General features: G+C 48.8%; 2 protein-coding genes across 4 annotated transcripts; one reads left to right on the top strand and one right to left on the bottom strand.

Moving 5' to 3' along the window:
• Positions 1-16,124: 16,124 nt before the first annotated feature.
• Positions 16,125-41,432, bottom strand: Tnfrsf9 (TNF receptor superfamily member 9). 3 transcript variants are annotated; one of them, XM_021200815.1, is made up of 8 exons: positions 41,323-41,432; positions 32,020-32,144; positions 31,162-31,266; positions 29,501-29,638; positions 28,849-28,918; positions 27,458-27,585; positions 26,022-26,156; positions 16,125-17,412 (listed from the first exon to the last, which is right to left on the bottom strand). In XM_021200815.1, the coding sequence occupies exons 2-8, from the start codon at positions 32,117-32,119 to the stop codon at positions 17,309-17,311; spliced, it is 780 nt and encodes a 259-aa protein (XP_021056474.1). In that variant the 5' UTR covers positions 32,120-32,144; positions 41,323-41,432; the 3' UTR covers positions 16,125-17,308. The 3 variants fall into 3 exon arrangements, with proteins under 3 accessions (XP_021056474.1, XP_021056475.1, XP_021056476.1); XM_021200816.1 differs by lacking the exon at positions 41,323-41,432 and adding an exon at positions 33,898-33,984; XM_021200817.1 differs by lacking the exon at positions 26,022-26,156 and having other exon boundaries at positions 17,118-17,412.
• Positions 41,433-52,962: 11,530 nt separating this feature from the next.
• On the top strand, positions 52,963-65,481 carry Park7 (Parkinsonism associated deglycase). The gene is made up of 7 exons (XM_021200793.2): positions 52,963-53,070; positions 54,289-54,394; positions 55,555-55,656; positions 57,852-57,911; positions 58,698-58,767; positions 61,271-61,357; positions 65,140-65,481. Exons 2-7 carry the CDS (start codon positions 54,305-54,307, stop codon positions 65,298-65,300), a joined length of 570 nt encoding a protein of 189 aa, XP_021056452.1. The 5' UTR covers positions 52,963-53,070; positions 54,289-54,304; the 3' UTR covers positions 65,301-65,481.
• Positions 65,482-70,403: the final 4,922 nt, after the last annotated feature.

Here is a 70,403-nt window from a genome sequence, read left to right as displayed (position 1 = left end):
AGCAAGCATGTGGAAGGGCGGGTGATAAAGGATTCTTTGTTAACAACACGCATGTATTGGTCTGCCTTACATTGCGTAGTTGAGCTGCATTTGTCGGGACTCCATAGACAGAAACACACCAAAAACCTGGTGGTGTGCGGCAGCTTCTTGCTGCTTCTCCAGACTCAGGCTGATTGGCAGAGTGATGTCAGCTGAGGCAAGACACGTGGAAGACGAGTGATGTTTGGAGGGAGTATAAACAGGACCCAACAGACAGTGACAGAGGCTGAGCTAGGCTTGCTTATAGAGCTCACTGTGCAACATTTGTGGGTCTTGAGTCTTCCCTGATCTTTGCTTCCCTGAGAGAGGCACAGCCAAGAACGTTTGTTTCCTGGTGTTCCTGCTGACCCTGGTCCCTCCTGCTGGTGCTGAGGCTGAGACCTGGCTGCCTCTGCTAGGTGCTGCCACCGCTGCTGACTCCTGTTTGTTATCCCAACTCTTGTTGTGGATTGGTTCTAATGCTACTTGTGTTAATTCAGCTCCCCAAATTACACGGGAACCTGAATGTCTACAGGTAAGACTCTGGGAGTCCCTACCCTCAGTTGGCTTTGATTGTTAAATAAAGTTACCGGCAGCTAAGGGCTGGGCAGGGAGACAGACTTTTAGGTTCCCAGACAAGGAACACGGGGGAGGAAGAATAATCGCCATGCCAGGAAAGGAATAAGATGCAACCTTGAGAGCTACAGAAGACAGTACCAGCCAGGGAAGAGCAGCCCCAGCACACACATACACCCCGCTGGGTCTAGGGTAGCAAAGATGGAATATAGATTTTAGAAAGTAATAACTCAGGAGTGTCAGAGGGGAGCATTAGCAACATGGAAGTTTGGGAGTGGCCATTGCAATGTTTAAGGCATATTAAAATAGAAGGCTGTGTGTGTGTGTGTGTGTGTGTGTGTGTGTGTGTGTGTGTGTCTTTGAGAATCTAGAGCATCAGGAGCAGGTGGTGAGGTGTGCCACTGCAGGGGAGATTAGAGCAGACTAATCAACTACCGATACACAACGCTACCGAGCTGGACTATTGTATCTATGAACTGTTTGTGAGCAGATCTAGCTGCTGCTGCTGACCTGGGAATTGAACTGCTGATCTCCAGACAACACAGACAGGAGCTGCTCCAAAGAACCTTTCTGAACAAGTCCACTTCCCCTGTGTCCTTTCTTTCCCACTACCTCTGGTGGGTGATGGGCTAGAAGGGAGGTTAAAGTGTTTAAGAACCATCATTAAAAATAGGTTCTGAAAAAAAAAAATAAAGTTACACATAATAGCCAGAAACTGGACACAACCCAGATGTCCTTCGGTTGAAGAATGGATACAGAAAATGTGGTTCACCTACACAATGGTGTACTATTCGGCTACTAAGACATCATGGATTTTGCAAGCAAATGGATGGATCTTGAAAATATCAACCAGGGGTTAACTTTAAACCAGTACTCTGTTGTGGAATGGGGGAACTCATGGTACCCCACTTCTCTCTGAGGACTTACACGCACTGAGGGCAGGAGAGACGTTGGTGGTGAGGCTCCTGAGCAGGTGCACTGTTGTAACCCCCAAGTTACTGATACTAGGGAGACTTCAGTGTTGTACAGACAGTTTGCCTCTGCGTTCCCTGCCAGAGGCTCCCATCTGCCCTGCCCCTCCCCCAGCATCAGAAGGGCACTCAACACTCCTGCTGTTGGGGGGGGGGGAACTCCACATGCCTGTCCTTGAGACCTTAGAGAAATAACAAACTCAAGGGAGTCCATGGAAAAAGTAAAAGGTAAACAGAGGTCAGGTCACAGAGTTACAACTGCCATAAAATTAGCCCATGAACAGACACCCACTAACCCCCTCCCACTTCAGTACAATTCCACCCTCTGCTCCCCTTTTCTGTAAATATTCACACTATCCCTAACTATACTGTATATAAACCCAAGGTTTTTCTGGACTCAGGGTCCCTTGCCAGCATTCACACGGAAAGTGCTCGGTGGGCAAACTGAGTTTGAACTTGAAAATAAAAGACTCTTTTGTGAGTTTCAGTGGACTTTGTAATTTTTGTGCCTCTCTGGGTTTCCCGTGAATTCAGGGCACAACATTACATGCTCCTAGGGACCCGCTGAGTCAGCACACACAAAGACATAGCAGAGAGCAGAGGGGCTCACGGGGACAAGAAAGAGGACAGGAATGGGTAAGGGGATATGTGACTATGACTTAAATACATTACAAATACATATAAAGTGTCATAATGAAACTGTTGTTATGTATAATTAATATATGCTACTCAAAACATTAAAATAAACTTGTAGGGTGAATGAAATAGAGAAGAGAGGGTGCCATCCAGTCAATCAAAAGTCCAAGAGAGACGGTTCTTCCACCCAGCTGATGACCTTCGGACCTGAGGCTGGACACTAGCTCTTCCCAGGGACACCCATCTCTCTCCAGCTCCTGCAGACAAGAAGCACACACACATGTTGTATCTTGCGGGTCTGCTCATCACTTCAGGAGCATCATCTCAGGGCTCTCGCGATGAGGTGAGCAGTGCCCTGGGGACCTGCTGGAAACACACGGCACCCTGTCAGCGGCTTCGCATCAGGGTGGAGTTCTTATCAGGAGACCCGGAAGCTCTGCCCGTTAGGCATCCGGTTGAGTTGTGGTAAGGCCTCTGTGTAGCCAAAGCGGGCACTTCCCCAGCTCCTGTGGAATTCTGAGAAGCGTATCTGATATCTGGGCCTTTACTCTGTAAGGGCACTTCCTGTTTTCATTTCCAGGAAGCATGGCACAGGGCGCTGAACTAGTCAGAGATGGAGCTGGAGAGGGCCGCAGCAGCTTCGTCAGCAGTCTCTGCTTGTCTGCCGGATGGACGTGCACAGTCAGCCCTTCCTCAGACCCCTCAGACCGTCAGGCTTGCTGGAAAGTGCCCTTAACTTCTGACATCTCACCAGCCATAGAGTTTGCTCCTCCACTCTCTTACTACTCCCACAAGGTAGGTAAGGGAACATAGAAACTCTTCAAATTTCCTCACCTTGAGCACAGCTTGGACTAAAATATCAAAGTCATGTCAACACCAGGAACCAAATGCAACACCACTATCAACCCAGCGCCAAACCCGAGTCCAACGCTCATGCTAACCCACACCCTAAACCTAATGCCTACCGACACCAATCCACCACCAGTGCTACCAACCCAGGGACCCCAGATTAATTATCAGTACCAGTGCCAAAAAGCCACCAAATGTGCAAGCCCAACAGCAATCAATGGATGTGGATAACAGGGCTTTCTGGGGCGAGCGTGCCAAACCCAGGGAGCCACATTACGCCAGGGAAGCCTGGTCAAGGCTCACATGAATGCAGGATCCATAGACATTTACAGCGCCGTATGTAATCACAGCGGACCTGTGTGGACGCACCTGGAATTACTGAACGTGAAGCAGAACTCTACCCTCTGCGTAGGTGGCAGGAAATCCAAAGAGAGGCTGGTGTGTAGCTCAGCGGGCAACTGTCACTCTGGAGGTGGAGGGAGAAGGAGCCATAGCTGAAGGTCACCCTCAGGAACGATGAGAGTTGAAGACCAATTTGGTGAGACCCTGCCTGGAACAAAGTGCGGGGGCTGGGGAGATGGCCCAGTGGTTAGGGGTCCTGGCTGCTCTTCAGAAGATCGGAGCCTGGTTCCCAGCACCCACATCCGGTGGCTCACAACCACCTGTAACTCTAGCTCAAGGGGATCTGACCCCCTCTTCTGGCCTCCACAGACCCCGGACTCACACACACACACACACACTAATTTAAAAGGAATAGAACTTATTTTTTAAAAAACAAATCGGGGCTGGTGAGATGGCTCAGTGGGTAAGAGCACTGACTGCTCTTCTGAAGGTCATGAGTTCAAATCCCAGTAACCATATGGTGGCTCACAACCATCAGAAACGAGATCTGATACCCTTTTCTGGAGTGTCTGAAGTCAGCTACAGTGTACTTACATATAATAAATAAATAAATAAATAAATCTTTTTTAAAAAAAAAAACGAATCGGAGAAAGAGGGAAGGGAGGAAGACTAGAGCCCCAGGGGAAAGTTCACACTCAGCACAATACTGGGGTTGGGGAGCACCCCCTGCAGAACTGAACTGGCTCAGCCCTGTCGAAGGAACCATCAGCCAGTCCGTCCTTTACAAATTATGCTAAAAACATTACAGCTGTGACATTTTCAAATCCCAGCCGTTAGACCTCTTAGCTGTCTCCCCACTGCAAATGGTCTTCGTGGTTCTCGTGAGGCAGCCGGGGTCTCACACTAAGTCTGCTCTCCTTCATCCATAACTGTGTGGGAGGATTACCCAGAATGCTCCAGGACATCGTCTAACACCATAATCCACTGCTTCACTGGGTGGCGTTCAATTCAGATCCTCCTGGGTCCTCACAGCCTTGTGTTTTGCTTTGTTCAGACATTCTAGAATACACTGTTGGAGGTGGCAGCTGGCAAGTTTCCGAAATAACCTTTGGCTTAAATCAGGAGCTGCAGTGCCTTCCCATTGTTGTGTGCCTTACAGTGACGTTGGGGACGGCTGGTTGGGGCCTGTGCAATCCCAGCACGCAGGCAGCTGAGACAGGGGTTCTGTCACAGAGATATAAACAAGAACAGCAGTGGTCAGCGGAAGGAAGGAGCTAAGGAGCGCTTCAAGGAAGCTAAGGGGCGCTTCAAAATTCCCTTCAAGAGTGAGGCTTATTGTAACGAAAAACCTCGGACTGTGGTGTGGACAGAATCAACGCTGTGGAGAATCCCCATGATGGGCCCTAGAGAGGACAGGCATCCCTGTCAACCCTGGGAGGAGCTTCCTTTAACGTGGGAATGAGGGGGCCGGGGAGATGATGAGCAGCTGAGAACACGGGCTGCTTCTACAGAGGACCTGGCCTCAGTTCCAAGTACCCATGATTACTCACAGCTGTCTAGAACTCCAGGTTTAAGGGGTTTCACACCCTCCTCTGACCTTACAGGTCCTAGGCATGCATATGGCGGACATACATAAATACATGCAGAGAGAGAGAGAGAGAGAGAGAGAGAGAGAGAGAGAGAGAGAGAGAGAGAGATGGGGGGGCATGCTGAGAGGGATGTCCTGTGAGTGGGGAGGTCAGAGGAGCCTTTTCAGAAAGCAGTGTTCACAATTACCTCCCAGAGCCAATCTCCCTGAAGTGTTCGGATCAATTGCACAAGCTAAAAAAAGATGGATTTTTTTTTTTTAAACCTCTCTGTTTTTTTTATAACCTTTCCACCAGGACAAACAACAGGAAGTAAAAGTATACTGTTTGAAAGCTGTCAGGTCACAGCACAGACTATTTCTTAAGTCTGGAAGAAAGCCACAAGGAGGCTGCCTGACTGGGGTGTGGCATCTGTGCTGTGTTCTAAGAGTCTTGAGTTCAAGGCCAGCCTGAGCTATATATCAAGACCCCACCCCAAAAAGAGAAAAAAGAAATACAGAAAGAGTGCCTTACTGTCTAGAGATGTGAGGGACCTTAGGAGTGTTTAAGTAACTGATCTTCCATATCAAGGATATGGGAGCCCTGTGTCTCACAAGAAGGGCTATAAGGTAAAATAAAAGAGGTGGGGTACAGACACTGTGTAGATCAGGGGAGACACCCAGGAGGTCCCCAGAAAGGAAAGATGGGTCCCTGCACTGGGTCGAGTCACAGGGAGAAGAGCAAGATTTTGTTCTACTGGCAGGGAAGCTGCCTCAGTCTGTTTGGACTATTTAATAAAACCCCAGTGTGCTGCTGGTGGTGGTGGTGTTTGACAACTTGACCTAGGCTGTGGTCATCTAGGAAGAAGACCCTCAATTGGAAAAATGTCCCCATCAGATTTAGCATGTGGCAAGTCTGTGGGGCATTCTCTTGGTTGTTGATGTGGGAGGGCCCAGCACACTGGAGGCAGTGCTGTCCCTGGGCAGGTGGTCCTGAGTTCTTTGAGAAAGCAGGCTGAGTGAACTGTGGGAGTAAGCTAGTGAGCAGCACCCCTCCATGGTTCCCGTCCCCACTTCTGCTTGAGCTTCTCCTGTCTTGATTCCTCTCAATGGTGGACTATACTCTGTAAGTCAAACCCTTTCTTCCCCAGAGTTGGTTTGGAACCGTGTTTTATCACAGCAACAGCAAACAAACCACTGTGGTGACCGACATGGCCTTGGTTTGGGGACGATTTTGGAAGTACGTAGAGCTTTGGGTTGAAAAAGCCATCGAGCGTTCAATGTTTAACACGCTGTTCTGCAGGAGCTTGGAAGGTAAGACTATATTGAAAGAAGTGCTGGAGGCCTGACTGGCGAGGTTTCAGAGGCAAGCAAAGGCTCTGGCAGGGCCATGTGTGATGGATTTGGATTAGGAATCGTGGGTTCTGGAGCTGAGGGATCAGCTGGGATTAACCAGAGGCCAGCATCACTCAGGTAAGAACCTCTGGGAAGTGTTTCTCAGGCTCAGCACACCAAAGTGATGGTCCAGAGGGGCCACGGCCGCATCTCCAGCTGGAAGCGAACTAGTTATTACTCATGTGTAAGCATCCCCCATATGCTGCTCATTTTTGGTGGCATGACGGAGTCAAGGGAGATGCTGAGGAAGCAGGCAGTAGGGTCCGACCCCAAAGATATCAGGAGAGGCCACTGGTGGAGGTGCAGCCTCAGCTATAGTGGATACTCCAGCCTACTGGAGATTCTAGCACTAAGGGACAACCATCAAGGACAGTGGCTGGTGTAGCTGGAGCCAGCATGAGCCAACAGATCTGGGCTGTGGTCAAAGCTCATTTTGGGTTTGTAGATGGACGCTTGTAGCCATGCCCCAACAAGGATTAGCCCTTTGCGATGGTGCTAATTCCAAGCATGAAGGCTTTACCCTCAAGACCTACTGACCTTGCAAGAGGCCACCTCGGGGTTAGGATGCAGCCTGTGACGTTGGATGCTATATAGCAAGCACCCACCCTCTGCAGGTGTGCTCCACAGGGGAGCAGCCTGCAGAGCAGCCATATCTGCTGGCCGACTGTTGACTTTGTTCTGCTTTGTTTTAACTGAGCTCTGCCTCCTCCTCTTTGAAATGGTAAAAACGTGTGATTTATTTTTGTCTTTTACAGATCACAGTTAGGAGCCTTTGGGCTTTTAAAGAGATGTCGGATATTTTAAAGACACCAACCTTTTAAACCATTTGAACCTATTAGGGACCATGGGACTTTTAAAGTTATACTGTCTTTTATATTGAGATAGAAGCATGAGATATTAGGAATCAAACCGAGCAGGCATGCCTCATGCGTAAAGATACCTGCCTGCCCCTCCTCCCCAGTGTTAGTATTAAAGCCATGTTCCCCCACTCCTGGCCGGGTTGCAGTTGGATAGTGATGTGTTAGTGTATCGCATCAAGGGGTCAGTTGAATCTGTTAGGTTTTGGTCACCTGGGGAAGAGGTAACCTCAACTGAGAAAATGCCTCCGTCAGACTGGCCTTTAAGCAAGCCTGTGGGCCGTCGTCCTCTTGAGGGAGTGATGTGGAAGGGCTGGGCCCGCTGTGGGAAGTGCCATCCCTGGGTAGGTGGTCCTTGGCCTCATACAAGAGTAGACTAAGCAAGCGGTGGGGGCCAAGCGGCCAAGCCGATGGCCAGTTTTGATTCTAACACCAGAGGTTGCCTTCTGCAGGTTTTTCAACTGAATGAAAATCCCTGGATTGTCACCGAGTCACTCATGCTTTGGCTGTCCTTCCTGTCCTGGGCCTTATTCCACTCTCTGCGATGTCACTGGATCAGTCTCCTCTGCCCCTGATTGTCTCTAGGACTTTGTGACTAACCTCCCAGCCCCTAGCCAAGACTACATTCTGATCCCAGATAAAGTCCTGCCCGGTTCCCTTGTCCATCTTCACCCAGGGCTCCTGCACTGTCATCCCTTGGCATCCGAGTCTGGTCATACCTCTCTTGAATCTATCTTTCTTATAGTGAAGGAGACTCCATCAGATCCCTCCTGGGGCTCCCAGATTCCACAGGTAAAAAATCCCAGATGCTTGCTTGCTTTAGCGTAGAGAATGTGAACACCAGGTTGCTGCTCCTGCGGTCTCTCCTCAGCCTCACCCTCCTTGCCTGGCCTGGTGTGCTCTGTTACCTCTGACCCTGGCAGCCCCAAATACCCCTCCCTTAGCTTGCTAACATGAGCTCCCTCCACCCTCACATTGCAGGCCCCAGACCCCAAGCTGTCTGCCAGCATCAGTCTATCCTGATCTGGCTCACTGCCTATTCCCAGCACACAGTAGGGCCTCGGGAATATTGTGTGTCATGAAGGATCCTCCTAGAGAATGTGCATGCTGCCTGATGTGGCCCTGGTCCACCTTGCCAGTTCCCTTGGCTCAGAGTTCTCAGTTGGGAAGGAATTTATCTTGGTGGCTTTGATAGCCCTGACCCAGTGGGAGAATCATCTGTGCCGTGTCAGGTCGTTCTGTGAACTCAACAGAATCCATGTCCTTTTATGTAGCTTGTCTTAGGGTTTTACGGCTTCGGACAGACACCATGACCAAGGCAGCTCTTATAAAGGACAACGTTTAATTGGAGCTGGCTTACAGGTTCAGAGGTTCAGTCCACTATCATCATGGTAGGAGCATGGCAGCATCCAGGCAGGCTTGGTGCAGGAAGAGCTGAGAGTTCTACATCTTCATTTGAAGGCTGCTAGCAGAATAGTGATTTCCAGGCATCTAGGATGAGGGTCTTAAAGCCCACACCCACAGTGACACCCCTACTCCAAGGTTACACCTCCAAATAGTGCCAATCTCTGGGCCAAGCATATACAAACCATCACATAGCTAATAAGTAAGTTATTGATGGCGAAGGACTCTAAGATATGAAGTCATGTTTGAGGGAGAGGTAGCTGAGAACAGGGTCTCATTTTGTGGTCCAGACTGGCCTCAAACTCATGGGCTGCCTGCCACAGCCACTGCCCCCAAGTTCTGGGACCATAGGCATGCACCATGTTCAGCTCCACATTGAAAATGTGTAACATACTTGGGACCAATGTGTCATACTCGTTCGTGATTCGTCTTATATCCCGACCCGCGGGACATAAGTTATTCCATGGTCCTCGAGGGGGATTCCAAACCTAGAGAGGAATGGGATAAAGGAAGAGACGGAGACCATGCATATTCGTCATAGTCTCATTTACTGGGTGAAAAGGCTCAAGTTAAATAGTATACAGAGAGGGGTTAGGAGTCATCGAAAGGAAGTAGTGAAGGACGGATGGGGGCGGCTTTCAGTCCACAAGTCCGAAACTTTCAGTGATTCAACTCAGGTCCTTGACGTCACTGCTCCGGAACACTGGGAGGCTTATCTCGAAGCTCCGGTCCTCCTATCAGCCCAAGATGACAGTTTCGGGCAGCTCTGGAATACTGGAAGACTCTCGTAACAGTCCTTGATGTTTGTTTAGGGTTGGAGTCTTGCTGATTCCCACGAAATGACCTTGCAGAGAGAGGGGAAAGGGCTCCTGATAAAGAACTATATGGCTCCCAGCTGCATGCTGTAAAAATACCTGGGCTTCGGGATGCCCGGGATGTAGGATGCCTGGGTTTTCTCAACCTGGTCCCTGACAGTCTTAATGATCTAACGTTGGAATGTCAGAGACCAGTGTGTTCCCTCAGTCTTCATGCAGACTAGGTTGAAACGATGGACCCCAAGAAACTGGAATTGTCCCAGGAATCTTGGCTTAAGCCTGGTGCCAGCCAGAGGGCGTCTCGCCTCCTGGGAAGAGGTGCCAGCCAGTGGGTGGCTCATCTCCAAGGAGGAGATTTCAGGTGGCTGGCACTGCTACTACCTTGCTGGAGAGGCTGTAATCCAGATAACAGTGGGCAGGACCATATCTTAGTGTGGGCTGCTTAGCTGTGTACATCCCTGCCCCCTGTATGTATTTTAACCTTGCTGTAGGTAGGACTCCTGGGGATAGAAACTTTTCTTGTCCCTCTCCTCACTATGTCTGCAGTGAATTTTTTTTCTTTTGTAGACAGTGTCTATGTAGCCCAGGCTGGCCTTGAACTCACTGAGATCTGCCTGCTTCTGAGCCTTCTGAGAGTTGGGGCTGGTGGTAGGGTGAGTAGGGGTGGGGTGGGGGGTTGATTGGTTTGTTTTATGCTTTGAATTTGACTGCATTAATTGGCTTTTCAAGGACAGGTGGCCAAGCCTGGATTCTCAGGGTGCAGCGTGTGAACTCAAGTTTGGTAATACTGTTGCAATAATAATGGGACGTTTTTAACATATGTTGTCATGAGCTGGAGATCTGGCTTTGTCGGCTGAGGTGGCTGTGGTGCCAGTTTGAGGATCTGAGTTCGTTCCCCCAGCCCCACATGAGAATCTGGGTAGACTACACACCTGGAATCCCAGTAGGGGGGAGGGAGAGGCAGGGCTTTCCCTGAGAGTTTGCTGGCCAACCAGACTAGCCAATCAGTGAGCTCCAGGTTCAGCGAGAGAGACCCGGTGTAAGTGGAGAGCAATCAAGAAAGACACCTGACAGTTGCGTTGGCCTCCACATGCTCGGATGGGCACAAGCATCCTCCCCTACACATGCTATAGTTATGGTTTTTCAGCCTTTTTTTTTTTTCTAATGACAACCTTGGTTTTTGTGATAGTCTTTTTGTAATCTCGCCGATAACAATCGCTGTTCTAGCCCCGCCCCACGCAGAGCACACAGGTCCTGTGTATGCTGTAGCCATGGTGTGTGGTACATCCTACCCACAAATGGAAACATCTGTTTGGCTCAGCTGAAGACACCCACTTGAGTAGCCCCACGTCCCTAAGAGCTAAAGTTTCCATCAGGGTGTCATCTTCCACCAAGAACAAAATCAAACTCTGGCTCAGAAGTAACGTGGGTTTGTTTTTAAGAATCTGAAAGCTTAGGTAATTTCATTTATTTTGATCATTGAAATGATGAGTCTATTCAAACAAATTATTGGATTTCCCAAACGACCTTCCAGAGGGAACCATCTTCCCCATTTCCCTCTCCCTTTCTGTTATCTACTGCGCAGTCAGTGACTCGTATCCCAAGATCCTTCTGCATTTTTTCATTTACTCTCATGTGATGCCAAAATACACTATGACAAATGTTTCCTACGGTCTGAGCACTTGGTCCAGAACTGGCGGTACTATTTCCACAGATTATGGAACTTTGGGATCTGGGACATAGCTGGAGGATGTAGACCATTCGAAACAGGCTTTTGAAGGTTATACGAGCCTCCAGTGCTGGTCTAGCCTCCTACCCACCAATATGTGAGTAATGGCATAACATGGTCTTTCCATTGGCACTAACATCACCACACCTTCCCTACCAGGATAGTCTGGATTCCTCTGAGACAGAAGCAAAGCAGACATTCCCTCCCTCCGTCTCTGTGTCACAGAGATGAGGTAGCTAATACAGCCTCCATCAGATAAGCATACCCTGTTGTGTGCTGCACCAGAGAGGTGGAGGCAGGGGGGCTCACATCCACGTCACATGTGGGTGGGGGGTGGAGCGGAGGGACAGACAGACCAAGACACCAAGTATCGGAAGGCAAGAGAAGTCACTTCGGAACTTACAGGGTTGCCAGGTAGGTGACATGTCTGTTGTCCCAGCTACTCAGGAAGCCAAGGCAAGAGGATCCTTGATCCTGCCAGTTCCAGGCGGCAGCAAACTGACTCTCTGTGTCACAAAACAAACAAATTTGCTGAAAATAAAATAAAAAGAAAGGAAAACCAGAAATGGTGATACTGACATGTAACCCCAGCACTTGGGAAACTGAGGCAGGAGGATCAGGAATTCAACATGGTCCTTTATTATATATCAGGGTTAAGGCTTGTCTAGGCTATATGGCCTCCTATTTCCTAAATGCCCACACTCCCCCACCCCCAGAAAAAAATAAGAAAAAGCAGACAAAGATGAAGAAGAAAAGAATTCTCTGCACAAACCAGGAGTAGGAGGTAACTTTCTCAACCTAATCAAAGAATTTTACATTTCCTGTATAAAGGAAAAAGAAAAAAAGAATCATTGAGTTAAGTTCTACCACCTAAATCAAGGGTAAGAAATGAGAGACTGGCCGGGCAGTAGTAGTGGCGCAGGCCATTAATCCCAGCACTTGGGAGGCAGAGGCAGGCAGATCTCTGAGTTCAAGGCCAGCCTGGTCTACAGAATGAGTTCTAAGACAGCCAGGGGCTACACAGAGAAACCCTGTCGAGAAAAACAAAACCAGCAACAACAATAAAGACAAGGAAGAAACTGTCATTGTAAACAAATTGATTGCCAATGAAGAGACAGATTTATCACATGTCATATGCAATAACAAGAAAGGCTGCTCAGATGACAGCAAGCCACATTTCTGCCTTTACAAACAAATCATTCAAAAGCAACCACAAAGCAAAATTCTTAGAAATAACTCTCAAGGGGGCTGGAGAGAAAGAGCTCTGTGGTTCAGAGTTCATACTGACCCTGCAGCCTATGGGCGCAGGAGCCTCACAGCTACCTGTAATGCCACCCCAGGGGATCTGACCCTGCCTTGGGGCCTCCAGGGGCACCTGCACTGAGATGCACACATACCCACACACAGACCTACATAGGTACATTTTACACATAAGATAATGAATCTCAAATAATTCTAACATTAAGTGAGTAGGGACCCTGCTCCCCCTAAGGACAGTCTAACAGTGGTAAGCACTGACAAGAATGTTATATATAAAATGTTTTTCTTTCTTGAAGTAACTTGAACTGCTTGGGCGTGGGGAGTGGGAACCACCCAGCCATTGAAGCTGGAGGTATCAGTTCCCTTCTGTAGCAGGATTTTCCTTGTCCAATTAATTTAATTATTAATGCAATAAGAAGCCTGTGATTGGACAGGGAAAAGGGAGGTGGAGCGAGGAGTTGCAGAGAGGGAGATGTGGGAGACAAGAAGGGGAAGGAGAAAGAGGGAGCGAAAGGAAGATGATCCAGATCTTGCGTGGCTTTAAATAGACACATGTAGCTATAAATAATATAATGAATAATTGGGATAACTTGTCTAATCTAGGTGGGCAGCTTGTATCATTATCAATAGGCACTGAATTTATTGCGTGGGCAATTTGTGAATTGAGAATTTATTGGTATACAAATCTGACTGGTTAATTATAAGCTTCTAGAGTTTTGAGTTTTGTTTTACTAGGTTGCTGGAATGTGGGACCGCTAACCACAGGGGGTTTATGGCTGAGAAAGTGCGGGTGGGCTGCACTGAGACACATGAACTGGGGCTGGGAAGATGGCAATAGATCACTGTGAGGGGGGAGGGGAGGGGGCTAGCTTAGAGACAGAGGCGGTGAGACCGTCACGAGACCATCACGGGGCAGAGAGTAGCTGGGTGTAGTGCAGGAACTTGCTGTTCTTTTTAATACTTCTCGCAACGCCCTTCCTCTGCCTGGCTGCCTCTAATGGGAAACCATCAGCCGAGAAACCCTTTAGCCATAACCAGACCGCCTCAAAGACAGCCCAGGAGTGTTCAGACCCTCCCATCCTTTCTGAGGGACACTCCACCTCTACTGCTAAGATCTGTGAAGCTGAGCTAGGACTCCTGCTCCTGTCAGGGCTTCTCTACAGGCCCTGCATTGGCCTTGGAAGATGTCCTCCAAGATTAGCCTGTGTAACCAGGTAGCCCAGCTCACCCATCATTCACACAGACTTACGGGGAGAACTGTCAACCCTTGGCTGTGGCTCTGCAGACAGCCACTGGTGCAACAGGAGACCCTGAGCTTGGTCTCTATGTAAGGCCTCTGATTGGTGGAACTGAAAGTTGTGTGGTGATTGGCGGGAATTACCGTGCTTCATCTGCGTGCTACCCCTGTGCCAAGTCCCCTTTGTAGCTTTGTGGCCAGGCTGCTGGGCTCACTTTTTCATTAGTTTATTTACTTCTCTGTGCATGTGGATGTGCATGCAGGCACATGTGTGACCTGGGGGCATGTATGGTTATCAGCTCTCTCCGTTGGTCATGTTGGCATTGGTGGCAAGTACCTTTACCTGCTGAGCCATCTCACCAGCTCTGCCCCGGTGAGGATTCTGTTACAGCAATGGGAAAAGAAGCTGGGATAACGGCCAAAGGTCGGAATCTAGAATACAGAAGGAATTTACATAAGTTGCTAAGAAGAATATGGTAATCAAGTTCTTTTTAATATTTCAGAAGAGACACAAGGGGCAGAGAGATGGCTCAGTGGTTAAGAACACTCGCTGTTCTTGAAGGAAAGCAAACTAAAACCCCAGGAAGAGCTGTTGATACCAAAAGAACTGGAGGGATCAGGGACATATGGTTGTCTGCTGTGACAATGGTGGAGGGCAGGAAGCTGGAAGGCACTGAAGCAGCTGGATGACAGAAGGAAGGACAACCACATGAGCCAGACCACCCAGAAAAGCAACTTGACTCTGCCACTACCATACTGGGCTCACAGGTACACCACTGTGCCACCTAATTATTATATTTATGGCCAGTTATTGCCTGATCCAGCTATGTGCCTGTGCGAAGGCTGGCATCTAGCCAATCATACACAGTCTGAAGTGACAACTCCCTTTGCTGTAAGATGTCCAGGGCTCTGATTAGAAGCCACTCCCTCCACCCAGGTCCTAGAGACAGCTCGCAGAGGTCACAGGCACTGTCTGTGGTGTTATTGTGACAGAGCAGCAGACATAACAGTTTGAATGTGGAAAAGTTTATCTGGGCTCACAGTTTCAGGGACAGTTTGGTCCATCACAGTGGAGAAGGCAGGGTGCCAGGGGCGCATGGCGGCATCTGTGGCAACAGGAACGGACACAGAAGGCTCTTCACACTGACTGGGTCAGGAAGCAGAGAAAGCAGGCTGTGACCAGGGACCATCTAAAGACTGCCCTCAGAGTTTCCCCTACAGGCAGTGCACCCACCAGTGGGGAGCCAAGCATTCAAAGCATGAGCCTGTAGCGGACATCTCATACTTGAGCCACGACCTAGAGCCACAGCTAGAACAAGCCTGTGGTCAGAGTAAGCAATGAGTTTGGGGGACAGGGGAGATGTTCAGCCAGTTACATGCTTGCTCTGCAAGCATGCAGACCGGAGTTCAATTCCCAGCCCTGGGAACAGTGGAGCCTGGGAGATCCCGGGGCTCCTGGGCCAGCCAGCCAAGCCTGCTTGGCAAGCCGTAGGTCAGTAAAGGACCTGAGGAATGGTACTCAAAGGCTGACCTCTGAGCACATGAATACACATACAACGCACACATTCAAAAAGACAAATATCTCCATTTTGCTGGACTCCGTTGAGATCCAGGGGCGTCATTTGTTATTTCCTCATAACCTGGCCCATCCTAACTCATCAAGGCACCTGCTGTAAACCCAGCAATTGTATTTCAGGATATCTCCTTAGTGACAGGGTGTCTCCCCAGGGACTCTCCTGTACAGGCAACAGTAAAGGGGCAGTGTCGGAGCCCCACACTCCGTCCCGCAGAGGTGGGGCAAAGACGACACGTACGCCAAGGCAGGGTTTGAGCCGCTGCTGCAGCTTCCTTTATTCTCTCCACAGCTCTCTCCTCAGCTCTATTCCCTATTCCGTTTATTAATGGGGATCGCCCAATTTATCCCCTTCCACCCTCTACACTCATTTCTCATCACTCTTCATCATCCAATCAGCACTCAGCACGCTCTGTACACAAGCCATGCACGCAGACAGGGTGGGTTTTGATAGGCCAGTGACTCAATTTCATGCTGTATGACGCTATGCGTCAGGCGGGCAGCGCATGATCATTCAGGTGCACAGTGCATGATCATTCAGATGCACATAATCAGGTTTTTGGTAAACAAGCAGGGAATCACGGGGCTTGGCAGTGAGCCAGGGCACTGTCTTGGCTCACGCTTCCCACAGGGTAGCAGCAGCCACAGCAACTGAGAAGCCGTCGATGAACCCAAACTCTGACGAGGACAGACTTGTGACAGCAGGCGGTCCCTGCAGAAGGGACACCCTTGGTATGACACACAGTAATCAGAGTTACAAATACAATTCTGAATGATTAAAGCAGCTCACAGCTGCCACCACACAGCACAAAATCGGAAAGCTCAACTCACAGGACACAGTTACAGGGTACATAACTACACGATGTGGATGTCTGGAATGAAGCGAAAACACAGGCTCGACTTTTGTAAGGGCCCAATTTTAATATTTCTAGGTGGCTTTTAAAAAACAGAAAGGCTAGTTTGGGGGTTGGGGAAGGGAGGCTTGGTGAACAGTTTAAGTACCAGTACTCTAGAAACAGAGGCAGGAGGATGTCTGTGACTCCCAGGCCAGCCAGGGCTACAGAGTGAGATGCTGTCTCAAAATAAATAAAAGTAACAACATTTCTCAGCTCTTGAGCTATACAGAAGCCATGCAGAGGCAAGCGGCAGCCATGTCTGCCCATGGCGGGTTGGAAGGCTGCGTTCCTACTGTGAGTTCACGGGTGTTCCCCACCTCACAGGGCTTTGTCCCTCTCCTACACGGCCTGCTTATTGATGAGCCTGACACAGAGCAGACCTTGAACTCCTCTGAAGATTCCCCTCAAACCCTGACAGGCTTCCTCCAGATGGATGCATGGGCGTCCCTCTTCAGACAGTGGAGGTGTTATTATAGTGAGTGAGAAACCAAAGGAAAATGGGGTAGGGTAATGTACTGCATCTATGGCTATTGTCGCGCATCATATTTACACACACACACACACACTGATTTTAGTTATTTTAACTGGACCATTGGTCTGAGATCCAACTAAAACTGTCATTTTCTCAGAATATATATGTATATGTATATGATATATATTGTTAAGGAGAATCTAGAAATTGATCTTCCCACAGTTCTATTAAAAATGTCAAGGGCTAAGTAAAAAAAAAAAAAAAAAAAGTTAAATTTTAAAAGATGTCAAGGGCAGGGCTGGAGAGCTGACTCGGTGGTTAAGAGCACTGGCTGCCCTTGCAGAGGACCCAGGTTTGATCCCTAGCACCCACATGGAGGCTCACAGCCATCCATAACTGCAGTTCTTATTGGAACCCACTCTTTCTCTTCTGGCCTCTGAAGGCATTGGGAGTCACACACACACACGCACACACACAGTGTGCATACAGGCAGGCAAAACACACACATAAAATTTAATTTTTTTTTAAAGAAGGATTTAAAGAAGGTAAAGACAAATATATTAGCATTAGAAGCGACTTGGATGAGGTGTGTGCTCACACATCATGTAGGATGGTGTGTAAGAACAGGGTGGTGGGGTTGCTTGTGCTGTTCTGCAGGATGGTGGGGTCCTAGTGCTTCCTGGGTTCCGTCCGCACATCTCCTAGGACAGTACATCACAGCTCATAGCCGCCGCCTCCTCCTCCTCCTTCTTCTTCCTCTGGAAATCGGCAGCTACAAGCATCCTCCTCTTGAGCTGCTCCAATGGCCTTCTTAAACGCTAGAAAACAACAGATACAATGTAACAGACACGGCTGCCGGCTGTCTCAGTCTGTTACATGAGTCACACCTGTGAACATTCCTGACCCTAATGTGAGCAAGCTTACAAACCAGGTGATGGCAGGTATGAGCTTTCTAGAGATAGCTTATTTTGTCTAACTGTATTTTATTTTTATTGTGGTTTGTTCACAGACAGGGTTTCACTCTGGTCTTGCTGACTTACAACTCTCCCTGTAGATCAAGCTGGCCTTCCATATGTGATGATCCCCCAGTTCAGCCTCCAAGGAGCTAGAATTACAGACACGCCCCGACATGCCAGAATCTCTCCCCCCACCGCCATTTCGGCTTTAAAAACCATCTCCTAGATTTTATACAATGGCTTGAAACAAACCAACCAAAGCTTGAACCCAGCTCACGGTGGCCACAAGCACGGCCCACGCTGCAGGCACGGTTGTGAGTTCAATGCAGCAGCCCCTATTTTATTCTCGAGAGTGTTTCAGATTCTCATTTCTTTTCCATGAGATCTGTGGCACATGTTTAAAGCTGCTCACTAGTTCTGTCTATGAAAGCAAAGAACTGATGGGTGTAGGGCCCCGGCCCCTGCAGCTCTGCAGCTGCAATTGTAGCTGGAGGCTATCACATCTGTGCTTACAGCTGAGCGGCCCCTCCAGCTCTGGCTCTCTTAAACCTAACAAAAGGCCCCATTCCTAAGCCATGTCGTCTACATCCTAGATCATATTTTAGAGGGGGGGGGAGGGAAGTAAAGTTAAGGGGAGACTGGGAAAGGCTGCTGGGATGTTTGTAATTGTATCCAAGATCAGCCAGAGTAATAAGTAATCAGGGCAGGCAGGAGAGGCCATATGTTCCTGGCTTTGCTGTTCTCTACTGTCCAAAACTCCAGACATAACCTAGGAAACAAACCCAAGGTGGCATGGAAGGCAGAGAGGAGAGGGCAGACTGGCCAAACATCTCAGGGCCTCAGACACAGCACAGTAATAAGTTGCCTGGGTTTTCCCTCTGCCTCCGATTCCCAGAGCGGGAACAGGAAGAGCTGAGAGCTCACGGATGCCAGCACAGAGGTCGGAAAACCCTGTTCTCTCCAGCTCCAGGGCCAGGGACAGACTAGCCTGGCAAGATAGGAAACTTCTAGACCAGTGGTTCTCAACTTCTGGGTTGTGACCACCCAAGGGATCAAATGACCCTCTCACGGGGATCACCTAAGAGCACCAGAAAACACAGATCATTACATTACAGTTTATAACAGTGGCAAATTTTAAGAGTTATGAATAGCAATGAAAATCATACTATGGAGATGGGGGTCACCACAACCTGAGGAACTGTATTAAAGGGTCGCAGCGTTAGGAAGGTTGAGAGCCACTATGGTAGACAACCAGGAAGTCATCACAGCAAAGGCCAGGGCCAGTCCCAGGCCCCAAGGGAAGGGCTGGGGAGAACATTCACTGTCACCCTAGACTGGGTCCAGGGCCACTTATTCTTCCTTGGAGGAAGCTGATAGAGCCTCAGCCTATGGTGGCACCCGAGTGCCAGGTCAGTGGAGGTCATCTGACAGCAGTACCTAAGTGTGCCTTGTCCTCTAAGCCAGGGTAATGTCATCTGAGGCCTGAAAGGATCCGTATACAAAGGCAACAGCAGGCCTTCAAGGAAGCTTAGAACTGAACCCCCTGGGAGTCTGGGAAAGTCTGAGACAGGGAAGGTTTACCTTAGGCTCCAACGGGATGGGTCCCACGCAGGAGATCCCTAAGGCAACCTGGAAGAGCTCAGTTAGAGAACATATGACCAGTGGAGTCGGTCATGCTAAGATAAGAATCTAAAGTAGCGCCGGGTGGGCATGGTGGCGCACACCTTTAATCCCAGAACTTGGGAGGCAGAGACAGGCAGATTTCTGAGTTTGAGGTCAGCCTGGTCTACAAAGTGAGCTCCAGGACAGCCAGGGCTACACAGAGAAACCCTGTCTCAAAAAACAAACAACAACAACAAAAAATCTAAAGTAGCCTCATCGAAACGTCCAACAAGCAACTAGAAACACATCAGAAACACAAGGGGACTAAGTAGACAGAGTGCTACGTATCGTGGTGAATGACTACAGAGAGCTATGTGCCGCGGTGAATGGCTAGACGCCCAGCTGCTTGGGAGGTCAGGGGTTCAAGACTAGAAGGGACAACATAGTGAGACCCAGAGAGAGAATCAAAAGGAACCCAGTGGCTATTTTAAAACTGAAAAATTATGATAATTGAAAATTTGGAAATCGATGACTATCTTCAGAATGGAATGAGGAGAATGGAGCAGGAAATGTCATCATTCAATCCACAGATGGATGGACGAACAGACGGATGGACAGGCAGAGCCCCAAGAACATGTGGGGCTCTTGATGAGAGATCCGAACTGACATCATTGGAGCATGGAGGGCGGGAGAAGGGAAACGGGGCTGAATGTTTTAAAAAGCAGTTGAAGAAATAATGGCGGAGTCGCCACCACCTGCCTCAGCTCTGGGAAAGGACAAGAGCTGCAAGTTCTAGAAAGTGGCTGAACCTCAAACCGGAGGGGTCTAGGAATCCACACCACAGCGTAGTCAGAGCTCTGAAGACAAAAGGCAGAGAAAAGTCTTGAGAGGTGAGAGATGCCCGCCCGCCCGCATTGCTACTTCTGGGAAACCCACTGGGATAACAATGGATCACTTATCAGAATCCTGGAGGCCAGCAGGAAGTGCCTCCCACCACAGAAGGGGAAAAGTTGCCCTATTTACAGATGACATTGTGGTCTACACAGAAAATCCCAAGGAGTCTGCAAAACACCCCTTGACCATGGGAGTGTGTTCATGAGAGAGACAGTTTCACAAGCACACTGCTTCTACACATAAGGAACACATGATCTAAGGCACTGTGTCATGTCCAATTATCTAAAGAAAAGAGGGGGTGGGACTGGGGTGCTGGACACTGCTGCCTCATACCTTTAATCCCAGTAGATCTCTGAGTTCAAGGCCAGCCTGTCTACATAGTCCCATCACAGCCTGGGCTACACAGAGAAATTCTGTCTCAAAAACAAACCAACCAACCAAGGGCCTGAAGAGAAGGCTCAGCGGCTAAGACCACTGACCGCTCTTCTAGAGATCCTGAGTTCAATTCCCAGCAACCACATGTTGGCCCACAACCATCTGTAATGGATTTGATGCCCTCTTCTGGTGTGTCTGAAGACAGCGACAGTGTACTCACATACAGAAAATAAACAATTCTTTAAGAACAAAAGAAAACAAAGGACTGGGCCTGGAGAGATGCTCAGTGGCCAAGAGGGCTTGCTGCTCTTGCAGAGGACCTGAGTTCAAGTCCCAGCACCCACGTCAGGGAGCTCATGATCTCCTACTCCAGGGTGTCTGCCTCCGATACACATAGCATTCGCTTACACGGGCACATATATACATAAAAAGCTTTAGAAAAGGATTTTTAAGAAGACTGAGGCGATAGTTCGGTGACTAAGGTGCTGGCCACCTACTCATGAGGATGTGAGTTTGGATCCCTAGAATCCCCCACAAAATGACCAGGTGAGCATGGCAGCCTGGCTGTAATTCCAGACTTGAGAGGTAGAGAGGAGACCAGATCCTCAGAGCAAGCTGGCTAGCAAGCCCAGCCATATAGGCGAGCTCTGAGTTTGATTGACAGATTCCTGCTTCCATGAAAAAAATGAAAAGAAAAAAAAAAAAAACAAAGATGATTCCTGACACCAAAATAGGGCATCCACATGCACATTCCCTGACACAGGTATGCCCAGATGTATGCAAAATACACATACACACACATATGAAGAAGGGGAGCAGTAAATACTCAGGCCTAAATCTAAAAAAATTTTTTTAAATGCATATGGGACTTATATGTTGTAAATTGCAAAATATTGGTAAGGAAAGAGGAAGTATAAATGGAGAAACACACAAGGTTCATGGAGAGGGATAGCTAACGGGGGAGATCCGCAGATTTCATGACACCTCCATCAGAGTACCAGCTGCCTTTCTGTAGACACAGATAAGAGTCTCATAAAGTTTACATGGAAATATAAAAGAAACAGAATAAACAGCTAAAACAAACCTGAACAGGTAAGATGGGGCAAGGAGGGTCCTCTACTCTCTACCCAATTTTGAGACTGATATTGTAATCACAGTAATCAAGACACAGCTCCCTAACCCCCAAAAGAAAAAGTCTCGACCTTAAGTTCTGACACTTTGTAGTTAACTAAGTTACAGCTTTAAATGTCAAAGACCAAAGTGTAAAACGTAGACGCTACCACTGGGCAAAGTCTCAACCCTTCAGACCCAGGACGTAGGGAAGGGTTCTTAGATGTGGGCTGGCGAGGGCGAAAAGCACCTGCTGCAGAAGCTTGAGGGCTTGAGTTTGATCCCTGGGAACCACGTGGTAGGAGAGCACCTACTCCCCCGGGGACTCCTCTGACCTACAAACATGCACTTGCATGTGACTGCACCCCCACATGCATTCCAGCATACCCACACATCCATAACCCCCACACACGCACACACATTCACACGGGGAGGGAGAGACATAAAACTATTTTTCCCACAGAAGTGGATGCTCACAGTCAGCTATTGGATGGAACACAGGGTCCCCAGTGGAGGAGCTAGAGAAAGTACCCAAGGAGCTGAAGGGGGCTGCAACCCTGTAGGTNGAACAACAATATGAACTAACCAGTACCCCCTGAGCTNNTGTCTCTAGCTGCATATGTAGCAGAAGATGGCCTAATCGGCCATCACTGGGAAGAGAGGCCCCTTGGTCTTGCAAACTTTATATGACACAGCTCAGGGGAAGGCCGGGGCCAAGATGTGGGAGTGGGTGGGTAGGGGAGTAGGGGCGGGGGGGGGGTATAGGGAACTTTCGGGATAGCATTTGAAATGTAAATGAAGAAAATAATAATAATTTAAAAATGAAAAAAAACCCTATTTTTCCTTAAAAAAAAAAAGTCAGTGCTCTATTTACATGTACACCTACACACCAGAAGAGGACATCAGATCCCATTACAGATGGTTGTGAGCCACCATGTGGTGGCTGGGAAATGAACTCAGGACCTCTGGAAGAACAGCCAGTCCTCTTAGCCAGAGGAGCCATCTCTTCAGCCCCATTAAGAAAATATTTTGAAGCCAAATCCAGTGGTGATGTACTGCAAGACCAGCATTCCTATGGCAAGATGGATGAGAGGCAGAGACAGGGATGGGGGTTGGGGGTAGGGCGGGGGATGGAGACTTGAGTACCAGCTAGTCTACCTTGCTTGGTGGGGACAAGAGAGAGACTCTGTCTCAGCCACGTGGAGGAATCTCCCTCTGCAGGTGCCCTTCTGACCTCAACACACACACAGAGTAAACAAAAGCGAACTCAAAAAACATCTGGCTCTCCGATTGCATATATCTTGAGAGACACAAAAACTTACCCTCACATGAAACCTACGCATAAGCATCCATAGATTTGGGGGGAGGGTGGTGTTGTTTTTGTTTGGTTTGGGTTGTTTGTTTGTTTTACATGTAAGAGTAAAATATCATGGGGCTGGAGAGATGACTCAGTAGTTGAGCACTCGCTGCTCCTGCAAAGGACTCTAGATCAGTTCCCAGCACCCACGCAGTGACACATAACTGCCTGTAAGTCCAGTTCCAGAGGGTCTGGCCTCCCCATGTCCCTGCGTGCATTTCATATACATAAAACTCATGCAATTGTTTTGTTACAAATTAATTGTAACACATTAAATAATAAATATACTTTTTAAACAACTAGGAGTCAAAATGAAAACTAGATGAGGGGGCTGCCAGAGAAAGGGGGACAGGAGTGGGGTTGTGGATAGTCTGGGGGCTTTTTGTCTGCTTGTTTGTTGTTGAGTCTTGTGATCTAGGGCCTTGAACCCGAGAGCCTCCTGCTTCAGTCTCTCATGCCGGGGTTCCAGGCCTGCACCCCATGCCCCACTTTACAAGCTGCCTAGTTCAGTTGTGTTGTTACAGGAATCTACACAGCTGATAAAGTGACTGACAGCTATCAGTATCCTGGCAGTGACATCATCAGTGTCCTGGCCTCGTGGTGACGTTAGGGTCTCATGGATGCCATGTGATGACGCTGTCCTGCTCTCTATTTGTGACTTGCTGTGAATGTGTAATTATATAAAAACTAAAAGGTTTTTAAAGTTTTTTTTTTTAAATTGCAGGTCAGTCATTACTAATTAATACCTTTGAAAACATGTTCCCAGAAACCTTGTTGGCTCTCTGGGAGGGGAGTGTGATGCTGGCTCTTTTGGTAGTTTAGAGGGCTGCACCAGAAAGAAGCCTGGGCAAGAGAGAGAACGACCAAAGAAAAGAAACAGACATCTACAGCTGGGGACATGCACAGCGTCCCCTTCATTGATAAAGAAAGAACAGATGACCCAGTGGGAAGTCTTCTCGGTGTAAGAAATCCAAACAGCCAATCAAATGTAAAACGCAGAAAAGGCAGCTAACCTCAACCATTATCAAGGAAATGTAAAACCAAACCACAATGAGTTCCTCTTCCCCACCCACCAGACAGATAAAAATAGCGCTGCCCCGTTCACAAGGAAGTGGAGCAAGTGGAGAACTCGAAGCTCTCTGAAGAGGCATCCAGTACGGTCCCCATCATTTCGGAAATGTTTGACCTACTGCCTTGGACACGACCTAAGTTCCTTGTTCCCACATCTCCCCCGGCACAGGTTAAAAAAACAAAAACGACGCTTGGGAGATGATTCTCTGACTAGTGAATGGCAAGCACCCTTAACCTGCTCGACCACCTCTCCGGTTCTATCCTCAGGCTTTTACAGTGCGCTTGTGTGCCTGCGCGCATGCGCGAGCTCATGTGCGGGCGTGTGCTTGCGTGCCAGAGGACAACCTGTGGGAGTCAATTCTCTCCTACTACCCAGGGTTGGAGCTCAGGTGTCATCAGGCTTTGCAGCAAGTGTCTTAACCTACTGAGCCCTCCTCAAATATTTGAATCAATTTCCACGCTTCTGCCTGCTCTCATTTGGAACTGTAATTTTGCCATCTGGATGCTCTTTATCTCTGACCGTCTTGTGAATGGCCTGTCTGCCCTCATCCTGTCTTTCACAAAGTCAGAGGACAAGCTGCCCGTCTATAGACCATAAAATGTGTGTAGACCCTGAAAGCTTTTGTGTAGGGTACGGACTCAGTGCCAGACAGTAGCTGGATTCTTCGCAGCATCTTATTTAGCTTATGAGTGGGCGAAATCCGCCTCTGAAAGCGTTCATCGCATTGCAGTCCATCCTACACCCACTTCCACACCATCCAGTTCTCCCTACTTAAGTGTAGACCTGAGCCAAGGCCGAGGCTATCTACCATCTAGAGAAGTAACGCTGGGTGGGTAGGGTGGTGCATGCATTGACACGTGTGCACTTGCACACGTGTGTTCGAGGTCAGAGTTCCACCTTTGTTTGCTTGCTTGTTTTTTTGTGAGTCAGGGTCTCTCACTAGCTCCAATTTCATCAACTAGGTGAGGCTGGTTAGCGCGCCCCAGGGACCTGCCTGTCACTGCTTCTTACATGGATCTGGGCGTTAGTGTGTCTATGTGTAAAACAAACATTTTGCCAACTAAGCCACGGCGCCCCTCCCCCAGCTTCTGAACAACGTTCTTTCCCGGTTCTCCCGTGCCACAGACACAGGCCCACTGGGTGCCCACACTCACATGTGCACAGTTATCTGGGACTGTGGCATATGTGTCTGATGTTCTGTCTGTGCCCTAGGTCTGTTCTGTCTCTATTTCTGCCCTAGCGGCCACTCTTGCATTGTGGGGCAGAACAGCTTCCTCAGCCCTTGCTCCAGCTATGCCACCCAGCACCAAGTCACAACCACCCCAACTGTGTCACCAGACTCTTGGCTACTTTGTGGGTCCTTTGTCTTCCTTCCTTCTCCACCCCTTCACTTCTTCCAATCCCCTAACACCAGGTAAGAGAGAAGAAAGAATAAAATGGGAGGGGGGCAATGATATCATTAGACTAGGGGTATCAAGTTCCTTAGGGTAAATATGATCTTTGCCTAATTTCTTCTCTTCGCCCCCTACTACTTAACAAACCGCAACCAACAGCCTGCCAATCAGCCCTTTCTAGCAGGTCTCTATAGTTTATATAATCTCTGAAAAGTCCCCAGAATTCCATATATCACACACTTGCAGAAACCTTCTGCAGCTGGCAAAATCATGTCCCTGCGTTAGAGCACGAGGCAAATCGTAAACAGCTGCTGTGGACAGTCTGAAGCAGCCCCATCTCCCACATAATATTCCTGTGTTTTTAAAGAAACCAAAAGTCTCACTACACAACTGCCTCCAGGCATTGCCTGTATCCTTGTGGGAACAAGCTTGTTCTGGCTTTGCAACCATGGGCTAGCCAATTGTATGCCCATAACTTAAAAAAAAAAAAAATCCAACCCTGCAGTATGGATAGGTGAATAAAGGCACTCTAGCCACGCAAGCCTGAGGACCTGCGTCCATCCAGTCCCTGAAACAGAAAGACAACACGTCCCGAGAGAGGGGTTGTTTTCTGGCTCCCAGATGTGTGTCCTGCCTGCCCCTGCATCCCATGCTGTGTTGGCCTTACGTTGCTTGAATATGTGGGGGAATTTCTTTCCGATCCATTTGGGCACAGAGAACCGGAGAGTGATGAGGATCAGGACCAGCAGCAAGGCTGATGTCAGTGCCAGGAACAAGGTAAGGACCTGCAAGGAGCGCCCTCCTGAGAGAGCAAGGAGACAGATGCCACAGTGGTTAGTGAGGACAAGTTTGATCCGAACTCACCCGGGAAATGCATGGGTTCTGGGGAGGTGGTGCCCAAGCACCCCCACCCATAACTCAGTAAGCTTAGGTGACTTTACTGTCTTTTGTTTGTTTGTTTGTTCTGTTTTGTTTTTGAGACAGGGTCTCATGTATCCCAGGCTAGCCTCAAACTTCACGTATACCTGAGGATAACCTCAAACTCCCCTGCCTCCACCACCAGCGTGGGGATCACAGGTATACACCACCATGCCCAGATTCATACAGTTCTGGGGAGGGAATCCAGGGCCTTTCCTGCATGTGAGGCAAGAATTATTCTACCAACTGAGTCGCAACCCAAGTCCTAAACCTAAGTAACTTTTAAAAATGAACCCAAGCTGGGCTTGGTGGCGCATGCCTTTAATCCCAGCACTCGGGAGGCAGAGGCAGGAGGATTTCTGAGTTCGAGGCCAGCCTACAATTTCTCTGGACAGCCAGGGCTATACAGAGAAACCCTGTCTCGAAAAAGAAGAAGAAGAAGAAGAAGAAGAAGAAGAAGAAGAAGAAGAAGAAGAAGANAAGAAGAAGAAGAAGAAGAAGAAGAAGAAGAAGAAGAAGAAGAAGAAGAAGAAGAAGAAGAAGAAGAAGAAGAAGAAGAAGAAGAAGAAAGAAGCCAAATGAATGTGGGCTGGAGAGATGGCTCAGCGGCTAAGAGCACTGGCTGCTCTTCCAGAGGTCCAGAGTTCAATTTCTAGCAACCACATGATGGCTCATGACTGTCTGTGATGGGATCTGATGCCCTCTTCTGGTGTGTCTGAAGACAGCGACAATGTAGTCTATGTACTCATATGTAACGGCTTTACTAGAAGCCTTTGGAAACTAGCCTGTCCTACTAAACACAGAGAAATTGTGAGGCCTGTCAGTTCCATGGACTTGACCTTTGTAAAGGTACATTACCTGTGTGGGACAAGGGTCGCTATTACTGATTACTGACTTAGGAACAACATCCAAGAAACAAGACAGTACAAAGAGGGTGGTACATCAGAACTGCCTGCTGTGGGAAGAGCTGGGAGACCCAGCAGTGTCCATGGAGTCTGAATGGACGTCATGCAGTTGTCTGGGTGAGGTTTTTGAAGGGTTTAAGAAAAGGGTAGCCCCTTTTTATGTAGCCCAGGCTACCCTGGAACTTGCCAACTTCCTGCCTCAGCTTCCTAGTGGAGCGATTCCAGTTGTAAGCTACCATAGCTGCTCATTAACTTTTATTAACAGCAATTAAACAGTCACCTGGTTCTCCCTCTGGAGCAGTCACAGAAGTGGTGGTTCCGGGAGAGAAGCTGACCACAGGGGGTCCACAGACCACATCCTTCTCCTTGGTCCCGGTCTTTAGCACAGACCGTCCGTCTAGAGAGCAGCTTAGACAAGTCAAGAGATCAGATGGTTAATTTCCAGAGCAGCACAGTGAGAAACTTTGTATCCAAGTGACTCAGTGGGCAGGCCTGGGCTCTCAAGCAGGGAGCAGATGAGGTGAGAAAGTACCAAGAGGCTTTCTGGCCTCAATCTGTCTGCCTCACCTCCCGGTATGCTAATCTTCACCCACTCCACCTCCCATCAGGCCTCCTCTCTCCCCAGCTTCAGGAGCCACATATATTCCATCTTACTCCATTACAGCCAGGTCCAGCCATTGTGGCTCAACATGTTTTGACTCATGAGTCTCTCAACCCTTTCCCTCGAGTTCTTGCTCCTTTGAGTGACCTGGGCACATGTGGGGCACCAATAGGGGTTCCAGCAGCGTCATCAGACAATGCAGGCATAAGCCTTGGATCTGTACTTCAGAGTGACTGTCGGGAGATTTATAAAGCCTGTCTAACTAAGCCTTGGTGTGCTCAGCAGCTTAAAAGAGGGGCAGCCTGTGCTCCCAGAATTGGGATAAAAGTAAACGAACAAGTCCCAGGGACACAGCCTCATGAATAGCAGCTGTTATTGCCATCACCACCATCATTATCACTATCCTCACTACCATCATCAGTACCACCATCACAACCACCACCACCGTCATCATCACTACCACCACCATCATACAGGGGTTTCCTTTTCTTTAGATCCCTGTTCATAACCCATTTTACAAACACTAACTTGGACATTCTAATCAATTTAAGTTGAAAGAACTTTTAAAAACACATTAGTCTGTTACCCACCCGTATACTTGTTAAACATTATAAACATATAACTAAAGTAACGAAAAAGGGTCATTAGAGTCAATAGTCCATATGACTGCCAGCTTGCCTTTACAACCACTGAGCCATGTGTTCCATGTCCAGACCCCTGTTGTCTGTCCTAGGCACCATCAAACCTCACCTGGACCAGTGGTCACCCCCAGAGCCCAATGCCAACCTTGCAAGCCCATGAGTACATCTGGACCCTTTCTACTGCCTGTGTCCCTCCAATGGCCAGCACAGCACATACGTGTGTGCTGGAGACAGAAAGCTCTGCACTTTACCACACACAGAGACTAGGTTCTGAGGAAATGTCTATATTCACACAAGCTTCTGTAAGCACAGAGGTCCCCTGTCACCTAGGGGTTGTCATTGCAGATGGTCATTCCAGTGACAGTGTCCTTCTCTTTCAGTTTGTCCCAGGGTCTTTGTGCTATAAGAAAAATGAGAGTGTATACGTACTTTGTCCAGGGTCGACAGACGCCAGCACCGTTCTGGTCATTAAATGTTCCCAAGCTACAGTTTTTACAACCTTGAAGAAAGGTTGAGAATCAGTAGAAGGCATTTTCCATCTCTCAGCTTTCCCAGTGATGAGCAACTGTCTCGGGTCATTAGGCCAACCTGCGCAAACTGCTTAGTGGCTACTTTGAAGATTTGTTTAATTTCTTTTTATTCACATGTATGTGTGCATGTATCTGTACGTGCACATGAGCACATGAGTGCAGACACCCGCAGAATGAATGCGGAAGACAGCACCAGATCTCCTGGGGCTGGCATGGCAGGCTGTGGTGAGCTGCCTGATGTGGGTGCTGGGAACTGAACTTGGGTCTTCTGCACGGGCAGCAGTCGCTCTGAAGCACCTGCTTGCTCTGGAAGCCTGGGAGAGCTCATGTTCAATCGATTCATACCGTGCTCATCTAAACCACGTACGGATGTGTGGCTCTGATGACTAACAAAACGTCCTGGTTTCTGAGTATTCCCGTGTATGGAAACACGATAGAATATGCACTAGCGTGGAATGAAAACACCTGTGGGCAACCCTTCTGAGTCTCTGCTGCTTGCTGTGTTCAGGTTCACAGGCTGGTGCCTGCTGGGTGGAGAGAGAGCAACCTACCCTGCTCCGTTAGCTCCTGGCCGGGCCTGCAGTCCTTTTCGCACCTGCTGCACTGTGGCCCCAGGCAGTGGAACCCCTCCGTGCACTCACACTCCGCATTGTGGGTAGCAGAGCAAGGCTTCTTGAACCTGAAATAGCCTACAAAGCCCCAGCTCCGTGTTACCTCTAAATTCAGGAAACAAATCTCTGTTCTGCAGTTTTATGTGTGTGAGTATATACACATGTATATACACACACATATATATATCATATACACATATCATACATACACATATATATCATATGTACATATACAGATATACATGACATATCATATATACACATATATACACACATGTACACTTATACATCATACACACATATATCATATATACATATCATACATACACATATATATCATATGTACATATATACAGATATACATGACATATATCATATTTACACATCACACACATGTACACTTATACATCATACACACGTATATATCATATGTACATATACACACATATACATTCTATATATACACTCATATATATACATATATGCACATATATGTACATACATATCCATGATTGCTCTGCTGATGTTAGTGACATTATAACTTTAGAACATCATGTTTGCCGGTTTACTTTCTTTTGCTGTTTTGAAATATGGTCTCACTGTGTGGCCCAGGCTAGCGTTAAACCAAAAACCCTCCTGCTTCAGTTGCCCAGTGCTGGGTCTTTGTGCCTTGATGCCTGGATCATACTGTTTTATTTTCAATCTCCACGCTTTGCTCATTGAAACCTTTTCTTGGGCTGCTGGTGTGGCTCAGTTGCAGTGTGCTTACCTGGTGTGCAAGGCCTTGGGTCCCATCCCACCTCATAAAACAGGCACTCTCAGTCTGTAAGTAGTGACCCCTTTCAGGGTTGAATGACCCTTTCACAGGGGTTGTCTAAGATGTTTTACATTATGATTGATTCATAACAGTAGCAAAATTACAGTTATGAAGTTACAATGAAAATGATTTTATGGTTGGGGTCACCACAACATGAGGACCTGTATTAAAGGGTCGTAGCATTAGGAAGGTTGAGAGCCACTATCATAAACTGTGTGGTGGTGCATACCTATAATCTCAGCATATGGATAGAAGATGTGGTGTTTAAGGATAGCCTGGGATACATGGGACTTTTACAAAAAAAAATCCAGGCATGGTAGCACACACTTTTAATCTCAGCACTCCAGAGGTAGAGGCAGGTGGATCTGAGTTCCAGGGGCAGCTTGGTCTATATAGTAAATTCTGGGTCAGCTAGGGCTACATAATGAGATCCAGTATCAAAACAAAACAATAGACAACAACAACAAAATGCCTCTCATGTCAAGTGAGTATTTTCTTTGTTATTCAAAAAGTTCAGCAAAACAATGATTGTTATTTCATGAAAGAATTTTCCCACACCTGGCTGTGGACAGAGGCGTCAGCACGCAATCGAGGCTCAAGCTTTTAAACAAAAATCAGTTAGTAAACAGGGGTTGAAGCTTAACTCTGCCCAACGGTCTTAAAGATGAAGATGTCTCCCCTCTAAAGCAAATCTCCAGACTTGGGAGTCACAGGTTCCAGTCTAGCCTGGGCAACAGCAAGCTCTCCTTTCCCGACAGACAGACAGACAGACAGACTGACCTACCTGCACACACTCTGCAGATGTCACAGCTCTGCTGTCCGCCTGTGCTGGAGTAGGTGCTTGGAGGACAGCTCTTGCAGACGGGATTGTATTTTTTGCAGAAAGTACCTGCGAGAATTGTCACAGGCGTTTGTGTCTGACAACAAATTGACCAGCTCTCGCAGCATTGTGACATTTGCAAGGATAGCAGAATAAATATTCTGTCTGTCCTCCTGGCATCACGGTGATAGACATGTTTACTGACTGGCATTTTAGAACTGCACACGTTTGCAGGGTGACCCTCGGCACAATCCAGCAGCCAGGAAGAACAACATATAAATACCGTGACAAAAAAAAAAAGCTCAGATGGCAAATTGACAAGGTGGCAAGGTTAAGTGAGTGAGCTGCGTCCCCATGGCTGCTTTTGTTGGATTCAACAAGCTTTTGCAAAGGAATGAGTAGCTTCTATCCAGGTGTGGGGGGTTGGAATATGTGGCCCCTGTGGAGTGTCACTATTAGGAGGTGTGGCCTTGTTGGAGTAGGTGTGTTGTGACGCAGTGGGCGTGGGCTTTGAAGTCTTTTAATGTCCAAGCTCCACTCAGTGTGAAAGAGAGCCCCCTCCTGGCTGCCTGTAGAAGACAGTCTCCTCCTGGCAGCCTTTGGATCAAGATGTAGAACTCTCAGCTCCTTCTCCAGCACCAAGCCTACCTGGTGGGAAGGTTCCTCTGAGCCTGTAAGCCAGCCCCAGTTAGATGCTGTTCTTTATAAGAGCTGCCTTGGTCGTGGTGTCTCTTCACAGCAATGGAACCCTAACTAAGACACCAGGCTAACCCAACTGAGTCTTCGACAGTCAGAGAAGACACCTGTCACTTTGTCACTTACCAGGCTGACAGCTGTCACAGGAGTTCTTCGCGGCTCCCACCTTCTCGGAGCCCACCAGCAGCAGCACAGTGACCACCATGTTGTAGCAGTTGTTTCCCATAGCGAAATGTCACATGCACACGACACTTGCAAAGGAGATTCCGAAAGTGGCTCAGTCAGATAGATGAGTTGCTCTCCGGCTGCTGCTGTCGCTTGACTGGTAGTGTGCTTGCTTAACGTGAACCAGTGTGCAGAAACCCGGAGTGCTCGTGGATGCTGTAACCCCAGCACACATGAGATGGGAGCAGGAGGAGCAAGGGTTCAAGGTCATCCTCAGCTGCAGAGAAAGTTCCAGGCCAACCTGGGCTACATGAAACCCTGTCTTTAAAAGAGGGGGCTATCTCACAAGTGTCATTCTGTAAATAATCGGGGTGGGGTTCTCTTCCCGAACTGTCTATCAACCGTACTTAAGCGGTTCCACAGTGTTTTAAAGAACAATTAAGACTGGAATATTGGGGCTGGAAAGATGGCTTAATGCTTGAAAGCTCACACTGTTCCTATAAAGGACTCGGGTTCGATTCCCAACACCCATACTGAGAGGCTCACAACTGTCTATAACTCCAGCTCCAGGGGATCCTCTGCCTCTGGCTGTCCGCACTCAAGTGTCCAAACATACAAATATGATTTAACATTTTAATGTCCTTTAAGAAAAAACTGGAATACTATGGAAGCACAAAGTTCAGAGTTCTACAGCAGTCACCGGCTTTGCGCATGTCTGCAAAGCCCAAGGGTGAAATCTCATGTTCTTCACAAACACAGGGACAATGAGAACAGAAGCGTTAGAACTTTCAGAGTATCTGTGCTGGCATCCAGATTGCAGCTATGCTGCCCCTGAAGGAAAGTCCAAATGGCCAGTGCCATCTGAGGGGTCCCCTCAATGAGAGGAGAGCCTGTGGCTATCTCTCTGGTTATTTGACTGAACTTTTTTTTTTTTAATTTTTAATTTTTTTTTTTTTTTTTTTTTTTGGTTTTTTGAGACAGGGTTTTTCTGTATAGCCCTGGCTATCCTGGAACTCACTTTGCAGACCAGACTGGCCTCGAACTCAGAAATCCGCCTGCCTCTGCCTCCCGAGTGCTGGGATTAAAGGCATGTGCCACCACGTCCGGCTTAACTGAACATTTAACTGGGCTCATTTTAAAAGACCCCCTGTTAATTCACTGTCAGAGTTTCTTTCTTTTTATTTTTTTAAAAAGACTTATTTATTTATTTATTTATTATATATAAGTACACTGTAGTTGCCTTCAGACACACCAGAAGAGGGCATCAGATCTCATTACAGATGGTTGTGAGCCACCATGTGGTTGTTGGAATTTGAACTCAGGACCTCTGGAAGAGCAGTCAGTGCTCTTACCTGCTGAGCCATCTCTCCAGCCCACTGTCAGAGTTTCTTAAGCACAGACCTGTACTTGCCAATTTTGAGATTTGAAGGTTGTAAACAAACAAAAAAGACAATTAAAAACAAATTCTAGGGCTGGTGCTGAAGTTCAGGCGGTGGAGTACCCGCCTAGCATGCATGGAACCCTGGTACTCAATCAGGTACAGTGTGATTCACACCTGTAATCCTAGCACTCAGGAGATGGAGGCAGGAGAAACAGAAATTCAGGGTCAGGCTAGAGAGAGAGTTTGAGACTAGACTGGGCTACACAAGATCCTGTCTCCAGGAAAAGGAAAAAGAAAAAGAAAAGGGGGGAGAGAACCAATTTCATTTTTTAATCTTTATGTAGTGGGATATGAGATGGAAGTTACCAATTACAAGGGAAGAACAGCCTAGAAATCTGCACTGAGAGCCCAGGCCATCCTCACTTCTCTAGTCCCCCATTAGTCCCAAGCAGACAAACCTTGCGATCTCAGAGCAGCGAAGAGCGTTCTGCCTCCTTGGCAGCTCAGTGAGGTTCTGCCGCTCCACAAGACCACAGGTCAAACACAGGACCTGTGACTCAACTGAGCCAGGCCTCCTGGGAAATCCCCAGCTGCTCTGCGAGGTGGTTTGTCTCCTCGCTACCCTCAAAATCCCCAGAGCTCCAGTCCCCACTCAATGCCACTCTGATGGGTTTCTTGGAATCAGCTGTTGACCATTAGGACATTTCCTGGACAACTTTAGGAAACAGACTTGGTCACTTAACATAGTCCTTCGTCCATGCAACGCTTTTCACGTGTTCTTAAAATACTGAAGGCTTAAGGACTGAGACCGAAGTGGTTTTTGTCACAAATCATCTCCTAAACTGTAAGGACAGGGAGACCTCTTAAACCCAGCACCGAGCTGCACTGTCGTGAGTGCCATCCAACCCTGGAAGGGACCCCAGGAATTTGTCTCACCAGAATTACTATTAGGATGCCCTTATGCAAATGAGAAGGCTCTGGCTGTGTGTCCAGGCAAAGGACAGCAGGGCAGGATGTTCTGTGATGTCTGTGAGTGAGTGTGAGAGATTGGGGAGAAGAAAAACTGCAGGGCAGGAGAGGGAAAGGAAGCAGGCTGCTCACAGGCACTAAGTGATGTCACTGAGCAAGGTGGGGATCCGTGAGTAAGTTTTAGAGAAACGTTAAATTGAGTGGGGGAAAAAAAAAAAAGAGAGAACTGGAAGAGGAGAAAGAGGGAGGAGAGGGTGAGGAAGAGCAGAGGAGGGAAAAGGAGATGAGGAGGGAAGGAAGAAGGAAGAAGAATGGAGGGAGGAGGGAAAAGGAAAAAGGAGGAAGCGGTTGCTATGGAAACCGAGCAGGACACGTGACTAAAGATGCTCAGGAGCTGGCCGGCTGGGGAGAGGGTCATAGAGAGAAGGCCTGGACATACACACAGCTGTAATTCCAGAACTTGGGTGGCTGGAGCAGGAGGATCACCAGTCCCAAGTTCCAAGTCTGCCTGGGTTATGCAGTGAGACCCGGTCTTTCAAAAGGGCAGTTTTATCTAAAATAGATGGACTTCCCACTGGAATTCAAATGACTAGGAAATGTTTTTCCACAAGAGAAATGGAGGTAAGATGGGAGACCCAAAGAGAGCTGCCCTTTAGTAAAGCACATGCTGAGAACTCTCCAGGTCTGCATGAGGCCAGTCACATCACTGCCCACCATAGAAGGACAAAGTACAGAGGCTGGAGAAGTGACTCTGTGGTTATGGTGGCTTAGTGCTCCTGCAGAGAACCCTGGTTTAGTTCCCAGCACCCACACTGGACAGCTGACAGGCACCTGTAAGTCCAGGGAGATCCAGTGCCCTCTTTTGGACTTTGTGGGCACCTGAATTCATGCACACATACCCCCAACATACACATAATTTAAAAATAAAAGGGGCTTGAGAGATGGCTCCATGGTTAAAAGTACATACTGCCCTTGCAGAGGACCCAGGTTCAACTTACAGTGTGCATACCAAGTGGCTCGCAGAGGCCTGTAACTCACAGCTCATATCCCATAACATAAACTTCATCATTTGAGCTATACATCATTCAGGAGATTCTAGAATATTCACTATGCATGAAACTATCCTCTCTAGTTGATTACAGAATACTCCCATTAATCAAAAAGAAATCCTGGATTGGTTCCGTGATCAAGAGCACTGGCTGTTCTAGTTGAGGACTTGGGTTTGACTCCCAGCATCCTGCGGGCCCGCTCACAGCTGCCTAAACCTCTAGTTTCAGAGAATGTGATGCCCCCTTCTGGCCTTCTCTGGCATTGCTTGCACATGGTGTAATACACAGGCGAACACACATAAGCATGGTTTGTTTGGTTGGTTGGTTTGTTTTGTTTAATTTTTGAGACAGTGTCCCTCTCAGTATGAAGCCGCAGCTGGCCTGGAGCTCACTGTGAAGATCAGGCTGCCCTCAAAGCCCCAGAGATCTACTTGTCTCTGCCTCTGCCTCCTGAATGCTTCGATTAAAGGCATGTGCTACCAAGCCTAGCTTTTTTTTTTGTTGTTGTTGTTGTTTTTTTGTTTTTCTTTTTTTGGTTTTTGGAGACAGGGTTTCTCTGTGTAGCTCTGGCTNGGGATTAAAGGCGTGTGCCACCACGCCCGGCCAAGCCTAGCTTTTAGGAAATATTTTAAAACAGAAATTCCTAAAGCCAGGCACGGTGGCACACATTTCTAATCCCAAAACTCGGGAGTCAGAGGCAGGCAGATCTCCGAGTTCAAGGACAGCCTGGTCTACAGAGCAAATTCCAGGACAGCCAGAAACCCAGAGAAACCCTGTCTGGGGTTGGTGGTCGGGTTGGAGGACAACATGATCAAATCCCAGATATGTTGTGTCTCCATGAGACTGATCTTGTCTCTGGGCACTAGTCTCTTCTACACATTCATAAAATACAATGAGCCAACCTGTGGTTTTCTGTGGCAGGCTCCTTTCCTGTTGTAGAATGTGTCCTTTTCCTGGTGTAGTAATATTCCTTTAGGCAGAGGTATCCCATGCTGTTTATCTACTCAGCAGTTGATGGACATCTGAATTGGTTCCACCCATGGCTTTTATGCTGCCATTCAGGTGTGCGCATAACTGAATAGTTCTCTTTGGTGTACACTTAAGGGTGGGTGGGGCTCCTGGGCCAAGTAGTAGCTCAGTTTCACTTTGAGCTCACTGTTTCCCACCGCAGCTACATCAATTCATAGCCCCATCTGTAGCAAACAAGGGTTTCAAGGTCCCCACTCACTAACACTTGTGATTTTTTTTCCACGTAAGAAAAGTGGTCGGCCGTCCTGAAGGCTGGTGACACGGTAAGTCACTGAGGTTTGATCTGCTGTCCTTGGGATTCTGACTCGAGTGAATACTGGGGTTGGGGGGGTGGAGTCAGAGCATGGTGTGTTGGCCAAGCCAACACTTGACCTGGATAAATCTAGACTCTCACACTTATGCTTATGTGACCAATCAGACTTTATCGTACAGTAATCCTATGTATTGAAGGATAAGGGAAACAAAGTTACGTGGTTTACATAGCTCAGAAGCAGGCATGCGTTTCCAAAGAAAGCAGAGCTCTAAAAGTCTGTCACACCATAGAACACACAGCCACACTGCTGACCAGATCACCCGAGGCTTCTAATGCCATGGGCTAACCCAGTGGCCTTTGCGTATATCATGTGCATGTGTGCTCTCTGCCCCCTCTGCGCGGCGGTGACATTTAGCTGAGCGGCTGCCTACTCCTGCCATCTGAGTGGTTGTGGGCGTTGCCATCACCTCCCCTGAAGGGACGTTATTTCTTTCCCACCACAGTGACATTCATGGGCTCCTCTGCCCATGACACATGTCTCCCCTGAGTTAAGAGATTCTCAAGGTTAGTTCTATCAGCCTGCAGCTGAACCAGACCAACTGCTCCAGGAGTGTTCTGCGAAAGGTTCTTCTCAGCTGTCACCACATCCCTGTGGTCTCCTGTGATAAAAATCACCACGGCCACAGAGGTAGATGACATGAGGCACTGCCCATGCCAGCCAAGCGCTTGGTGGTCATTTGCTTTCACAACACATAAGTTACTGCTTTATCCATCTTGTCGTTTTACTCTTCCAAATGCAATCTTTAAAAGAAAAAAAAATCATAAAACTACAACATCTTCCTAACTCCGGACAGAGAGCACCAGCCCTTGATGGCATCCACTAAACTGTTTCTGCCACCTTCTCAGATCTGAGCTAGGGACCAACTCTGTGCTTCTATAAACATGTCAGGTGGCTGTGACTCTGAGCCTAGGCAGCATGAGGTCTCACCAGCTCTAAGGAGCGGAAGAGATGTCTGTAAGCAAGATAAAGATGCCAAGCACCATAGCACACACCAGCACGCCCAGTATTTGGAGGTGTCAGCAGGAGAACCAGAGGTTCAAGGTCATCCTCAGCCACACAGCCTGTTCAGGACCAGCCTTGGCTACTTGAGATTCTATAAAGAGGTAGATGGAGAGGGAAAGAAAGGGGAATGGGAAAGGGGAACATGACAGAAGAAAGAACTAGAAAAGAAAACAGACCCTTCCTGTGAAAAATACCCAGGGACTGTTCCACGTCCTTGTGACCTTTACCCCACACCCTGTGCATCTGCCCAGTAGGTAATATCAGAGAAGGCATTTATTCATTTGGGATACCAATAGATGACCCAGAAGAAGAAAATCAATCAAAACTGGGACAAAGGAAAGTGAATTTAAAAAAAAAAATCACAACGGAGGGTGACCTGGAAGAAGGAAGCAACACGCAGGGAGAGGCAAGAGGCTGGCAGCCAGCTCTCCCTGTGTGCTGTCCACTGCACATCCTCAGGGTCCCAGTCCTACTTGGGGCACGGGGTAGCTCTGGGTACCTGAATGTCACATCCAGATAGTTAGAAGAAAAGTGTCAGGTAAGATCTGTTACTAAGTAAGTGCTCTCCAGCCCGGCCTGCATGCCACAACACAGTTTGCAGGTGTCTGACCTATGACTGGGACCTGGCGGGTGGTGCCCATGAGTGGCCATCCTGTACCTTCCAGATACAAAGGGTATGACCCACTCTTGTACAGCTGACTCTATGTAGGAGATCCTGGTTCCCCACATACCTTAGTTAGGCTCTTGGGTGTCAGAGGCAGGTGGATATCTGTGAGTTCAAGGCCAGTCTAATCTCTATAGCAAGTTCCAGGCTACTCAGGGCTGCATAACGAGACCAAGTCTCAAAAAAATAGAAAATAAAATCAAAAAATTTGACACTACTTTAGAAAAATTTGAAACATTTTTTAAAATCCCATATTTAATATTTTAAAATAAATGCTTTATTAAATATTAGCATTTCATAATGGCATTTGTTATTTATTTTAGTTTATATTTTAATTTTTACAAAGATTTATTTATTTATTTAATGTACATGAGGACACTGTTGCTGTCTTCAGACACACCAGAAGAGGGTATCAGATCCCATTACAGATGGTTATGAGCCACCATATGGATGCTGGGAACTGAACTCAGGACCTCTGGAAGAACAGTCAGTGCTCTTAACCACTGAGCCATCTCTCCAGCCCCTCATATTTTAATTTTAACAGATAATTTTGATGCCTTTAGAAAAATATATTTTAAAGTCAAACATAAAATTTGAAATAAATTCTTTTACTTGTGTGTGTGTGTGTGTGTGTGTGTGTGTGTTGAATATGTACACATGACCCCCAGGAACTGGAGTTAAAGGCAATCATGAACCGCTTCTTCTGGATGCTGATGTGTGCTTTTACCAACTGAGCCATTTCTTTAGCCTCTACAGCTCTAGACTACATGTATTAGCTTAAGGGCCTAGGGAAGGATCGGTCACAGCTCAGTCCTACAGATAGTGTACAGACCGTTTCATCTTGTGTTCTAACTGTGGGAGCTTGGGGAATCCCCTGAATGTACAGATAACATAAGGGTCATCTAGACTAATATCTGTGGTCCTGGTTTTGGGAGCTTGGTACAGCCTGGCCTTTTAGATCATAGAGATCACCAGGCTATTAACCACCTCCAATCCCCAGTCTTCTGGATGGAAAAACAGCTCACCCTGTGTGCTTGACCTTCCTGGTTTCAATATTGATCTGTGGGCACTAGGGCCTTGTGAGGTGAGGTGAAGTATGTTTGAAGATCCGGGTATCGCCTGAGCATCTGTAGCTGAGCCTGGGTAGCTCGGGCTGGCTTTGACCTTGCAGCTTTCCTGCCCTCCTCCTAAGTGTGGTGTTTGGCTAAGAATGGCCCCATGGGCTCAGATATTTGAATGCTTAATCGTCAGGGAGTGGAACTATTTGAAAGGATTAAAAGGATGATCAGGTGTGGCCTTGTTGAAGGAAGTATGTCACTGGGGGTGGGACATTTCAAAAGCCTATGCTGAGTGGTCTCGGTCTCTCTCTCTCTCTCTCTTTCACTCTCTCTTTCTCTTTGTCTATCATTCTGTGTGTGTCTGTTTGTCTTGGTCTCTGTCTGTCTGTCTTGTCTGTCTGCCCCCTCCCCCACCCAGATCAGGATATTGTTCTCAGCTCCTTCTCCAGCACCATACCTGCATACTGCCATCCATGCCACCATGATGATAGTGGAGTGAACCTCTGAAACTGTAAGCCAGCTCCCAATTAAATGCTTTCTTCCTGAGAGTCACCTTGATCATGGTCTCTCTTTACAGCACTAGAGGGGTGACTAAGACACTTGGCTTCCTGAGTGCTGGAATTACAGGCATGAGCCACCACATCTGGTTTGAATCTTACACCTAACCTCATAGCCATTTAGAACTATGGTTACCATTTTACATGTGGGAGGAAGTAAAAACTGTGTGACTGCAGGCCAGTGTTCCAACTTCTATGTCCCCTCTTCATTCCATGACAACCACAGATGCCACTAGTGTGGAGCCAGTGAGCCGTGGGACAGGACAGGGTGGGGCTGAGGGGTGTCCTGAGATTGGTATGAGTAGGATCGCCCCCACTTGCCCTGGCTCCGACTTGCCCTGGGCCTGCATGTCCCGGTACACATAGCCCTGTACCTTCACCTTTGCTCCTCTGGAGGAAGTCATATAGCCCCGTAGCCAGGTTAAACTTCCTCTCCCCTTATAAAGTCACATCCAGTAGCCCCTGGAATTCCTCCTTATGCAAATGAGGCATCCTGACCCTGGCCAGTGATGTACACTCACCCCTAGTCACCCCGAAAAGGTTTAAGTAAAAGCTTCCCTCACCCCCATTAAAATGAACTGTCTCACTGAAGCCTGTCTCCTGAGACTCTCTCTTTATCCCCAGAGCTCGCTGCCTCTGGTCTCTTTCCTCTCAGGTCCTGCTTCACCTCCCCCTCAGGATCCACAGGTTGTGATCACAGGATGATCGTGCTGCTATGGGCAGAGAAGTGGGGCCTGAAGGACAGCTGGCACCTCAATGTAGGACATGTGCACAGCCAGGACATGCAAGAAGAAAGTGAGCACACACACACACCAGGGGACATCCATCGGCCCCACCAGATCCCACCCCTCTGATCATGAAGACTGGCAGTCTGGTTTTGCCTACGATTTCGTATATTCTGTTTATGATGTCACCTTCTGGCCAAGGTTGCTCCTTGGCATTGGTAGAAGGCTCCCAGCCCCCTGCCCACTTGGGTGTCAGTCATACCAGGTATCTTTATCTCTCCTTGAAAAACAAAACAAAATGAAACACAGTTACACAATGACCACTTATGCACCCTTAGGATGGTCACTAGTTTCTCTGAAATTTGCAGGCAGGCTCAAGTCCTGGCTGCACAGGAAAGATTCCCTCTCACCTGGGCAATTCCAAACCTTTCCTGTCATGGGAAATACCTCATCTTGTCAAAAGGAGTCCCAAATCAGAGGGCTGTGAGCCCTCAAGATCAACGGCACAAAACTTACCCAAAGGCAAAGAAGAATAGTGGCAGCTGCTGGAACTCTAGAACCCCTGACCCAGGGTCCCTGTCAGCTCTTTGTGCTGAGGGCTGCCTGCAGCACCTGAATTCCAGGAAGGATGGGCGGGCAGGTGGGTGGGGTTTTGCTACTGCAGTGTCACAGCCTGGCCCAGACTTAAGACCTTAAGACTTTTCTTCTTTGATTGACTTTTGTTTGACCATTTTTTCCCCTAATAGTGAGAATAACTCAATATTAAAGATCCCTTCATGGGGTCCCCCCCCCCGTAGCAGAAATAACTAATTATCAATGGTCCCTTCGTAGGGGAAAAAACTTGGAACTAAAATCTTCTAATACAAAACCAAACACAATCAGAACATAAAGTACTAAGGCAATGCTGTTTAGATTTCCAACAGTATTAGTCATTCACTATATGGATGATATCCTGGTGTGGGGACACTTATCCCCTGACTTAAGGATCATTAATACCTTCTTTGTCTTCCCTAGGATTCAAATGGCTCCTCCCAAAATCCAGCTTAGTCCACCCAGCACATTCTTGGGAACAGAAATTTCCCTCACTTCAATATGCCTTCTCAAACCCACCCTTTCCTTCCCTCAAACCTTAACTCTCACCTCCCTCCAAAGCTTTTGGGGAAACCCATCACCAAGGCCCCCTCAGTATTTACTGACAGAGGAATGAGGGGAGCCACAGCAATAATGTACTGCTCTCCCAGGGATGAACCCCCATTATTCCAGAGAGCTGCCCCACCACTCCCCCAATGTAAGGAACCATACACGATTTCTTTAGCTCTCAAAGAAATCGATAGGTCCTTTAATCTCAGTGTATACACTGTTAATTTTGCTTCCATGGTTATCAAGAGCCTTTTTTTAAAAAATATTTTTTAAAAAGATTTATTTTTTTTTTAAAGATTTTATTTATTATATGTAAGTACACTGTAGCTGTCTTCAGACACTCCAGAAGGAGGAGTCAGATCTTGTTAAGGATGGTTTTGAGCCACCATGTGGTTGCTGGGATTTGAACTCTGAACCTTTGGAAGAGCAGTCGAGTGCTCTTATCCGCTGAGCCATCTCACCAGCCCTATTATTATTATTACTATTATTACTATTATTATTATTATTATTATTATTATTATTATTATTATTATTATTATATCTAAGTACACTGTAGCTGTCTTCAGACACACCAGAAGAGGGTGTCAGATCTCATTATAGATNGNTGTGAGCCACTACGTGGTTGCTGGGATTTGAACTCAGAACTTCGGAAGAGCAGTCGGTGCTCTTACCCTCTGAGCCACCTTTCCAGCCCGAGAGCCTTTTTAAATTAGATGTTAACCCACTATTTCCCCCACACCCCATACATGTCTCCACCCTCCCCTCTCCATTCAGCATGTCAGAGCTCACAGTCCCCTGCCAGGTCTGATATCTGAGGGAAGTGCTCTCCCTGATTGTAAGGCCTGTACAGGAAGGAGTGTTCACAGCCTCCACTGTGGAAGCAGGTCAGTTCTGTTCACATTTGCACTCACACTCACACACTCACACATTCACACACACGAATGTGCAGGCCAACACAAATATAAGAGGGCTTCACACCTGTTTCCTCTATGTGTCTCTTGCTCAGCTTCAGAGGATAACAAACACACGCTCCTCTTGTGCATCCCGTATTACTACCCCAGTTTCATTAACTAAGGTTCAGCCACCAAAAGTATGTCTTTGTCACTGTGGACTACATATGGGCTACAGCACTGTTGTTTTTAACAAATCCCCAGGGACCATTTTCACCAATGAAGACTCTCGAGGCGGATACTAGGGTGAAAGCCTGCTAGCTCTGAGAGGTAGAAAAAGCACCCGCTGACCTTCCTCCTCAGCTGAAGTCGAAGAAGGAATCCCTTTCTGCCAAACCTCCTCGAATGTCCGCCTCCAAACTGAACACCCCTCCCTTCTGGTTCCTGTGCATCTGTCTGTCCTCCGAACTCCCTCTCACTCTTTATTGTTTTATTTCCTAACAATCCTAGGTTCCCTTCCTGTCAGCTGGTTGCTTGTTCTGCCTCTTGACCTATGGTTGACTTTATTTAATCCTGTTTACAATATTCAAGCAGAAAGCTCTTGGATTAAAGGTGTGTGTTGCCGGGCAGTGATGGCGCATGCCTTTAATCCCGGGCGTGGTGGCACACGCCTTTAATACCAGCACTTGGGAGGCAGAGGCAGGCGGATCTCTGAGTTCAAGGCCAGCCTGGTCTACAAAGTAAGTTCCAGGACAGCCAGGGCTACACAGAGAAACTCTATCTCGAAAAACCCATAAGTAAATAAATAGATAGATAGATAGATAGATAGATAGATAGATAGATAGATAGATAGATAGAGGTGTGTGTTAAGGCTGAGCCACATCACAATTAAAAACAGGTTTTTCCAGTAAACAACACAATCTCTGGGCTCACAACGTGATCAAATACCCTGCAACACTACAGCCCAAATGGGAGAAAGTTCAAAAAGATGACTTCTTCATCTTTGCCTTCATGGGCATTCCTCAACAGATAAAAACTAGCTCTCAATTACTAGCTCCCAATTCAAGACCTTCTGCTCACAATGAGAGAGAGCCATCACATGGGGATGCCTTACAATCCCCAGAGCCAAGGTATCATAGAGAGAATGCATCAAACTTTAAAAGCCCAACTTTAAAAACAAAAACACAATCTCCTACCTCCCTAACATGCTACTAGCAATGGCCCTGGCTACTCTATATTTAATATTTACAAAGGCTCCCTCCATCCACTGACACACACCAGCACTAACTCCTCCCATCCTGGTGTGATGGTGTGTTCCCTTAGGCAGACTATGGAAGGACCTGACCCTCTCCTCATGATTGGACAAGGTCTATGTCTTCCCATGAGACCTACCCAGGCCTATTTGTATCCCAGACAGAAATGTCCGATAGATACCACCACACCAACCAACAAGATGGCCTGTCTCTCCCTGATGGGTCAAGGACTGAGGAGGAAAAGTAGGTGCCACTCCCGAGGAAACCGAATTTCCTGGAAGGACATCCATGACCTGGTAGCTGCACCTCTCTCCCTCCTCCACTCTAGTAGTTGTCTTTGTGATTCTCCGGGTACCACCCAGCCTCTCCCTGACCTTCCCAGAATCTATCACTGGAAATGTTTCGTTAGAGAAACTTTTTGTAGATACAACAGAGTCATAGGAACAGGAGATTGTCCTCCAACAGTGCCAGGAGCCTTTGTTCCTCCTGGTCTTGGTTCATCAAGTCTCTGAAACAACATCGGCAACCTTGCTGAAGTCACTACCAGCCAGGTTCTGCCTCAGTACCAAATCAGTCCCAACCTAGAGATGGCTCTGAAGATTCCTCCCCATTACAAAACAAAGAGGGGGGGTTGTGGGTCCAGAGGAACCAGCCTGAAGCAAGAGCCGGTTGAGATGTGACTAAAACCTGGAAATCTTGTCCTGCGATCAATCAATCAGCAGGAGGGGCTTTCACCGCGGAGGAGGTCACGTAGCAGGAAGCCAGGTTAAGCTTCCTTTCCCCTTATAAATTCATGTCCAGCAGCAGCTGCAGCAGGAAGCAGAGCCGACAGTGCACTATTAGGTTTTATAGGCCTGGAGCCTGAGGGCTTAGTAATTTGCTCAGGAATACTCAGACAGCAAGGGGCTGGGTTTAGCCTCTGCAGGCTGCCACCACAGGGGGGCAGGGTTTCCAAGGGCAACCAAAGTAGAGGGAGATGCCAGGATGGAACCCAGGACTTCTCACTCAGAAGTCACCGGAACGCGGGCCAGGAGAGATGACTGACTCCAGAGCTGCTGAGTAGGTTTTACTCCTGTGAATGAAAAAAAAAAAAAAAAAAGTGTGTTGACTCAGTGGTTTGAGAGCTAAGGCAGAAACCACAGCTACGTGAATGAATACCCAGAAATGGAGAAATGAATACCCACCCACCTTCCACAGACGTGACGAGGAGCAGCATCAGAGGCTACATGGAGTCACACTTTTACAAATCCTGGCTAGGAGAAATAGCTGCTCGCTACTGGCTGGTCTTCCGAGCATCCAGTCCCTGACTTGAAGGGAGATAAACGCCGCTTCTGGCCTTTGTGGGCACCTACACAAATGGCACACACACAAACACACAATCTTTTTGACTCAGTGGTTGTCCTAGCTTCATTTCTGTTCATGTACTAAAAAAATCCTGTTATATGCCCCAGTACAGGGGAATGCCAGGGCCAAGAAGTGGGAGTGGGTGGGTAGGGGAGCAGGGGCAGGGGGGAGGGTATAGGGAACTTTCGGGATAGCATTTGAAATGTAAATAAAGAAAATATCTAATAAAAAAAAATCCTGGAAAAAAAAAGACAACTTAAGAGAGGAAACACTTATTTTACCTCAGGACTCCAGAGCACAGTCCATTCAAGAAGGAAGCTCACAGCAGCATGAATGAGACACAGCTGGTCATGACATATCCACAGTCAAGAGCAGAGAGGAATGAATTCGTGCATGTTTGCTTGCTTGTGCTCAACTCAGTTTTTCTTCTTGGACAGTTGCAGACCCCTGCCTAGGGAGTGGTGCTGCCCACTGTGGGCTTGGTTGGTCTTCCTCCATTCACTAACAATGTGCCCACAGGCCAACCTGATCAAGATGGTCCCTTATTAAGGACAGGGCTCTTCCCAGGTGATTCTAGGTTGGGTTGACAGTTAAGCTAATCAGAGAGGTAAGGTGTGAACTTGACATGTACAGGGTTCAATTCTCAGAAACAAGAAGAAGAAATCAAGAGCATGTGACCAAAAAAAATTAAGCAAATAAATATAAAATATGCTGTGTTTATTTTAGAAAGTAATTTTATGTCACTCAAAAGAAATATATTTCCCAGACTGCGGTGACAATAGTGACAAGCACAACAGAATCATCCACAGCAACAGCTAGAATTGTATGACTTTTGTGTTTCAGGTTTTACCACAGCACGGGGTTGGGGGTGGGAGAGGAACAGGGAGGGATAGACAGGAGGGGGACATGACGACACACACAGGACACTATCCAAACCAATCCCCAAACTCACCTGATTACTTCATAGGTTCACCTTTTGTCAACTAGCAGTCAATTTTTATTGTTATTCAAGTAAAGAACAAGACAATCAGGAGGTGGATCCCTCCTCTGCCCCATTTATAGACTCCCAGTGGGCCTTGACCTATCCATTGGCTGGACTGGCTGGTCAGAGAGCCCAGAGGATCCTGATCTCCACCACCCCAGTGCTGGGATCACAGGCACATGCCACAATGTTTGGCTTATTTATTCATTTACTTCGTGAGTTCTGGGATAAAAATTGAGTCCTTGAGTTTCTGCAGCAAGCCTGTGGGCACATCTGAGCCATGTCCCCACTACCTCTGAGCTTTTAAATGGTGACAGATAATCCAAATAATTCCAGATCAATCTAGTTCTCCCTACATGTCTGTCTCCTTTTCTCTTACATTTCTTTCATGATGAAGGATCGATGTATAAGCACTGCTTTTTGGTTTGTTTTTGTTTTTCAGTTAAATGTTACCACACTAAATCAAAGTTCTAAAATACCTGTGTGCAACTTGTCTTACACATACATACACACACAGACTCATTATATTGAACCACAAGCAATTTCCAAGATTTATATTATCGTAATTTAAGTTTTTCTGGGAGCTGCCAGTGTCACTTAGAGGCAAAGTGTGTGCTTTGGGTGCCTTTGACCAACTACCAAAATTAGACACATAAAATGTTCTTCTCAAGTCAGCAAAATCACTCCACCCAGCATCCATGGGCTGTAGGAGCGCCCACACCTGGTCCTGTCTGCGTCTGCTCAGCAAGTCACCCTGTGTTCTCCTTTCTTGCCTGTCAACACAGCACACACGCTGTAGCAGGCTGGCCTGTTCATGGTTGCTCCCACTGTGTGAGTCATACCTCAATCTTACTGTTTCCATCTCAGACCAGAAAAAATAAATTCTTGACTGCTACAGATACACACACACACACACACACACACACACACATTCACCTGTTCATCCTCTGGGGTCCTTCATGGTATAATATATACTATACACACACAGAGTGAGGTGCTGCATACAATAGCAACAGACCACACACACCAGCCGGATCCCAGAAGTTGCTCGCTTAATGATGTTGACACTGAGTGTGCATATGTGCCTCTGACGTCTACACAAAACCGACAATGGAGTTCTCAGAACACGTCTCCGTCATCAGTGACACAAGACTGGATGTTAATCTCTGCCGGTCGGCTTCCCCAGCACTGAACAGAAGCTGATAACCAGAGGACATTGTTTGTCCGCTCTCCCATCCCTTGGACTCAGGGAACAATATAAACTGCTGTGAACATCTGCCTGTTTTGTGAGGCATGTTTGGACACAGCACAGTTCAACTGCTTCACAGCGAGGAGAGGAGGGATGCACACAGCTTTATTGTTTTGGGACAAAGGGCCTTGAGACTGGAGATCTTGAACCACGCTGTGGAATGTGGGTGAAATGTAGCTGGCACCCTTCCTATTAATTGTAATGCCTACCTAGGAGTCACTGCCCGAATCTGCAGACTCAGAGAACCTCAAATAAGCACGCCTCACCCAAGTAGTTTTGTCTTTGTCCTGGGGGAACCACTGCTTAACCTACAGCAGAAGGGTCCTATTTATATTTAACTATTATCCATCTTGACTGTGTGTCAAAATCTGTTCCGCAAGGAAGGTCGGGCCACTTGTCCTCAATGAGCTAATTAAGCGTTGAATTAACAGTAAAAAGCAGAAAGGGAATTCGGTAAACTGTCATTTTCTGGCCAGGCCATTTGCAGCAGTCGGCAGCGTCCCACCTTCAAGCCGCCTTCTTGCCCCGGAAGTCCGCAAGGTCCCGGTACTCGGTGACCCCAGGGCGCCCAGGGACCGCAGTGGCCGCCCCAAAACACCTTCCGGCGTAGAGACACAAGCTGCGCAAGCGCACTGAGTCCCGCAAGAGCCGCTCGCGCGCCCGCCCACGACGATTGGACTCAGCCAATCGACGGCAGCGCCCTGACGGAAGTGAGTCGTGCGTCTCTGCGGGTCAGCCGACTCACTTCCGGCGAGCGGTGCTCCGTGGGAGGCGTTCCGGGTGGTCCACCCCCGAGCAGCTTTCACACGGGCCGGGCCGCGGCGAGGCGGGTGTCGGCCCCTCACGGCTCTCGGAGTCAGAATTTCCCCCTGCGCCAGCGCCGCCTCAAAGATCAGAGCTCGCCCACTCTTCGTTCGCGCCGACCTGACCTTTCGTGGGCTCCGAGGGGGAAATTCTCCGCGGCATTGAAAACAGGAATATCAGCGGGGCGTGGTGGCGCAAGTCTTTGATGCACAGTACCCGGGAATCAGCGGCAGGAGGATGCCCGCTAATTCGAGTTCTAGTTCACTGAGCTGCAATGTGGGACAATTTAAAAAAAAAATTTTTTTTCTTTTTTTTGGTAAAGGTCCCAAAGGCCTTTCCTCAGTCCGGTATCTTCGGTTTAGATTAAGGGAAACATGAAAGAGTTGTAAATGCTAACTTTCCGCTACAGATGGTACGTGTTACAGTCACGATCTGCACAGACGGTCTGTGTTACAGTCACGATCTGCACAGACGGTCTGTGTTACAGTCACGATCTGCACAGACGATCTTGATGTGAGCAATGAGATTAAATATGTCAATTGCTTCAACTCGCCGACTTTCTTGAAACCCAAGGGAGATTTTAGCTTGTACGTCTCCCCACAATGCATAATGACCTGAGAAACATAGGGTGAAAAAGTTCGTGGATAGCATGGGACTGTTCTAAGAGGCGTCGTCTTGACCAGAATTACAGCAATATATTTTGGTAAATGGTTGGGGTTTTTTTTGACTTTGTTCTATGAATACGTAGTGAGAAATATGTTTGAGCTGTCCTGGGTGTTACTGGCAGTATTAACTAATACTGGCAGTGTGTGTGTGTGTGTGTGTGTGTGTGTGTGTGTGTGGTGGGCAGAGTGTGAATTTTGGCCTCAGAATATCAGAATTTGTCCAATACTGCAAGACCTTATGGAGTCATTTTATTTTCCTCTATCTCAGTCTTCATATCTGTAAAATGAAAATTATGATACTGTATTAGTTACTCTTCTTCTTGCTGTGGCAAAATAACTGGCAAGAAGTAATTTAGGGAATGGACAGTTTATTCTCCCTTACAGTTGAAGGGGTCCAGCATTTGAGAGGCAGAAGAAGGCAGATCTCCATGAGGCCAGCCTTGGTAGAAGGGGTCATTTAAAGAGTTAGGGTAGGAAGGACTGGTGGGCGGCGCTCCCGCTGTGTCAGTCAGCAGTTACTTGATAGCAAAGTCTGTTGTTCCACATGTGTCACTTGAGTAGCTGTGACAGTTGCTTTCCCATCAGGCCATGGCTCTTCAAAGCTTTGCTCAGTCCCGGGTTAACATTCCCGTGGCAAGACTGACAGAGGGAAGGGAAGGAACCACATCCTGCATGCAGCTGGAAGGAAAATGGATTATTTCTGGGGACACAGGGAGAATCCAGCTCCCATAAGTAAACATTCCAGGATTTTAAAAAAGATTTATTTTTAATTATGTTCCTCTTTTGTGTAGTTGTTTGTGTGTGTGTGCTCCTGTGTGTGTGTGCTCCTGTGTGTGTGTGTGCGCGCGCGCGCATGCTCACGCATGAGTGTAAATGCCCTTGGAGGCCAGAAAGTGGCATGGGAGCCCTTGACATCGCCCTTCCAGGCAGCCGTGAGCCACCCAATGTAGGTCTGGGAACTGAACACAGGTTCTCTGCTGTACTTAAGCACTGAGCCATTTCTCCAGCCCCAATATGTGCATTGTAAAACTGTGTACAGGGTGTTCATTGGATAAGACCAGACTCTACTCTGTTTCAGTTCCTGCTGGTGGTGTGGAGAGTTCAGGAGTATGAACTTCTGTGTCCCCTCAAAGTGTTGTCGTGGCATTGCCACCAGCCCACCACGGATCTTACCTTTGTTTTTTTTCTTGAGTTTGTTTCTTGCCACAGCAGCCAACCCCTGAGAGCCTTCCTTTCCTTGTTCTTCCTTCTGGGCCCTGGAGTTTGGAATGAGGGGCCCTGACCCATGCTCTGCAGGCATCTTATGGTTGAGCTACAGCTTCAGCCACATTGTTGCTTTGAGACAGGCTCTCCCTCAGTTGCCCATGCTGGCCTGGAACTGGAAATCCTGCCTCAATTTTCCAAATGATCCTGTCTAGAGGTACGGGAATGGGTTCATAATCTCTGCCAATTAAAGACTCAGGAGGCAGGAAGGATGAGATACCACAGGTCTTGGGAAGTCTCTGTGGAGTCGTCATGGAGACTGGGATAATCAGTCTCTTCATTACTGAGGGAATTCAGGAACGGATCAAACGGGAGCCTGAGGATAATGTAGCAGAGTTTAGAAGAAAAACCCCGGAGAGTCAAGCTGTTCATCTCAAAGCTACCAGGAGTAAGAGAATAGAAAAGTTAAGATGGCACAGAGGTCAGCACATGGCTGCAGGGGTCAGCACACAGTGGCAGGGGTCAGCACACAATGGCAGGGGTCAGCACATGGTAGCAGGCAGCCACACAGTGCGGAGAGGAGCTTTAGAAAAGAGTGAGGAAGCTCCAAGTTGAGTTTAAAAGCATCTCGAGCTAGCGTCAGGAAGAGAAACAGAAGAGGAAGAAGGAACAGGCAAAAACAGTTCTGCTTTTCCATGTCAGAGACTCTGGAAAGGAGACACACACCTTCTCAAGGTGAAGCTGCCTTCCTGGAGTGTCCCAGCCAGGTCCCTCTGAAGTGCACCACTGAATTAACGCTCAAGGGGAGAGACAAGGGCATGTGTTCCCCTAGAGGCAGAATTCATTTGTTACTTAAGCACTTGGGATTACAGGCATGAGCCACCAAGCCCAACACCCTCTGTGGATCTTGAAGCTCACATCTGACAAGTTGTCCTGGTCGTCTTTCTGTCACTCCAGCTTTCTGTACCGTCAGAGCTGAAGGGGCAGGCTGTGAAGAGCCAGTCCATTCTACAACTCCTAAAACAGTTGCACAAGTTTTATTGTATACATGACTTAACAATTTTAAGAATTAAACTACTCCTACTGTACGAATTTCCAGTTTATAAGATTTCCAATATGAAGCGGGCATGGTGGCACACGCCTTTGATCCCAGCACTTGGGAGGCAGAGGCAGGCAGGTTTCTGAGTTCGAGGCCAGCCTGGTCTACAAAGTAAGTACCAGGACAGCCAGGGCTACATAGAGAAACCCTGTCTCAAAGAAACCAAAGGCGGGGGGAAGATTTCCAATATGGACCTATAATGGAGGTCAGCCAATGTATGTGAGGTATTCAATCTCTATATAGGAAGGAAAGCAAGTTTATATCCTGTCTGGGGTTTGTATAAAAAGTACTGAGACTTGCCAAACAAGCTGGCTTTGTCTGAGGTGGGTACAGTTAGGACCAGGTGAGGGTGAGACTCCCCCCTGTAAGATGAAAGATATCTATTAAAAACTTAGGAGAGGGGGCTGGTGAGATGGCTCAGTGGGTAAGAGCACCCGACTGCTCTTCCGAAGGTCCAGAGTTCAAATCCCAGCAACCACATGGTGGCTCATAACCATCCGTAACAAGATCTGACGCCCTCTTCTGGAGTATCTGAAGATAGCTACAGTGTACTTACATATAATAAATAAATAAATCTTAAAAAAAAAAAAAAAAAAAAAAAAAAAAAGCCCTTACACCTTAACAATAATTGCACTGTTTCCAAGGCATTAGTATCGGAGTTTAAATTTAAAAAAAAAAAAAAAACTTAGGAGAGGGCTGGCTGGTGGGAAAGCTCAACAGGTAAGGGTGCTTGCCACACACCGGAGGATTTGAGTTCCATCTGAGACCCTTGTGGCAAAGAAAGAACACACTAAGGCAAGAGGTCTTCTGTGAGTTTCCACGTACACTCTTTGGCAAGGGTTGAGACGCCCACACAGTAACTGTCAACCCAGAAGTGTAAAAAACTGAAATGGAATTAGATAATTAAGTAATTTCTTATCGTAGATGTTAGCATTGCTCCAATCCGAGGGTGCAGTAGGGCATTTTATTATTTGTGTGCATATGAGTGCTGGAGTTAGAGGCAGTGATGAGTCTCCCCAAATGGATACTGGGAACCGAATCTGGGTCCTCTGCAAAACCAGCAAGAGCTCTTAAACCTTGACACCATCCTGTGACCCAGGAGACAGGGTGACCAGGCCTAGCGGGCAGGGACGGGCCTGGGGTGACCTGGAACGAAGTACTAGCAGGCCAGGGGCAAATAGAGGGGATGTCATAGTAAGGGGCAAGAAAGGCAAACGGTCCAAAAAAAATGATGTAAGACGGCTTCCAAAAATGATCTGAACTTCAGCCTGTGAATTCTCATGTGCTAGGATGTGGCGTTCAAGCTGTAGCCCAACCAAGCCTCGAACTCGTAGCCACTCTCCTCTTAAACGTTGCAGTGGCAGAGAGGGGGAACTGCGCAGGCGCCCGCTGGGCGGTCCGTACCATTGCCTGAGGGCGGAGAGGGGAGACTGTCAGAAGCGGCTGCGCAGCTCATCACCCGGGCCTGGGCGCAGCCGGACGTGACGCACACCGAGGCGGAAGCGAGGGGGTGTGCGCAGCTTCAGCGCGGACGGCGCGCATGCGTGCTGTGTGCGCGTTGGCGTGACGGAGCCGGGAGCGGGGTTCCTGCGGACTGGCTGTGGCTTCGCGTGGGTGGAGGAGGCGCGGCTGCAGGTCAGCGCCCGGGGACAGGAGGCCGGGCTGTGGCCCGCCCGCTGCCCCGGGAGGGTCCCGGCCCGGCGGGCTCGGGGCGGCGGCCGCAGTGCTTGCCGGGCCAGGCTCTGCGCCGCATCCTCCCGGCGGCAGCGAGCGCAGTTACTGGAAGGCTTGGCCAAAGTTGTGATGCGTGGGGAGCGTGCAGGGAAAGCCCGCGGAAAGTGCTTCAGGGTGGCGGCTAGCGGCTCCCGGCCGCAGCAGGGCTGACCGCCTAAATAGTCCATCTTTATTAATCATTAGCAGTGTGGTCAGAGCTTTAGCACCTCTGGACTCCCCCAGCCTGGTCTGACATTTTAGCAGTTTACTGGAACATCAACAGGAACAAAACCTTCAAAATTTACAAGTTGATGTTTTACCAGTGGAATTCAGGATTTGGGGTTTTTTATTTGTTTGTTTTGTAATAATCGGACTTGATTTGGGTTTTTGTTTTGTCTTTGGGTTTTTTTTGTTTGTTTTTTGTTTTTGTTTTTGACACAGGGTTTCTCTCTGTAACCTTGGCTGTCCTGGAACTCACTCTGTAGACCAGGCTGGCCTTGAACTCACAGATACTCCTGTCTGTCTCTTCCTCCCAATCCCTGAGGCTAAAGGTGCGCGCCCAGCTCGCTCGCTCCTTCTCTCTTTCCTTTCTTTCCCCTCCCTCCCTCCCTCCTTCAGAGTATTTTAAGAAAACCAGCCTTTCCACAGAGTGACTGATAGCAGAGCCCGTATGTGACCTGTCTTTGTTAGAGATTGACCCTAGAAAACACAGTAAGGGAAAATGCAAACAGTGCTCACACACATTGGCAATCCCACACTTACTGTTTTTAGAAAAAGATTTATTTTTGATATATCAGCGTTCTGCCTGCATATATGTATGTGCACTGTCTGCAGAGGCCAGAAGAGGGCGCTGTATCCCCTGGATCTGGAGATGCAGACAGTTGGGAGCAGCCCAGTGGGTGCTGGGAACTAAACCTTGGTCCTGTTCTCTTAGCTACAGGCTACCCACCCCAGCCACCCTGTTTACATCCCGGGATTAGAGCGCGCTGAAACTCCGCCATGTAAACCAGTTTTAACCTAAGCGGCTTGCTTTCATTTACCCCAGCCTGTCACACAGAAGTTATTTACACTGCATGAACAGGTGGTTGTTACAGTGGCAACATCTTGAACACTTTTTTTTTTTTTTTCCTGTTTTTTAAGTCTTTAAGAAATAGAAATGGCTTCCAAAAGAGCTCTGGTCATCCTGGCCAAAGGAGCAGAGGAAATGGAGACAGTGATTCCTGTGGATGTCATGCGGCGAGCTGGGGTGAGTTCCCCTCCTGGGCTAGCCCTCCCTGGTTTAAAACGAGGGGACACCAAGTCACTTTTACTTGTTTAATGTGTGTGAGCTGCATCCCGTGGTGCAGATGTAGAGGTCAGGCTGGGCGCTGTCTTACGTGTTAGCCTGGGCATGTAACCCGGCATGGGATGCACTCGGGTTTGCCAGGCTCACCCTGCGCATTTCCTCACGCAGGCCTGGCAGCAGCATGGTCAGCTCTCTGCCTCTTTTCACAAACCCCAGGCAGAGATGCTCGGCAGCGCCGATTTCCAGTTAGAGCAGGGCTCAGACCCAGGCAGCCTCTTCATACCCCGCTCTCCAAAATTTCCTCATTTCACATTGCTGCACAGTTGGGACACCATGGGAAAGCCACCGCCCCTCCCCTCCAGTAACAGCCTTATGACACTGGAGTAAACACTTGAAGGCTTTGTCTTTTGTGTGTATATGAATGCTTGCCCGCATGTTTGTTCACCACACGAGAGCCTGATCCCCTGGAACTAGAGTTAGAGGTGGTTGTGAGCCACCGTGTCGGTGCTGGGAACCAAACCCCCGGTGCTCTTAACCATGGGCCATCTCTGTACCCTCTTTAATAAATATTCTCTTGTGGGGTTTATTTGTGCAAACGTGAGGATGGTTTTTCAGGCTCAGCACCTGAAGGCAGGGTTGCTGGGCCAGGACTGTGTAGTCACCATCACTGGATTCTGACAAGTCATCTCCAGTGCGCTAGCCTGTTCTCCCCCCAGCACTGTAGGGTGTTTCCTGTGCTTCGGGGTCTAGCAAGTGGCAATGTCACCTACTAAATGTTTTATAGGATAAAGTGTTCAGTTGTTTGCTGTTCACTTCTACTTTAAGAAAAGGCTATATGGTTGGAATGGTAACGCCACCCTCAAACGGTGGGTTGTTATTAGTATGGTCTGGTAACTCATCTTCCAACTCAACATTTGCGGAATAGAGGGTGTTCCAGCCAGGCAGAGCCAGAGTAGTAGGGCTGTTCCAAGCAAACCAGAAGAGACCGGGCATTATCTGCCATTGCCTGGGCTTGGTCTTGTACTCCCTGACAGGTTACTTACAAACCACAGAATGGGTGTCAGGGTGCTGCCCCCCGAGTCTGTGTGCTTTCATGGTCTTGAACATCTGCTCTTCTCTAGATTAAAGTCACTGTTGCTGGCTTGGCTGGCAAGGACCCTGTGCAGTGTAGCCGTGATGTAATGATTTGTCCAGATACCAGTCTGGAAGACGCAAAAACACAGGTTTGTTTTGTCCGCTTGGACTCTTTCTTCTTGGAGTTTATTAGTTCTTTGAACAGCTTTTGGCTGTATCTGTGACTGCAGTTAGAACAGACTTCCTTTAGGAGAAGGACTTGGCCTGGGGGGACGGACTGGATCCTGTGTCAGGTGGGTGGGATGGGCAGGGTGTGGCTCAGTGGGAGAACACTTGCCTAGTGAGGCTGTGGTTCTATGCCCAGCACCGTAAAGACTAAATAAATGGCACGTATTGCAGTGTATACTATTATGATAGCGCCCTCTCTCTCTCTCTCTCTCTCTCTCTCTCTCTCTCTCTCTCTCTCTCTGTTCTTTTTAATTTCGGCAAGTTTAAACTTAATTAGGTTTCTTGGATATTTGAGTTTAAGTCACTAGAATACTGTGATTTTTCTATACACAAAGGTTTTTTTTAAAAAAAATAAACCAAAGATTTTTTATTATTATTTTTTGTTTGTTTTTTGTTTTTGTTTTTCGAGACAGGGTTTCTCTGTATAGCCCTGGCTGTCCTGGAACTCACTCTGTAGACCAGGCTGGCCTCGAACTCAGAAATCTGCNCTCCCAAGTGCTGGGATTAAAGGCGTGCGCCACCATGCCCGGCAGATTTATTTATTATTATATGTAATTATGTTGTAGCTGTCTTCTGACATCCCAGAAGAGGGCGTCAGATCTCATCAGAGATGGTTGTGAGCCACCATGTGGTTGCTGGGAATTGAACTCAGGACCTTCGGTAGAGCAGTCAGTGCTCTTAACCGCTGAGCCATCTCTCCAGCCCTCAAAAAGTTTTATAATGCTATTTTTTTTTCCTTTGCCTTTTAATATTTGGGTGGTTTTTTTGTTTTGTTTGTTTGTTTATTTGTTTAAACTTTTAAAAATCACTACCTGGGACTGTAGAGATGGCTCAGTGATTAAGAGCACTGTCTGCTCTTCCAGAGGTCATGAGTTCAATTTCCAGCTACCACATAGTGGCTCACAACCATCTGTAATCGAATCCGATGCCCTCTTCTGGTGTATCTGCGACAGGTTGCTCATATACATTAAATAAATAAATCGTTTTTTAAAAGTAGTTTTAAAAAATCACTACCTGTATTTCTGTTGAAAAAGTCACATGGTGAAGACATTTATATATAAAGTCAGAGTGGCACACTCCTCTTTTCTGTCTTCTCTTTTTTTTCTTTTATATTTATTTATTATCGTGTGTAAGTACATTGTAGCTGTCTTTGGACACACCAGAGGAGGGCATCAGATCGCGTTATGGATGGTTGTGAGCCACCATGTGGTTGCTGGGAATTGAACTCAGGACCTTCAGAAGAGCAGTCAGTGTTTTTAACCGCTGAGCCGTTTCTCCAGCCCTGCAGCCCTCTTTTTCTCAGGCTGGTCCCTGTCAGCTACTGGGCGTCTTTTGTCTGCAAGCATCTGTGGTGTTGGTGACTTTACATGCAGATCTGTCTTGCTGTAGATGAGTGTGGTGGCTCTCCAAGGCTGTGCTCCGCACACGTTCTTCTCCACCCGAGTGCATTTGCACTACACGTGCTCGCAGGGCCTCCTCTCAGACAGTTTCCATCACAGAGTTTCCTACATTTTAAAAAAGACACTGTGTGTGTGTACGCGCACACCCAGGGAACAGGGTAGGGTGGTAGGTCCTCTGCAACTGGAGTTATAGACAATTGTGAGCCACCATGTGGATGGCAGGGAACTGACCTTCAGTCCCCTGGGGGAGCAGCCAGAGTTCTTGTCTACTGAGCCAACTCCCAGCCTCATAGTTGCTGCAGTTGTTTTTTTTAGGTTTTTTTTGGTTGTTTGTTTGTTTTGGTTACAATGTTCCACCAAAGGGACACACCTTTATTTATCTGTTTCATTTTTGGGTGGTTTGTTGTTGTTTTGAGACACAGTCTTGTGTACCTGGCTGGCCTCAAACTTAGTAGCTGAGGGCAGCCTTGAACCCTTGACCTTCCTGCTTCTACCTCCTTCTATGGGTGTGCACTACTATGCCTAGGACTTAGTCATTTTTGTTGTTAGAGAGTCAAACCCAGGGCCTGATGCATGCTAAGAATGTGCTCTACCACAGAGATACATATAACTCCACTCCCCCCCACCCCAGACACACATACTGTTCTTTGACAGATACTGGGCTGCCATTTAACACTGTAAAAATGAAATGTTTCCTTTTATTTCCCAACTCGCAGGGACCATATGATGTGGTGGTTCTTCCAGGAGGAAATCTGGGTGCACAGAATTTATCTGAGGTAAAAACTGCACGGTCATGCATAAGCGAAGGGCTTGTGAGGAAAGTCTCCCAGCTTCTGTTTTGTTGTGTTGCATTTGCCCTGGTGTGCTTCAGGGGTGTGCTTCAGGGGTATGCTGGAGGCACAGGAGAAACTGCAGAGGTTGGCTGTGAGTGTCTCCCCCTGCAGAGCACAGGTCTGAGGACACTACAGCAAGGTTAGCCAGGTTGGTGGACCAGTGCTGCACACAGGCTTAGCGAGTGTGGACTGGCGTGAGGCTGCAGGGTTCCCAGCTGCTGCAGCAGTGGAGGGGGTTAAGCCTAGAAAGTGCTGCCTGCTCTGTCGAGGGTCCAGGACAGCTACGGGACCACAGTGACAGTGTGAACACAGGATAGCATCAGAGGTAGCCATTTCTTTGTTTCTAGCTCTATGTGAAGAGTCCTGCAGGAAAGGAGACAGGAGTAGGGAGTGGGCTGTACCTCCTGGGGTCTCTGCCCTCCGCCATCTGAAGCTGCTGAACCCTGTGTCCCCTTGCTTCTGCCTCTCCTGGAGCACAGGACAGGGTTACGTGCCTTGGTGACATTGCTTCTTCCTTCCCGTCTTTATTGTGGTGGGCCTTTCTCTTGGGGTGAGTGCCATTGACCGGGCTTAAGAACACAGGCACATTAGGAACCTGGTCACTTTTGTACTAACTGGTTAGAGTGCTTTCTGGGAAACAGCTAGAAGTGAGTTGAGGTGGGAGTGACGTCCCAGCTCTCCTGTGAGACACTGTCCCGGTGGTGACTGGGTGTTTGGTTCTCTCTCTAGTCGGCTGTGGTGAAGGAGATCCTCAGGGAGCAGGAGAACAGGAAGGGCCTCATAGCTGCCATCTGTGCGGGTGAGTAAGTGCGGGCTGTGGGGCTGCAGCTGGCGAGGGGCTGGCCTGTCTCTGGGAGCCTGACTGCACACCGCTTGCCTTCAGGAAGCCAGAAGGCGCTCACACTGGCTGTTTGGTTTGGGTGGCATGAACTGGTGTCATGGCAGCACTGAGCCCAATTGTTGAGCTGTCTGTCTGTCTGCCCTAGGTCGCTAATCTGTGAAACTCAGTGTTTTCCCTGTTTGGTTGACCTCAGGGAAAATACGGCTTCTGGAACCCAGCACACAGCTTGTTCCAGCACATCTCTGTGCCAGCACTTAGGCCTGCCAGGACAGTCAGCAAGAATTTGACCAGCACAAATGCCACAGATTTCCCTGGCCTCGCCTGCCTCTGGGTGCGCGCTGAGTCTTGGCTTGAGTGCTCTTAAAACCCCTGGCTTCACATGAGGCCTCTCGTACATATCCTGAGCCTTGAGACTGTCACAGCTTGCTTCCTGACCCATTTCAAATCTTTGATGTGGCTTTACTATCAGGTGATGTTCTGGCATCTGGCGTCTTCCTCGTTAGATGCCTTTTAAGTGTGTCACAGAACAAATGAATCAGTGACTGAAGGAACGGATGGTTTTGTTTGGGGACCAAGGGCTGTCTTAGCTCTGGTGCCCTTGCTTCCCCGCAAGGGACAAAGCAGATCCTGTAGAGACATCTGTGGCTGTTCTGTCTTATTGAAATGACATCAGACTGTCAAGAGCCATCCTTCAGGCAAGGATTGTACTATCCTCCCCTGTTTTAAGATTCTCCCTGGGAGCTGGAGAGATGGCTCTGCAATTAAGAGCACTGACTGCTCTTCCAAAGGATCCGGGTTCAATTCCCAGCAACCACATGGTGATTCACGGCTGTCAGTAACTCCAGTTCCAGAGAATCTGACACCCTTGTTCCAGTGCATATAAAATAAAGTTAAATTTTAAAAAATTTCCCCCTGTTTGGGTTGGCTGGGAGACCAAGCTGTAACTGCAGTGCTGAGGAGGGAGAGGCAGGAGTACTGTGAGTTCAAGACCATCCTGAGCTACATTGGAGAGCCTCTCTCCACAGAAGAAAAGAAAGGAGGGAAAACACATGGGAAAAAGTTCTATAAGTTCCCAGTTTAGGACCGAGCATAGCTGAGCCGTATGTGCCTAGTATGTGAGAAGCCCTGGGCTCCATTCAAAACTGACATACAAAGCCATTCTAACTCTCTGAAGTGACAGAGGTTGTGGGCATCAGAGAATGCCAGGATTGCATGCTTGAGAACACACTAGAGAGCCACTGGGAGCTCCCACAGCTCTGACTTCTTGCCGTGTTGAGGCCCAGGGATTTCTGGTTGGTTGGCGGTCTTGTATTCCCTGTAGCCTGAACTGTCCCATCGGTGGGCAAGAAGTCTTCAGGGGGCCGGTGTCCTTGGCTAATCTGGGAGACTGGCCTCCCTAGGGTTTGCCTGGGTTTGTTCCTTAGACTTGGCTGAAGGTAAACTGCAGTGTCATCGTGTTCCGTGTCGCTGACTGGAACAGCAGCAGCTGACTCTCTCACTTGTGCACAGTCAGACCCTGGCCCTCCTCCGAACCAAGTCACTGTTAAAAAAAGGAACAGTACTAGCAGACTGTCCTGTGTCACTGTCTCAGAATGATAAACAGAAAAGTGGGGTGGCTCAGGCAGGTAGTGGAGCTCTGTGATGAAGCCTGTCTTCAATCAGCAGCCAAGAGTGACCTTGGTGTAGTCAGGAACTCCATTGTTAGCATCAACCTCGGTGCTGTTGAGTCCAGAAGAAAGTCATCGCAGGGAGGCTTTCCTGAGGGGGAGACACAAGGAGCTTCGCTGAGTCAGGGAGAGAAGGAAGCTTGCAGGTGAAGCTTGTGGTGGTCAGAAGCAGGGAGTGTAAGGATTTACCGGGAACCAGGACACCCAAGAAGTTGTAGTTGACGGGTGTTCCTCAAGTGACCACCAGGTGGCGCTATAGGAAAGGGTGGGGGTCGGTCTGTTGCCTTGCGCTTGCTACGGGTTCCCAGAGATAACTTTTGGCATGGCTTTCATTAGAGGCTAAGATAATGACAGTGGTAAGTTGTTTTGTCTTAATTTTCAAATCAGGCCTTTGACCATATTAGTTAGTTGCTTACTATGACAGGAAGGCGGCCATGCACATCTTGCCAAGGGTGCTCACAGGGCTCATCTCGTTGTGTTTAGGCAATGGGATTTAGAGTCGCGACTATTCCGACTCCTCGGGTGTTTGATTTAGAAGAGTACTTCTTCTGGTAAACTGCTTTGTTTCTTTGTTTCTCTGGGGCAGAGCCCTCTTTGTAGTCCTCATTGGCCTGGGGCTTGCTCTGGAACTGAATCTGTAGACCAGGCTAGCCTGGAACTCACAGAGACCCGCCTGCCTCTGCCTCCCAGGTGCTGGGGTCAGAGGCGTGCGCCACCTCACACGCTGTGTTTGTGTTTTACAGCACAGGTTTTCTCTTTACCCTCTCATCCGTGTATATACATCTTATTCCTAGGTCCTACGGCTCTGTTGGCTCACGAAGTAGGTTTTGGATGCAAGGTCACAACACACCCACTGGCTAAGGACAAAATGATGACTGGCAGTGAGTATATCCCTACCTGTGCTTCTCTGTGACAGAATCCTAGCCAAGTGGAGGGCTCCTGGCTCTGCACACACTTGTCAGTGGCACCAGCCCAGGCTGGCGCAGGAACATCCCAGGCTCAGCATGGGGCACCAGACCCTGATTCAAAAGTGGGGAGGATTATGAAGTGCGAGTTTAGTAGAGTAGTGTTTTTACCGAATCCCTGACAGCAGCCCAAGAGTTTAAACCCTGACAGACAGCAGTTTCAGCAAATGCCTTTGCCCACAGTCCACAGTGCAACAGACCTCTGGGGAATGTCCTCAGCGGTAGGCCAGCTTCCTTGATGATGCGTTTCCTTCCCAGCAGCTAGGCATTTGAGTTTTATTAAACCTATAAAAGCAATTTCTCTTGGTGGTAAAGTGAGCAGACAGGGTGGGAGGGCTGGTGCAAGGCCGGGTGCCCCTCCCCTTCCACTTCCCTCCTTCCCGCCTGTCAGTAAGGCCTGTGAAGTGTCTTCTGTGACTCCAGAGCTCCCCGGTATCCTTTCTAGGTAATCTTTTATTCAGATCTAGTTAGGCCATTCTGCAACCTGCTTTTGTGTTTGAGATGGGACCTCACTGTGTTGCACAGGTAGCTTTGACCTGGACTGAAGCCATCCTTCTGCCTCAGCCTGAAGTAGCAGGGCATGCCGTATGCCATCGGAGGCTGTATCTTCTCACCTTAACTTCTTTAGCTTTGGCAGGTTGGCTTCACCGCTAGTGGGATTTCCTGGGTCTTGTGTTTCTTTGGCTCCTGGCTGTGGGCTGTGGTTGGTTTCTGCTTTTGCCTGTGTGAACCCATGCTGTCGAGAAACTTCTTTAAGTTACTGTTTAATTTTCAGTTACGTGTGTGCATGAGGAGGTGTGCACAGAAGCCAGGGGAGAATGTTCTGTCCCCTGTGAGCTGAATTACAGGCAGTGGTGAGCTGTCTAGCGTGAGTGCTGGGAATGGAACCTGGGTTCTCTGGCAATAGCAGAAAATGCTCTAACCACTGAGTCATCTCTCCAGCCCCAAGACAGGGTTTCTCTGTGTAGCCCTGACTGTCCTGGAACTCACTCTGTAGACCAGGCTGGCCTCGAACTCAGAAATCCGCCTGCCTCTGCCTCCCAAGTGCTGGGATTAAAGGCATGTGCCACCACTGCCCAGCTGAGAACATTCTTGAATACATATCTGGGCATAGCTAGAGCTCCCTTTTTGAAGTAAAATAGTATACCATGCAGTTTTTAAAAATTAGTACCCTTTTTGTTTTAGAGGCTAAGGTTCAGTAGTAGAGTGTGTATTTGGTGTTCATGAAACACATGGGGTTGCTCTGTGACTGCACTTCTGCATGTTCTTAGCTCTGTCCCAAGTGTTGTGTCCCTGAAAGCCTGTTGCTCTGTTTCAGGTATTAAAACTGGTTGAAACCACTCTGTTATGAGCTCTGGCTCTTGGGAGTTGAGTTTGTGTGAACCTCAGGAAATGAAGTCAGGGTGGAGAGGATGGCATGAACTCAGGTTGCGCTGTGTACCGTGTGCATAAGGGGACAGAGCAAGTGCTGGTCCTATGTCACCTGAGCTTCTGAAACATGGATACTGAGGGCACACAGTAGGACCTCAGTTTACACAGTGACCAGCTTACCTGGAGCCTACTGTGCCTTGGCAAGGCAAGGAACCCGGTTCCCCTCCCCTCCTCTCCCCTCCCCTCCCCTCCTCTCCCCTCCTCTCTGTATAATGCAAGGCTCTCCCACCCGTACATCATTGCCAGGGTCAGTAAGTCTTGGTTTTAGGACACTGTTTGGCCATTGTACCCCTTGAAAGCAGTCTGGGGGACTGTAGCCACCCTCCACGTGACTGTTGTAGGTAAGGCTCTTCTGGGGGCTTTGTAACACTTGGTGGTTTTCCCCCTGTGGCAGCGGCAGGCTCCTCAGAAGTGTGTTGGACAGCAAGGCCTGCGGGGCAGGCTGAGGAGGCACCGTGCCCAGAGGCTGACTGCCTTCTCTTGAAGGATCAAGGGCCAAGGATTCGGGCTCGCTGGGCTTTGGGTCTCTATGGAAACTGCTCTGCAATGGTGTTCCCTAAGTGTCATAGACAGGCCTAAGTAGTGAGTGCCTTTTCTCTGAAGAGATTCTTTCTTGTCTGCAAATTTATCCTGAACGCCAAATCCCAGCCCTCTTCCTCCCCCCCCCCCCTCCACCGCAGCCCTGGCTGCCTCGGTACACTCTGTGAGGCTGTTCCTCACTGTGGCCACTAGGTGGAGGCCGTGGATAAGTAGTAACCCTGTTTGAGACCTTGAAACTTCCCCGGTAGGCCGAGCCTGGGTTCCTAGTGTTTGATTTAAAGGTCTTGTCCTGGTTTAGCCATCAGAGAGTAGGGCTGGGTGAACTGAGACGTCCCTCCCAGTGGCGGTCTCTGTTTCTTTACCGCTCTGTAAGTGGGAAGTTTCTGGCATGTTCCGTCTGGTCAGCAGATGCAGATGCAGTGAGTTATGGATGAGATAGGGAGGCAGGCTCCTGGTGTGGCTGGCCTGCTTGGAGGAGAAATGTGCTTCTGAGGGCTCTCAGTGAACTCTGGATGTCCTGGGTTCTTCGTTTCTGGCAGAAACAGGGTACGTGAAGCTGTACCCAAGCATCTCAGGTTGGGGCCATGTTGGTGCTTCCCACAGGGCTGTGTGTGGAGAGCCATGATCATCCTTTTCGCCTGCCCCTCACCATCAGCATGTGAACCTGCTCCTACAGGAGCCCTTGCTCTGGAAGCCCTCCCGAACTCTGGCTGCCCTTCCTTCCCAACATCCATTTCTTCCCTAAGGTCTGCCCCCAGGCCATCCCTTCCTCTGCTTGCCTCTGTGCCAAGGCCCAAGCCCAGATATCCTGGGCAGAGGGTCTCCTACAGGTACCTGAGAGAGCAGGGTCCTCTGCACAGCGCCCTCAGTGCTGAAGGAGACAGAGCGGCCAGGGTGAGATGCTGAAGCGGGGCCCTTCTTCAACAGTGGGTAGACTGCCTGGGGGGCGAGTCAGGCACTCTCACCCTGGACTGAGACCTGCTCCCGTCTTCTGGTCAGAGACTTTGAATAGCAGATAACCCAAGAAAGCAAAGTGCCCCAGCTGCTGCGGGTGCTGGAGGGGATGAGAGCTGCCGGGACAGGCAGCAGGCCCCAGCTGTGGCCTCAGCAGGCCTCCTGCTCCAGGGCCACACAGGATTGGCCTACGGGCCGGATGCTGGGAACAGGTTGGGCTCCTGGAAGGCAGCTCTGGCCTGTGGGGTGGGGATGTGAGATGAGTAAGACCCCGGAGGGCAGGTGGGTGCTTGGAGCCTGGGTCTGGTCCTATGGAGACACAAGGTGGGGGAGACCTGGGGAGTCTTGGTGGAGCCCACCACATTGTTTCAGGAGAACGGGGAGGCAGAGGAAGAGACCTCATGTGCTGGTCTTGTGTGGTCTGAGGCTGCGGAGGATCAGGCAGTCTCTGTCCTCGCCACTGCCCTGCCTCTGACATGGCGCCCTGGCCTGTGGCAGCCCTGTGGCAAACAAAGTAGGCAGTGGAGAAGTTCATCAGTGCCCGCAGAGCTCTCTCCCATGTGCGCTGTTGGTCCCTTCCACCCACCCTGAGGTTGTCCCCACTGTCCCCACAGTGTGCGGTAGCCTGGAGGGCTGAGAAGACAGACCTCGGGAACAGCTGCAGTAAGACCTTTGTTTCATGTACTTACTGCAGAGCAGGAATGGCGGCAGCAGTGTGTGCGAGGTTCTCTGTGGCCACCAGAACCTGGAGTGACTGTGTCTGCTCCCTGTAGGTCACTACAGCTACTCAGAGAGCCGCGTGGAGAAGGACGGTCTGATCCTCACCAGCCGTGGCCCGGGGACCAGCTTTGAGTTTGCGCTGGCCATTGTGGAGGCTCTCGTGGGGAAGGACATGGCCGACCAAGTGAAGGCACCGCTCGTTCTCAAAGACTAGAGCCCAGGCCCTAGGCCCCACGCCTGAGCAGGCATTAGAAGCCCACTGGTGTGTGTGTCCACAGCCCAGGAAACCTCAGGAGTAGTATGTGAAGCAGCTGCCATGTGGGGCTCTCACCCTGGGTCCGTATGTTTTTGAACCTTGCAGGTAGAATAAACAGTTTACCAAGCTCCTGACAGCTGCCTTTGTGTCCGGTGTCTTTTGTGGTATTATGGGGTGGCTGCATTTGCGGGTGGTTGCTGTTGGGGCAGCTGCGGGCTAAAGGAGCAGGTCGGCCCCTCCCAGCCTCTGATGGAGGGCGCTTCCTAGGCATCACCGGGCTCTCACTGAAGAAAAAAACATACTGGGTGGTCCTCATCTGCCCTGACCATATAGCCCAGGCTAGGCTGGTCAGTGGACAAGGCTCAACTTGGGTATTCTCTTTCCCTGCTGGGGTAGCTACGAAGGAACTTAAAGCTGTAGTACTGGCGGCCTTCTTGTCACTGTGAAGAAAGAACACACCTGCAGTCCTGAGGAGGACCTGGCAGCTCCTGTGAGGACAGCAAGCTGGAGACTGCACATTGTGTGAGACGGGGACTCACTATGTAGCTCTGGAACTAAGTGTGTAGAGCAGGCTGGCCCCACACAGCAGAGATGCACCTGCCTCTGCCTCGAGTGCTAGGGATAAATGCACGCTATGATAAACACTAGTGAAAATAATACAGAGGGCTGGGCAGTGGTGGCGCTCGCCTTTAATCCTAGTCCTTGGGAGGCAGAGGCAGGTGGGTTTCTGAGTTTGAGGCCAGCCTGGTCTACAGAATGAGTTCCAGGACTACATAGAAAAACCCTGTCTTGAAAAAAAACAAAAAAACAAAACCAAAAAAATAATAATACAGAGGATGCTGAGAGAGAAACAACGGGGGGACTTCATTGACGTGGTGGTGGTGGGCAGCCTGAGGACTGTGCTTACTGTGGGGGTCGGGCTGGGTGTAGCGGGGCACTGCTTTGACCCTAGTACTAGCAAGGCCGAGGCAGGAGGATCGTCCACAAGTTAAACTCTCACAGTGAGCTCAGAGACAGCCATGGCTACAGCAGGACTTTTCATTCAGCCCCTCATCCACTGAGTAATGTGTGCCAGGTCCGGGGAGTCAGTCTGTGGGCTCAAGGCACACTCCTGTCCTATGATGAAACATGGTGTTTCCTGCCTGCTAGCACAGGATTCCCTGAGTCTCCGGGAAATCTGAGAACGAATAGGCTGGTCTCTGGTAAGAGGCCTCAAGCAAAACTGAAAAAGCACGGCACAAAGGCCAAGCAGCCGGTGAATGGAGGCTAGAGAGGTGACCAAAGCTAGCCAAGGAGCCGGTGGAGGCGGTCCAGTTGCCAGCCTCGCCATAGGAGCAAGCAGCACCCTGGCCGGCTGAGGCAGGGTTAATGGCAGTGGAGAACTCAGGCCTGGAAGGCAGTGGGAAGCCACTCACATTTCAGCAGGTAGAGGAGATGGCAGACACAGGGTGAATTTGGGTTTCAGCTTGAATTTGAGGTACCTATAAATATACTTCATACGGTCATGAAAACCAAAGGCCAGGGGTGGTGGCTGACATTTGGAACCCCAGATCTGAGGTTGAGACCAGCCTGGGTCACATGGTTCCAGGCCAGCCTGGGCTAGAGTGAGACCCTTGTCTCTGGACACATCCCGGCAGTCACAAACTGTTCTCTGTAAGTAATTTACTGATGGTGATGACCGTCCTCAGACTCCAGATCCCAAGTAGCTTCCCCCCCCCCCCGCAGTTTTCTGGAATGCCATGGGGGTAGGGGGTGTGCTCCTGTCCCACCCTGGAGCAGCAGGAGGTGACTGGACAGCCAACCCTGAAAGAAAGCTTTGAAAGTGGTATCGGTCTGCACGTCTGGACACATCTGGAGTGTGAAGTGGGCTCCTCCAGGAAGCTAGCTCATCAAACCCTCATCTCTGGCCAGTTGTGGCCTGCTGGCTCTGGGGTTGATAAGCCCTGTGCTACTCTGCAGTGCTAGTCCAGCTTGCTTCTCTCCCACAGGTGGCTGGGGACCTGGAACTGAGGGGGTGGGGGAGGGGTGGGCGTGGCCCGTCAGTGGGCTGCCTCTTTCTCAGTCTGGAGTGGCTCAGAGTGACACCTTGGTGTCTTGTCTGTTCGATCCTTTTTTTTTTTTTTTTTTTTTTTTTTTTTTTGTAAAACTTTGTTCACCCCGGAGTGCTATAGTGCAGCCACCCCAATGCCCCAAGCCTGTGCTAGGAGAGGCTGCTCCCACCAAGTCCAGTCCTGACCCTTGCCCGGAGCTCAGCTCCTGTGACTGAAACAAGATCATCTTCCTGGGGCCAGGCACTCAGAGCCTTCAGCCAGCTGCAGGAATGGCTTTGCTCAGCTGAATTCTGAGCCAGCTCTGTGGGCTGCTGGGGGTGGGGGTGGCAGGGTGGTAGGGACCGTCCATTCTTTTCTGGGTGCAAAGTGGTATCCCACAAGAGGAAGACTCGGCACTTTTGTACCTAGCACCTAAGGGTGGGGGCCCTTCTGTTGGGAGTGGCCTTGGTACCTGCAGTTTCCTCCTATTGGTTTTGTAAAGACAGCTCAAAAGTGCTCCTGCGTCAGCCAGAGTGCTGGGCTCATAAGTGTCCTCGACATCCTTACCCCCAATACACCAAGCCCGGGTTTGATCCCTAGAACCACAAAACAAGCCAACGAGAGTTGTACACGCATCTAACTCCAATGGAAGGTAGGAGAATCAGAACTTTTAGCTACATATCAAAATGAGGCCAGCCTGGAAAGCCAGGAAACCGAGTCTCAAAAGGTGACAGAAAAGTCCAGAGAGGCCTGGCTCTGCCCGTGAGTGATACAGGTACCAGCTCCATCCTGCAGCTCAGCTTGTCTGGCAACCGGACAGAGAGCCATCCATTGTGAAAAGAAGACCTTGCCTTAGAAGTCGTGACCCCATCTGTCCTCTGTCATGGTATGTTACAAAGGCCACAGGATGCAGCGAAGCACATTTCTTAAAGCGTTTAGTGTGTGGTCAACTGTGTCATCCTGGAGGCTGGTCCCTTGTTCCACGTTCTACTCATGGCCCACAGAGGATGGCGAACATTAACTTCCAAAGCTCGTTCTGCAAAAGCCTTTGGGATCTTTGTAGGAATTTGTCTCCCATTCGCCTTGGTCAGTGTACAGCAGCCAGGCCTGAGCCCCCATGGAACTAGAGAGGGAGGGCCAAGGGCAGGAGCCCTTCCAGTCACCTGGGGGCTGCGAGTACATTTCCCTATGCTCAGTGTTCCCTGGGCGGGGAGCCCTGAGGTAACCTGAACAGTTCTGAGCCGCAGCACTGAGAAGGGGTCAGAGTTGAAATTCCGAATAAACACCTTCACCATCACCACCAACACTTCACTCATCTGCTCATGAGCTTTTATGTCAACTTGACACAAGCTAGAGTCATTTTGAAATAGGAAGCTTCAATGGAGAAAGTGCCCCCCCACACCCCAGACTGGCCTATGAGCAAGCCTGTGGTACGTTTTTTTCTTGATTCATATAAGAGGACTCAGCTACCATGAGTACCGTGGGCCATGCTACCCCTGGGCTGGTAGTCCCGGGTTGTATAAGAAAGCAGACCGAGCAAGGCAGTCGGCAGCACCCCTCCATGGCCTCTGCGTCAGCTCCCGCCTCCAGGTTCCTGGTTCCCTGCCCTGCTTGAGTTCCTGTCCTGACTTCCTTCAGTGAGGGACTGGGCTGTGGAAGTGTGAGCTGAAAGAAACTCTTTCCTTCTAACGGTGCCTTTGGTCATGGTGTTATATCACAGCGATACAAACCCTAACTGTGACAAGTTGGACCCGAGCTGTGGGGTGTTGCTGTGACAGACCTGACCGTGTGTTTTGGGAGGATTGTGGAAAGATTTTGGAACTTGAGGCCGGGAGAGCCACGAGTGCTCGCATCTGTCTCATTGGGCCGTTCTGAGGGAGCTCGGCATACTGGAGGATTAGGTGGTGCACCTGAGAGCAGCTTGGCTGGCGAAAGTTCCAGTGGAAGCTTGAGAGTCCCTTAAAGACTCTCTCCGAGCCGGGTGTGGTGGCGCACGCCTTTAATCCCAGCACTCGGGAGGCAGAGGCAGGTGGATTTCTGAGTTCACAGGCCAGCCTGTTCTACAGAGTTCCAGGACAGCCAGGGCTACACAGAGAAACCCTGTCTCAAAAAAACAAACAAACAACAACAACAACAAAAAGACTCTCCCTGGGTCACTGCTTATTTTGAGTTAGGAATCTGTGGTTCTGGTCAGCTGGGGCTGAAGAATGAGCTGTGATGAGCAATAGACCAGCCCCACTGAAGTGAACGAAAACCTGACTGGTCTGAGACGATTGGCTGAGAAGTGAGCTGGTGGTTGTGAAGAGACCACAGCATGGAGGATGGCAAATCCAGATGCGTTTCCTTAGGGTCAGCACACAGAAGCTGTGATCCAGAGGGGATCAAGGCTGCGTCTCACGCTGCTATTTGAACTTGCTCATGTGTAGGAGTCACCCAGGTGGTACTGGTTTTGAAGACATGAAGAGGTCATGGGGAGCAGCTGCGGCTTTGTGTGGCAAGGCCTGGAGTCCCTATAGAGAGCCCAGGAGAGGTTGTCAGTGAAGGTGCAGCCCGGTGGGCAGTAGATGCCCCAGGATTGAAGGGGTCATGGATACAAGTTGAGGCTTGGAACCACGTGGCAGGGTTAGAGTTCCCGAAAGAGGCCGGGAGAGGCTATGGGTGAAGGTACAGCTGGTTGCAGGACCCCTCCCCCCATGTTTTGGAGATGTCAGTACCATGGAATGGCCACCAAGGACTGTGGCAGTGGTGGCACGGAGCCGGCCTGTGCTTAGGAGACAAGCTGCCGTGACAAGCCCTTTGGAGCCCAGAAGGTCGTGAGAGTGGCGAGTGTGACTCTGAGCCTTAACATTTGGCTGTGCTTTGACCTGACTGTGCCCTGGTCCCACCCTCTCAGAATCAAAAAGGATTTCACCTGCTTTGATTTTTCTCTGCAGGAGCCCACAGCTGAAAGACTTTAGAGGTTTGGAGAGGTTGTGGATATCTTAGAAAGACTTGAGTCGGGTGTGGTGGCTCACACGAGGGAGGCAGAAGC

Source organism: Mus pahari, chromosome 6, assembly GCF_900095145.1.
Source record: "Mus pahari chromosome 6, PAHARI_EIJ_v1.1, whole genome shotgun sequence".
In the NCBI taxonomy this organism is placed as follows: Eukaryota; Metazoa; Chordata; class Mammalia; order Rodentia; family Muridae; genus Mus; species Mus pahari.
Note: the sequence above shows the minus strand (reverse complement) of the source record. Positions and strands in the feature narration are given on the sequence as shown.

Excerpts from the sequence above, each read along its gene's own strand:
- Tnfrsf9 (XM_021200815.1), bottom strand. The coding sequence starts at position 32,119 with ATGGGAAACAACTGCTACAACATGGTGGTCACTGTGCTGCTGCTGGTG. Across the intron at positions 26,157-27,457 it reads TGCTCCAGAGGGAGAACCAG|GAGGGCGCTCCTTGCAGGTC; the intron begins GTGACTGTTTAA and ends TTGCTCTCTCAG. Across the intron at positions 17,413-26,021 it reads CCCCCACATATTCAAGCAAC|CGTTTAAGAAGGCCATTGGA; the intron begins GTAAGGCCAACA and ends GTTGTTTTCTAG.
- Park7 (XM_021200793.2), top strand. The coding sequence starts at position 54,305 with ATGGCTTCCAAAAGAGCTCTGGTCATCCTGGCCAAAGGAGCAGAGGAA. Across the intron at positions 58,768-61,270 it reads CATAGCTGCCATCTGTGCGG|GTCCTACGGCTCTGTTGGCT; the intron begins GTGAGTAAGTGC and ends TCTTATTCCTAG. Across the intron at positions 61,358-65,139 it reads GGACAAAATGATGACTGGCA|GTCACTACAGCTACTCAGAG; the intron begins GTGAGTATATCC and ends TGCTCCCTGTAG.